Source organism: Trachurus trachurus (assembly GCF_905171665.1).
Source record: "Trachurus trachurus genome assembly, chromosome: 12".
In the NCBI taxonomy this organism is placed as follows: domain Eukaryota; kingdom Metazoa; phylum Chordata; class Actinopteri; order Carangiformes; family Carangidae; genus Trachurus; species Trachurus trachurus.
Window position 1 is genome coordinate 2,775,748 of NC_139908.1, and position 55,199 is coordinate 2,830,946.

Sequence of the window (55,199 nt, forward strand, 5' to 3'; positions counted from 1 at the left end):
AATCCCCCTGGCATATAATATAATATAGATGTGCTTCATAGATTGCATTTTATTCTGAAAAACTGTTTTGTAACGTGAAACAAAGTTTTGAATTTTTTGCTTTTACACAATTGGTTTGTAACAAAGAAATTGACACAATTAAAAAGTATGAAGGGAAAGCTCTAATTTTCATTGTCCTTTAGTTAGCCAGTTGCAGGATGGTTGTAAACTCTGTTACTAGCAAAAGATTCCAGTTGGTTGTCACATGAAGAAATAAATTATGGTAATTTATGGAATAAAATTTAAATGGAAACAGATAGGCCTAATTTATAACTTGATCACTTTATCACGTGATGACAGATATCTGGGCCGGATGCAGAGCTGGAGCGGATACGTCGTGTTTATGTCTGAGTTTTGCATCTTCAACAACAACAAAAAAACACAAATTTCATGTGTCCTGTTTATGCTCTTTTATTTTCATGCAATTTGAATAAAAATTCACCCTTTTCACCACTTTTTCTTTTTTTCCCCCATTGAAATCAGATGTGACAACCACAGTCACAATGTCACAGATTGTCTTGGACTATTAATAGCCTGAATTATTGTTAGAATAAGTTAAAAGAATGAACAGGATAGACTTTAAGATTCCTTGTAATATTGGACTGACTACTCTGGGATGTTTTGATGAGATATCCTAACCCCGTTCTCCCCTATAGATCACACGAGGACCGGAAACGCAACTCCCGCGGTTTATTTAAATGACCTGGGTAAGAAAGAGCCATGCAGTGTGTAGGTTGCTATGGAAACACTGTTAAACTCACTTTATGGCCGTTTCCTGTTGTTTTTCTTTAACCCTGATGTGCTCGTGCCGTTTGGTTTCTTCCTGTAATAAACTTTAAATTTTTACTTTTGTGTTTTATTTTATATCAGAATGAAACAAACACAGTAAAATAAAGGAAAAAAAAAAAAAAAAGAAAAGACCAGAGGCTAAATTTATCTTGGCTGGTGAGTTCACTGCTGCTCGGAAATTCCATCGTGTCTCTCTCGTGTGTGTGGAAAAAAAATATCCAATTAGCTCTGTGGGTTAATTACAACCATGAATAAACCATTAACTGCGCCCCCGCGGACACGGCGCGCTCTGATTGGTCGGTTCCCACGCGGCCAAGTATAAATACCGGCTGTGTAGTCTGAAGCGGATCAGACCGGACCAGACCAGGACCACAGCCTGACTATAACCTCCTCCTCCTTCAGACATCTTCATCTTCATCACTCCTCCTCCTCCTCCTCCTCCTCCTCCTCCTCTCCGTCGCCATGGTGCCCAGCGGCTCCAGCTCCGCTCTGCTCCTGCTGCTCCTCCTCGGCGGCGCCTCCTGCTTCGAGCTGCTGCCGGAGGAGGCCGCTCCCCGCCGGGCCCGGTTCTCCTCCAACACCCCCAGTGAGTCCGGTTCTCTCTGTCTCCACCGCTTTCTTTCTTTCTTTCTTGAACTTCCACAGTGGAAACAGCAGCAACAGGTGATGTGTGGGTTTTTAATCCCTGAGTTTTGTCTCTCGGGAAACACACATGTTTTTAGTCAGTCAGATTTGTGTGTGTGTGTGTGTGTGTGTGTGTGTGTGTGTGTGTGTGTGTGTGTGTGTGTGTGTGTGTGTGCACAGCTGATTTCTTTCTTTCTTTCTTTCTTTCTTTCTTTCTTTCTTTCTTCTGCTGAGGTTGAACTTCCACAGTCACTTTTTTAGTTTGCAAGTCTCAGCTTCAATTTTTTTTTGTACTTAGTAGTTTTAGCTGCATGTTTTTATTTGAATCACTTTTAAAAGGTTATAATAACACAGTGGAAACAGCAGCAACAGGTGATTAGTGGGTTTATAATCCCTGGGTTTTGTCTCTCAGGAAACACACATCTGTCTGCAGGGTGATGTTTTTTGTTGTAACTTTGTTAGATACAAGAATATTATGTTTTTAGTCAGTGTGTATGCAGCTGATTTCTTTCTTTCTTTCTTTCTTTCTTTCTTTCTTTCTTTCTTTCTTTCTTTCTTTCTTTCTTTCTTTCTTCTGCAGAGGTTGAACTTCCACAGTCACTTTTTTAGTTTGCAAGTCTCTCAGCTTCAGTTTGTTTTTGAGTTTCTTTATGTTTTACTATGGAAGCCCATTTCCGCCAAAAAAAGAGAGATAGGCTACTAAGTCATAATTATGAGATAGCTAAATCAAAATTATGAGATACTGAGGAGTGGCGGAAATAGGTTTCCATATTTTACATCATTTTCAAAAGCAGTTTTTTTTTAATATGACCAAAAATTTCTATGTTAATGTCCTTTAGTAGTTTTAGCTGCATGTTTTTATTTAAATCACTTTTAAAAGGTTATAACACAGTGGAAACAGCAGCAACAGGTGATTTGTGGGTTTTTAATCCCTGAGTTTTGTCTCTCAGGAAACACACACCTGTCTGCAGGGTGATGTTGTTTTGTTGTAACTTTGTTAGATTCAAGAATATTATGTTTTTTGTCAGTCAGATTCATGTGTGTGTGCAGCTGATTTCTTTCTTTCTTTCTTTCTTTCTTTCTTTCTTTCTTTCTTTCTTTCTTTCTTTCTTTCTTCTGCAGAGGTTGAACTTCCACAGTCACTTTTTTTTAGTTTGCAAGTCTCAGCTTCAGTTTGTTTTTGAGTTTCTTTATCAGTTTTTAATTGTTATAATAACACAGTGGAAACAGCAGCAACAGGTGATGCATGGGTTTTTAATCCCTGAGTTTTGTCTCTCAGGAAACACACAGGTTTTTAGTCAGTCAGATTTATGTGTGTGTGTGTGTGTGCAGCTGATTTCTTTCTTTCTTTCTTTCTTTCTTTCTTTCTTTCTTTCTTTCTTTCTTTCTTTCTTTCTTTCTTCTGCAGAGGTTGAACTTCCACAGTCACTTTTTTTAGTTTGCAAGTCTCAGCTTCAGTTTGTTTTTGAGTTTATTTATGTTTTACATCATTTATTTTCAAAAGCAGTTTGTTGTGTTTGCATAAATGATTGAATGCATATTTCTATTTTAATTTTCTTAAGTAGTTTTAGCTGCATGTTTTTATTTAAACCCTCCAGTTGTCCTCCTGGGTCAAGGAAGGAAGGAAGGAAGGATGGAAGGAAGGAAGTTAGGAAGGCAGGAAGGACTAAGGGAAAGAAGGAAGGAAGGACAAAGGGCACGATGGGAGGAAAGAAGGAAGGGAAAAAGGAAGGAAAGATAGATGGAGGGAAGGAACAGATTGGGTCAAGAAAGAAGGAAGAAGTAAGGAGGAAGGGAGGCAAAAAGGATTGTGGAAAGAAGGAAGGGAAAAGGGAGGGAAAGAAGGAGGGAGGGAGGAAAGAAGAAGTAAGGGAAAAAGGATTGTGGAAAACTCAGTGGAAACAGCAGCAACAGGTGTTTTGTGGGTTTTTAATCCCTGGGTTTTGTCTCTCAGGAAACACATGTTGTTTTTGTTGTAACTTTGACTAAAAACTAAAATATTCTTGTATCTAACGGTCAGATTTATGTGTGTGTGTGTGTGTGTGTGTGTGTGTGTGTGTGTGTGTGTGTGTGTGTGTGTGTGTGTGTGTGTGTGCAGCTGATGTGGCCAGATGTCTGAATGGAGCTGCTGTGACCGTGGGCTGCGGCTTCTTCTCCTGCCTGGAGAACTCCACCTGCGACACCGACGGGATGCACGAGATCTGTGAACTCTTCCTGCACACGGCCGCCACCTTCAACACCGAGGTCCGAGTCTGAGTCCGAGTCCATACACCTCTACACCTGTCTGTCCATCTGTCTGTCCACCTGCCAATTTTTCCCTGTTAAAAGGTTTTTTTTTATTTTTTTTTTATTTAGCACAAACAATATCATATAAATAAACAACATGAACAATCAACATTACTGGGATGTGCAAAGGGGAGGTATGAAACCCAAGAGGGCTTATATGAAAACCTCACCCAACATATTCAAAGATCAAATTTGGTACGGTTTAAAAACAAATAACATAGGAAAATAATTGAACAATAATGAAAAATAAGTAGAAAAGTAAGAGATTAAACAGTAAAATATAAGGAATTAAGGAAAAAATAAAAAAACATACATAAATGAATAATACAAAACAAAAATAATGAATAAGCTCATAAGGAAAGAGTAAGGAGTAAGAGAGTTTTTCCTCAGTGGATGTGAGGGTCTAAGGACAGAGGATGTTGTTATGATGGGATGTGAAGCCCTTTGAGACAAACTGTTGGTAAAAACGGGCTATACAGATAAGATTGCCTTGTCTTGTCTGACTGTCGGTCCTCCGTCTTTCAGGGGAAGACCTTTGTGAAGAAGAGTCTCCACTGCATCACTCAGGGAATCTCAGCCAAAGTTTTCCAGACGATCCGACGCTGCAACATCTTCCAGAGGATGATCGCTGAGGTGAGACGGAGAGGAGGGACGGAGAGGAAAGAGGAGAGAGGACGACACTGCTCTGTCCTCTCACTTCTTTCCTCTTTTCTCTCTCCTCTTTCATCTCTCGTCTGTCCTCTCTCCTCACTCCCCACTCCTTTATCTTCAGTCCGTTTTCCTCTGTCCTCACTCCTCTCTCCTCACTCCTCTCTCCTCCGTCTTCATGTGTTGTCCTTCTCTCCTCTCTCATCTCCTCCCTCCTTCCTCCTCTCTCCTCTCTTCTCTGTCCTGACTCCTCTCTCCTCTTTCCTCACTCCTATTTCCTCAGTCATCTCTCCTCTGTCCTCCCTCCTCACTCCTCTCTCCTCCGTCTTCATGTGTTGTCCTCCTCTCCTCTCCTCTCCTCTCCTCTCCTCTCCTCTCCTCTCCTCTCCTCTCCTCCCTCCTTCCTCCTCCCTCCTCTCTCCTCCGTCTTCATGTGTTGTCCTTGTCTCCTCTCCTCCAGGTGCAGGAGGAGTGCTACTCCAGTCTGGACATCTGCACCGTGGCTCGGACCAACCCCGACGCCATCGGAGAGGTGGTGCAGGTCCCCGCCCACTTCCCCAACAGGTGAGACCAATGGCGCCGGAAAGGGGGGGGCCAAGGGGCCATTGGCCCCCCCACTTTACGGCCCTGCCCCGCTCTACCGGTCGCTGATCACCATAGGCCGCTATCCCGGTTTCAATAATTCCCCCGGTCCCACCCACATCAAATGAAATAAACCAATAAAACATAGAAGAATCTTTCATTTTAAATCAAATCTAATGCTACTCTGTCTGTAGTGCAGCCCAGTAAATAGTCCCAATTCAAGTCTCTCCGGCCATATGGTGCCCACGTGAATGCACAGCTGAGCGGAGCTTCTCCAGCTTCCGTCGTCCTCCCTCCGCTTATTATTGTCACCTTCACCTTCTTCACCTTCTCATCCTGTAGGCTTCATCCACAAACACTGTGGACCAAGTGCACCATCTCAGAAAGTGCAACTTCTGCTCTGCTGGTGAGCGAAGGGAAGTTTACTTTGAAAAAATGCGAGGAAAAGATGAATTAACCTGATTAGGACGTGTTAATAGCCTAGTTCAGATTTGGTGATAAATGCCTTTAGTTATTATCAATTACAGGTGTTTTACAGTTGTTACAGTTGTTTCACCTGGAGATGACGTAGCCTACACACCCACAGAGACAGGTGATGAACCGGACTACAGCGGCGAGAGATTTATGACGTTACGTAGTTCAATAATCAATATTAACGAGGGCGAGTAGGCCTATGGTGTCTGCTTATTTCCAACATGTCACTGTCTGTTTACAGAATCAACATCTAGCTTATTCCTAAAGTTTGTGATGTGTGGAGCGGTCGAGCGGACCTGCTGACAGATGTGCAGCTGACAGCCATGACATCACTAAACCTGAGCTACCAGCTGATCCTCCCTCACTCACGTCCTGTCCTGAGGACGGGACAAAGTCTCCCGGATATTATTTTTTCTTTTCCTTTATTCATTTCATTACAGTAACCTGTGTGTGTCTGTGTGTCTGTTCTGTGTGTGTGTGTAGGTACTACAGCACGCTGCTGCAGTCGCTCCAGTCGTGTGACGAGGAAACGGTGGCGGCGGTCCGGTCCGGCCTGATCGCGCGGCTCGGCCCCGACATGGAGACGTTCCTGCAGCTGGTGCAGAACAAGCCGTGCTCCTCCGGCGGCGGTCCGGGCTCCGCCTCCTCCTACAGCAACCCCGCCAGCTGGAGGAACATCCCCGTCTTCAACATCCAGCCGGGCTTCAGGGGCCGCGACCCCACACACCTGTTCGCCCGCCGCTCCGTGGACAACGGCAACGGCGAGGGCGGAGTTAACACCGAGAAGTAGAAAACAAAAAAACGTCACAATCATCACGCACATTAACATGCAATTATATAGTACGTCTCACTGTGATTCCCTCTGGCGGGATTCAGAATGATAATTATTATAATTATTATTAAAACGAGGATTATTATTATTATTATTATTATGATGTCAGAAGATCAGAATGCCTTTATTGTCATTATACTACTGTATAACGACATTTTAAGCCCTCCCCCCCTCCCCCCTTCAGTGCAAACAAGCATACTATAAAAACACTTTCAATAATATAAAAATAAATAGATAAAAATGAATTATATGCACAGTATATAGCATTGTTATATTGATATATATTGTATATGTCATTGTTTCTATCTGACTTGAGGCCGATCACAGTGAAAAACATTGGTATTTATTTTCTTAACGAGTTAATTTATGAAGCTGTCGTGCTGTGATATTTAATGTAGTGAAGGGGGGAGAGGGGGAGGAGGGGGGATGTTCACGCTGGTCGTGGGGTCTCCCTGTGACTCTGTCAGGGGCCACGTCGCTGGTCTGAGATCAGTCTGATGGCGGTAGGTGTGTGTGTGTGGCTGTGTGTGTGTGTGGCTGTGAGTGTGGGTGTGTGAGGGGTTAAAGGACGTCGGTTCCTGTCAGATCTGTCGACTCGGCTCTTTGTGTTAGAAATAAAATATATGACATGAATCTGTTCCGACTCTGTGGTTCATTCAAGTTTATTCTGAAGGAGCTTTCACACAAACATCTACCTTTATTCTGACGGAGCTTTAATACAAACATCTACCTTAACTTTCAGTTAATTTTTATTGTTTCTTCACTCTGATCTTTAACTCTAATTTAACTTCAACCTCTGGATTTTATTCCAAGACGATGAATCATAAACACATAAACATCTGTCTGTGATGGATTTTTAACATGTTTTATTTAAAAAAAAAGTGGAGAATGAGTTTAAAGTTTCTTCACAGCAGCTGCAGTTTTCTGAGCTGCCACCAGGTGGCGTCACTGCACCTGAATGAAAACATCCCTCAGTGTTTTCTCAGTTTGTCTTTGAGTTTTTACTCTGAGTGAACTGACCTCAGATCAGCCGCATGGGGGCGGCACTGAGCTGCATCGTGAAGTTTAATGTGAGAAACAGGAATTCATCTTTGAAAAACAGACAGTGATCAGATGGAGCTGTGTCACACTGTCAGTTTATCTGTGTGTTAATGCGCCGCAGAAAGTAGTCCCAAAAAAACTAACTCACCACTTCCTCCAGTTTGTTTGACTCTGATTGTTAACATTTTCAATCTGTGGCCAAATTTTAAATGAACAAATGTATTTATATACCGTATAATTACCAATCTTTACATATATTTGCATTAGATTTTCCTTTTGGGGGGGGGGGGGTTTACTTTTCTCTCCTCTAGATTTTCAGTGGAGGAGTAAGAGTTTTACTGTAGGATTAAGAAACATATGTGTTATATATATATATTGTGTAGCTATGAATATTAATGACTTTAACTGTTGTTCAGTTCAGTTCCGTTGTATTTTTCTTGTTTTTCTGTTAAAAAATCAAAGAGAAAGTTTCAGACTGAGGGTGAAGGAAGCTGAGAGCAGGTGAGAGGTCACAGCTGCCCCCTCCTCTACTGTCTTGGGGGTAAATAACTTCATCAACCCCCCCTCCTCGGTGTTTGTCCAGACCTGTTGGAGGTGTTAAGTGACACTCGGCCATCTGTCCCTCAGGTGACACTGACCCATAATGGCTCCTCACCTCCGTGTTACGGCCCATTAACCTCCATCAGGGGAAGGTGAGAGAAGAGACAACCCCCTCCCCTCCTCCTCTCCTCCTTCTCCCCCCTTCATCACATCCTGCAGACAGAGGTGTGTTTGCCCCAGCAGCTCAGCGGGGGGTCAGGGGGGTCAGGGGGGGTCGGGGTGGGGGGTGTTAACAGCCTCGTTTCCAGGAATTAGAGCCGTTAAAGCTGAACAGGGAAGAAGACGAAGCTCAGAGAGTTCACTGTAGCTGGACCTACCTACCTTTATTTTGAAGGAGCTTTCATACAAACATCTACCTTTATTCTGAAGGAGCTTTAACGCATACAAACATCTACCTTTATTCTGAAGGAGCTTTAATGCATACAAACATCTACCTTTATTCTGAAGGAGCTTTAACACAAACATCTGCCTTTATTTTGAAGGAGCTGTAACACAAACATCTACCTTTATTCTGAAGGAGCTGTAACACAAACATCTACCTTTATTCTGAAGGAGCTGTAACACAAACATCTACCTTTATTCTGAAGGAGCTTTAACACAAACATCTACCTTTATTTTGAAGGAGCTTTAATACAAACATCTACCTTTATTCTGAAGGAGCTTTAACACAAACATCTACCTTTATTCTGAAGGAGCTTTAACACAAACATCTACCTTTATTTTGAAGGAGCTTTAACACAAACATCTAGCCTACCTTTATTTTGAAGGAGCTTTCATACAAACATCTACCTTTATTTTGAAGGAGCTGTAACACAAACATCTAGCTTTATTTTGAAGGAGCTTTAACACATACAAACATCTACCTTTATTCTGAAGGAGCTTTAATAGAAACATCTACCTTTATTCTGAAGGAGCTTTCATACAAACATCTACCTTTATTCTGAAGGAGCTTTAATACAAACATCTACCTTTATTTTGAAGGAGCTTTAATACAAACATCTACCTTTATTCTGAAGGAGCTTTCATACAAACATCTACCTTTATTCTGAAGGAGCTTTAATACAAACATCTACCTTTATTTTGAAGGAGCTTTAATACAAACATCTACCTTTATTCTGAAGGAGCTTTAATACAAACATCTACCTTTATTCTGAAGGAGCTTTAACACCAACATCTACCTTTATTCTGAAGGAGCTGTAACACAAACATCTACCTTTATTCTGAAGGAGCTGTAACACAAACATCTACCTTTATTCTGAAGGAGCTTTAACACCAACATCAAATTTATTCTGAAGGAGCTTTAATACAAACATCTACCTTTATTCTGAAGCAACTTTAACACAAACATCTACCTTTATTCTGAAGGAGCTTTCATACAAACATCTACCTTTATTTTGAAGGAGCTTTAATACAAACATCTACCTTTATTTTGAAGGAGCTTTAACACCAACATCTACCTTTATTCTGAAGGAGCTTTAATACAAACATCTACCTTTATTCTGAAGGAGCTTTCATACAAACATCTACCTTTATTTTGAAGGAGCTTTAATACAAACATCTACCTTTATTCTGAAGGAGCTTTAACACCAACATCTACCTTTATTCTGAAGGAGCTTTAATACAAACATCTACCTTTATTCTGAAGCAACTTTAACACAAACATCTACCTTTATTCTGAAGGAGCTTTAACACAAACATCTACCTTTATTTTGAAGGAGCTTTCATACAGACATCTACTTTTATTTTGAAGGAGCTTTCATACAGACATCTACTTTTATTTTGAAGGAGCTTTCATACAGACATCTACCTTTATTCTGAAGGAGCTGTAACACAAACATCTGTATGGAGCTTTAATACAAACATCTACCTTTATTTTGAAGGAGCTTTAATGGAAACATCTACCTTTATTCTGAAGGAGCTTTAACACAAACATCTACCTTTACACTGTATGGAGCTTTAATACAAACATCTACCTTTATACTGTATGGAGCTTTAATACAAACATCTACCTTTATTCTGAAGGAGCTTTAACACAAACATCTACCTTTATTTTGAAGGAGCTGTTACACAAACATCTACCTTTATTCTGAAGGAGCTTTAACACAAACATCTACCTTTATTTTGAAGGAGCTGTAACACAAACATCCACCTTTATTCTGAAGGAGCTTTAACACAAACATCTACCTTTATTTTGAAGGAGCTGTAAAACAAACATCTACCTTTATTCTGAAGGAGCTGTAAAACAAACATCTACCTTTATTTTGAAAGAACTTCAATACAAACATCTACTTTTATTTTGAAGGAACTTCAATATAAACATCTACCTTTATTTTGAAGGAGCTTTAATATAAACATCTACCTTTATTCTGAAGGAGCTTTAATACAAACATCTACCTTTATTTTGAAGGAGCTTTAATACAAACATCTACCTTTATTCTGAAGGAGCTTTAATACAAACATCTACTTTTATTTTGAAGGAACTTCAATATAAACATCTACCTTTATTTTGAAGGAGCTTTAATATAAACATCTACCTTTATTCTGAAGGAGCTTTAACACCAACAACTACCTTTATTCTGAAGGAGCTTTAACACAAACATCTACCTTTATTCTGAAGGAGCTTTAATACAAACATCTACCTTTATTCTGAAGGAGCTTTAACACCAACATCTACCTTTATTCTGAAGGAGCTTTAATACAAACATCTACCTTTATTCTGAAGCAACTTTAACACAAACATCTACCTTTATTCTGAAGGAGCTTTAATACAAACATCTACCTTTATTTTGAAGGAGCTTTAACACAAACATCTACCTTTATTTTGAAGGAGCTTTAACACCAACATCTACCTTTATTCTGAAGGAGCTTTAATACAAACATCTACCTTTATTTTGAAGGAGCTTTAACACCAACATCTACCTTTATTTTGAAGGAGCTTTAACACCAACATCTACCTTTATTCTGAAGGAGCTTTAATACAAACATCTACCTTTATTCTGAAGCAACTTTAACACAAACATCTACCTTTATTCTGAAGGAGCTTTAATACAAACATCTACCTTTATTTTGAAGGAGCTTTAACACAAACATCTACCTTTATTTTGAAGGAGCTTTCATACAGACATCTACTTTTATTTTGAAGGAGCTTTCATACAGACATCTACTTTTATTTTGAAGGAGCTTTCATACAGACATCTACCTTTATTCTGAAGGAGCTGTAACACAAACATCTGTATGGAGCTTTAATACAAACATCTACCTTTATTTTGAAGGAGCTTTAATATAAACATCTACCTTTATTCTGAAGGAGCTTTAACACAAACCTCTACCTTTATACTCTATGGAGCTTTAGTTGTTCGGTCCAGATGTTGTTGTCGTCCTGTGAGTTTCTTCTGCAGCATCTTTTTTGTTTCTCTGGAAGTGATTCAGGTTCTTCGGGGGAGGTTCAGATCTCTGAGGTGTTTCTGTAGGAAACAGGAAACAGAGGAGGAGGAGGAGGAGGAGGAGGAGGTGGGGACACCTGAGGCCGTTGAACCTGACTCGGTAACAGAGACTCTGTCTGTCTGTCTGTCTGTCTGGATGATGAACAAGCTCCTGCTGTCGTTTGCATCTCAGCGTTTCCTCCCAGTGGGACAGAAACCGGCCGGAGGAGGAAGGTGAATGAATGAAGCATGACTCCCACTGTCTCCAACGGCAACTGTCGACTCGCTGGATAATATGTTCGTGTGTGTTGTTGGACAAAGACAGATGAATTGTAGGAAGAGACACTTGGCCTGAGGGGCCTTGCAACATCTATCACATACACAAACACACACACACTTGTCTTTTCCAGCTGCAGGGCGGTGAAGGCGTCTCTCTCTCTCTCTGCAGTGATTGGTCAGGTGTGTTCAGGTGAGAGGAGCCAGGTGTTGAACATCTGTCAGTCTTCTCTCTGACTGATGATTCACCTCATAAAATAAAAATAAAATAAAACGCCAGATGCTTCTTCTTCCTCTTCTTTGTGCTTTCTTTCTAACATTCATCCACTTTGGGGGAGCTCTTATTTTGAAAATCCCCATTTTCCATTTTTGGTGCACTGCAAAAACTCATCAATCTTTCCAAGAATATTTGTCTTATTTCTTGTCAAAATGTCATTTCTAGTCAGAACAAATCTCTTTTCACTCAAAATAAGACTCATCACCTAAAAATGTACTTGTTTTTATTTCATAAGAGAGAAAAACTTGTTCCACTATCAGATTTTTCTACTTATTTCAAGTGAAAATCTGCTTGGAAGAAGTAAAAAGTGTCTTAAAACAAGCTCCTTTTTATGTGATGAGTCTTATTTTAAGTATGATGAGATTTGTTTTGGCTAGAAATGACATTTTTGACTTAAAAAATAAGACAAATATTCTTGGTAAGATTTTGAGTTTTTGCAGTGCAGGTCTGAGAAACTGTATTCAATAGGTTACACTGTAAAAACTCAACATCTTTCCAAGAATATTTGTCTTATTTCTTGTCACAATGTCTCATATCTAGTCAAAACTAATCTCTTTCCACTTAAAATAAGACTCATCACCTAAAAATTTACTTGTTTTTAGATCATTTTCACTTGTTTCAAACAATTTTTTACTTGAAATAAGTAGACAAATCTGCCAGTGAAAGCACGTTTTTTTGTGTGTGCTTGTAATAAGAAAGAAAAACTTTCCCCACTATCAGATTTTTCTACTTATTTCAAGTGAAAATCTGCTTGAAAGAAATAAAAAAGTGTCTAAAAACAAGCTACTTTTTATGTGATGAGTCTCATTTTAAGTATAATGAAATTTATTTTGACTAGAAATAAGACAAATACCTATTCTTGGTAAGATTTTGAGTTTTTGCAGTGTGTGTGAAACAAACATCTTTAATGTGGACAGGTGGACAGACAGACAGACAGACACACTAAATCACCATGACGACACCTCAGCCTCTGTACAAACTTAAATCACTTTAATACTGTTAATGAGTCATGACACATTCAGCTTGAAGCAGGTTGTGTAAGTGCAACGTAGACGAGCGTCGTCATCGGCGACGAGGCGCTGAGGAATAAATTAATGAATAAAATGCACAATAAATAAATAAATCTATAAGTTTTGATGTTTTTAAACTGCAGTTTCTTATAGATTTATTTTAAAGGGATAGTTCAACATTTTGTCAAATTGGCCCATTGCCATAATCCCTATAGTCATAGCAGTAGGTTCGTTACCTTTAATTGTCGGTGCAAGCTGTTTTTAGAACGGCGGAGCAGAGCCGTGAGCTGCTCAGAGCTACGCTACGGAGGCTCATCAATCTCATCAAATACACAATCCAACAACTCCACAACGCTCTGGTGGACAAGTTGTGACCTGCACATTCACCACGCTATGAGATAATAACACAACGTTACCAGACAGAGTTGTTGTAGAGGGAAATTCAGAGACTGCTTGATGAAAAACTGTCCCTGAAGGCAACGCGCATCAGCGGTTTTGCATGAATTTCCCTCTAGAACAACTCTGTGTGGTAACGTTGTGTTATTATCTCATAGCGTGGTGAATGTGCAGGTCACAACTTGTCCACCAGAGCGTTGTGGAGTTGTTGGATTGTGTATTTGATGAGTTTGATGGAGGGAAACCAACAAATCCCATAATGAGCCTCCGTAGCGTAGCTCTGAGCAGCTCACGGCTCTGCTCCGCCATTCTAAAAATAGCTTGCACCGACAATTAAAGGTAACGAACCTACTGCTATGACTATAGGGATTATGGCAATGGGCCAGTTTAGGTCAAAATGTTGAACTATCCCTTTAACTTCTTGTGTATTTTATTCATCGTCTTTATTTATGTTTTTTTTCCAGTTTGGTCTCTTTTTTTATTTATTTATGTATTTACATTATTCACACTGAGGACGTTCTCGTCTTTTGACTGAGACTCTGAGCTGCACACGAACCAGAACCAGAACCAGCTCAACAGTCCCGAGTCAGAGTCCTTCACCCTGAGGCCGCTCGCTGGCTCGCTCCAGCTGTGTCCAGATGTTCTTCACATCAGGCTGCTGCTGTGATGGATGACGGTGGAGCAGCAGCAGCTCCTCTGCCCAGCTTCCTCCTCTTCCTCCTCTTCTTTTTCTTTCTTTTCCTTCTTCTGGGACATCCGCCGCCGCCGCCGCCATCGCCATCGCCATCGTCACCACCACCGGCAGAGGAAACGGGATGAAGGGTGATGCATGATGGGAAACAGACCCACGATGCTTTATGTGGAGTAGCAGGAAGCAGAAGAGGAGCCGACCGGAGAGTACTGCACCAGAGGGACGGCCAGGTCCAGGTACTCCTAAAGGAAGGAGACACACGGGGGGTTCAGACAGGCGATCAATCACTCTATCGTTCTATCTATTAATCACAATCTGGCTGCAGATGCTTCATTGATCCCCAGAGGGAAGTTATAGGCTGCAGTTACAGCTGCTCCCTCAGCAAACAACACAGAGTATGAAGTGGTTTAACAATATATAGCCTACTGTATGTGTAACAATTAGAGCTGCAACAATCAGTCGATTAATCAAACAATAATCTATTATTGCAACTATTTTGATAATCTAATAATTGGTTAAAAGTCCAGATTCTCTGATTTCAGCTTCCTCAATGTGAATATTTCTGGTTTCTTTGTTCTTTTATGACAATAAACTGAGTCTCTCTTTGGTTTGTGGACAAAACAAGACATTTGAGGACGTCGTCTGGTGGTTTGGGAAACACTGATTGATGTTTTTAACATTTTTTTTTTTTTTTTACATTTTATTGACTAAACAACTGATCAATTAATCGTTTAAATAATTGACAGATTAATCGATAATGAAAATGATCGTTAGTTGGGTTCTGTTTAACATGAACCGAACCAAACCCTACGCTCGGCCTACGCACATCAACGTAGTGATGCTGCCAACGATTACATGAAGGTTTATGAACGATATAGCATCACTCTCATTATCACAAACTAATTATAAAGTCCACTAGCCTGATGCTAACATATAATGGAAAACATCATAGACGGGCTAACAAAAATTAGCATCACTATCATCAGTCATTTTAAACCAACAGACGTATATATTTTCTCTGCTTTGTGGAAATAATTTCACCTTTTTGGGTCTTTTTCTTTCTTGTTTTGAATGAGTAAAAATACTAAAACCTGAATCCTGAATGACTTGAAGCTTAAATGTTTGGTGATGTTCTGTTCAGATGCAAAATAGTGGTGAAAGTTATGTTTTTTTTTAATGTTAGAATAAAACACACTCTGTGATATTTACTGCATTTATAATAGTAATAATAATACATTTTATTTGTAATGGCTTTTACATATGCTCAAAGACACTTTGCACTTTAAAAATCATAAATTAAAGCAAAGTCAGAATAAAATAAAAATTAAAAACAGCAATAAAACTGTATAAAACACACAAAAATACATAAAAGCTAATTTAAAAAGGTGAGTTTTAAGCATGAACGTCTCCTCTCACCTGATTGGCCATGAGCGACAGCGTCCGGTCCAGGTCTTCGACCAGCTGCTGGAAGGTCGGTCTGCGGGACGGGACGGCGTGCCAGCAGTCCCTCATCATCAGGTACCTACACACACACACACACACCATTACAGAGGTTAGTGTGTGTGTGTGTGTGTGTGTGTTTGTTTAGGTATCCAAGTGAGGACTGTAACAATACACAGGACAGTGAGGACGTCTGACACCTGGACAGGATTTGAACCTGTTTTACACTGTGGTGCTTTAAGAGTCTCTCTATCTGAGGTGGATCAGAGTCAGAGTGATTAAAAAAAAAAAAAAAAAAACTGATCGAAGCCAATGAAAACACACAAATAAAAAACAAAAACTACACTGAGTCTGTAGCTAATGATGCAAACAACCACAAAAGCAGCTAAGGATGATGGGAAATAAAACATTAAACCCCAGAATACGATATTATCATGATATTATTATGGCTGCTGTAAATATTCTGTGATATCCTGAGTATTGCAAAACCATAGTGTGATAAACTGTAATTAATCGCCTTTTTTTCTTTTTTTGCAGCTGCTAATTATGTTGTGAAAGGAAAACATCTGCATCAACATCTGTTTTAAGTTCTCACTCATTTAAATCAGTTTTATTGCTGTTAAATGGGACAAACTGAGACGGTGCTCTGGTATTCTAGGACTAAACCCTTCAATTTGTCTTTGCGATTTATAGAAATAAAGATCAAGACTTCATCCGTGTATTGATACAATACAAAAGCCTCTCTTTCAGGTGTACTCACAGCTCCTGTGTGCACGCGGAGGGTTTCTCCATGCGGTGTCCCTCCTTCAGCAGCTTGAACAGCTCCTCCACCGGGACCCCGGGGTACGGCGACCCCCCCAGGGTGAAGATCTCCCACAGCAGGACGCCAAACGACCACCTGCAGCAGGAAGAGCACGGGAATAATCATTTAACTGCAGTGAATAAAAATATCTTCAAGCTCGTATGAAGAAATTGTCGTTTTTACTGATTTGATTTAATTTGCAAGCAACCAAAAGTCATATTTTTAATAACCATACAATGTGTAGTTGGTTGCTAGTTTATTTTTTATCCTGTTATATTTCAGCCATTTCAATATATTAATATCTTTTCATCTGCTCATACCTGAACCAGGGACTACAGGTGGAAATTAGCAAATGCTGCTATAACCTGGCTCAAAACGATGGCAAGTGGTGATATGATAAATTGATTGAAAGCCATTAGTCCTGTCAGAATAAACGTGTTAATCACCAAAATTGATTGACAACAAAATAAAATGCGTTGGCAATAATGGTGGTAAAAAAAAGAACTTTGTATATGATGTGAATATACAGTATATGTATACATATATTGTACATTTTTCAATAAAAAATTGATCACAAAAAAGAATAACAGTGATAAATGCCTGAAATACCCTTTACTACTGTTACTGATATGGGAATGCCAAAATAAAGAGGTAGTTGAGCCTTTTATCAAAGTTAAAGGAGAATTCTGGCCATTTTTAGGGGTCAAAAATGGCCGTAATTCTCCTTTTTTTAATGGTTTTGCACTCTTCCCTTGCATTAGGACACATGCATGACTTGTTTTGCTTTAAAAAGATCTTTATATGGGCAGAGATCTAAACCCCCCCCCCACTTTGAAGTTACTTGCCTCAACTTACTTTGTACGTTTGTTACTTTTGTTCAAATTTCAAAGTAAAAGTCTGTATCACATCAATGGTGAAAACTTTCAAAATAAAACGTATATTTCAGCTGATGTGATTTTTTGGCGTGGAGCGTTCACGGCTACTCACACGTCGCTCTGGTGGGTGTAGATGCGGTCGAACAGCGCCTCGGGGGCCATCCACTTCACCGGGAGTCGACCCTGAAACAACAAAACCTTCAGTCACATCACATCATGATGCAGCTCGTTGAGTCGTCGTTAGGCGCCGTGTGACTTCCTGTCGTCTTACGTTCGTCGTCTTCTTGTAGTAGTCGATGTGGTGGACGTCTCGGGCTAAACCGAAGTCGGCGATCTTCATCACGTTGTCCTCGGTGACCAGCACGTTCCTCGCCGCCAGGTCTCTATGGATACACTGAACACCAGAGAGAGAGAGAGACGCCGGTTAGACGCCAACAAACAGGAAGCGGCGGGAAAGTATAGACCGAATCGCCTTGTTGTTTACATTCTACTTCCGGGTAGAAAACCAGCACGTAATGTGAATGAGATCAATAGTAACGAATGAGAGTTTAGCTATATATCATATTTTTCACGCCCTATCACCGTTTAGACAAATCTGAAATGATTGAAGAAACATTACTATTTCTGTGTGTGTGTTTTGTGTTGCTATGTGTTGTATTTATTCAGTTTGGGGGAATCACTAGAAAGCATCAGTGGCTCAGCTGACAGGGACAGCTAACGGTAGCTAAGCTAACGGTAGCTAAGCTAACGGCAGTAGCTAAACTAACATCAGGACGTCAGCTGTTAAAACCCTCCCATTGTGGGACACGACATGAAACTACTCCAGTTAGCTCAGTCATGTTGGAACTCAGATATCCGCTGGAGAAAATATTTTTTCATGGAGCGTTTATTGAGTCACTGAGTTATTAAAGTCCCACTCCCGCGACCCTTTTCGGTCATTTTAAAACCAGCACATTAGCAATGCACCTCTGGAGGGTGGGCGGAGACTGCGCTGCTCTGCACCCGCCCAGCCACCTCCTCGCACCCCACCCCCCGCTCGCTGACAGCTGGACATTGTACAATTACAGATTCAGCGTGTTTAGCGTAAAACTCCACACTGGGATTCAATCCCAGACTGGAGCATAGTCCTTGCTCACAGCACAAGCTGCTCTACCAGGTGAGCTATACCTGTTATACCTTGACAGCTACACCGAGCTGCCAAGCCTTTCACCTCTGAGCCAGATGCAGAGCGGGGCGGGAGCTTGTAGCACTAGTGCCCTCCCCTGGAGCTGTGACACGTCAGCTCCAGTCTCCCTGAAACTGCCAGTTTGAGTCTGCCGTTGGTTCACAGCAACTTGAAGGCAGAAAAACTCAGAAATGCAATTTTGCACTTCCTTTTCTGCTGATATGTGCTCTAACACAAGAAAAATGCCACAGGAACATGTGAAAAGCACGAAAAACAAGATTTTCATGGGAGGGGGTCTTTCAATCATTGGTTTTATAGACTTAACAAACATCAGATTAGTCTAAACGGTGATATAGTGACATGAAAAATTAGATACTGATAGCGAAACTCTCGTCCGTCACTATTGTTCTCATGCTGGTTTTCTACCCGGAAGTAGTTGTAAACAACAAGGAGATTCGTTCTATCTGATCGGTAACGATGTCGGACGGTGATCGGACCTTCTTGGAGGCGAGGTACGCCATCCCCCGGGCAACCTGGTACGCCGCCGACACCAGCTCCCGGATCTCCAGGTTGCCTAGCGACGCCGTCCTCGAGCCGCTCCAGTACTCGAGACCCGCGGGCCGACGAGACCTCAGATACTCCCTAAGGTTCCCCTGGGAGGCGTACTCCACTACCACGTAGAGAGGGCCTGAGGAGGAGGAGGAGGAGGAGGAGGGAGAGGAGGAGGAGGGAGGAGGAGGAGGAGGAGGAGGAGGAGGAGGAGGAGGAGGAGGGAGAGAGAGGGGGAGGAGGAGGAGGAGGAGGAGGAGGAGGAGGAGGAGGAGGAGGAGGAAGGGGGAGAGGGGGGAGGGGGAGGGAGAGGAGGAGGAGGAGGAGGGGGAGGGAGAGGAGGAGAGGGAGAGGGGAGAGAAGAGGTGGAGGAGGAGGAGGAGGAGGAGAGAGGAGGAGGAGGAGGAGGAGGAGGAGGAGGAGGAGGAGGAGGAGGAGGAGGAGGAGGAGGAGGAGGAGGGAGAGGGGGAGGGGGGAGGAGGAGGAGGAGGAGGGGGAGGAGGAGGAGGAGGAGGAGGAGGAGGAGGAGGAGGAGGAGGAGGGAGAGAGAGGGGGAGGAGGAGGAGGAGGAGGAGGAGGAGGAGGAGGAGGAGGAAGGGGGAGAGGGGGGAGGGGGAGGGAGAGGAGGAGGAGGAGGAGGGGGAGGGAGAGGAGGAGAGGGAGAGGGGAGAGAAGAGGTGGAGGAGGAGGAGGAGGAGGAGAGAGGAGGAGGAGGAGGAGGAGGAGGAGGAGGAGGAGGAGGAGGAGGAGGAGGAGGGAGAGGGGGAGGGGGGAGGAGGAGGAGGAGGAGGGAGAAGGAGGATGGGGAGGAGAAGGAGGATGGGGAGGAGGAGGAGGATGGGGAGGAGGAGGAGGAGGAGGAGGAGGAGGAGGAGGAGGAGGAGGAGGAGGAGGAGAGAGGAGGAGGATGGGGAGGAGAAGGAGGATGGGGAGGAGGAGGAGGAGGAGGAGGAGGGGGAGGGAGAGGAGGAGAGGGAGAGGGGAGAGAAGAGGTGGAGGAGGAGGAGGAGGAGGAGAGAGGAGGAGGAGGAGGAGGAGGAGGAGGAGGAGGAGGAGGAGGAGGAGGAGGAGGGAGAGGGGGAGGGGGGAGGAGGAGGAGGAGGAGGGAGAAGGAGGATGGGGAGGAGAAGGAGGATGGGGAGGAGGAGGAGGATGGGGAGGAGGAGGAGGAGGAGGAGGAGGAGGAGGAGGAGGAGGAGGAGGAGGAGGAGAGAGGAGGAGGATGGGGAGGAGAAGGAGGATGGGGAGGAGGAGGAGGAGGAGGAGGAGGAGGAGGAGGAGGAGGAGGAGGAGGAGGAGGAGGAGGGAGAGGGGGAGGGGGGAGGAGGAGGAGGAGGAGGGAGAAGGAGGATGGGGAGGAGAAGGAGGATGGGGAGGAGGAGGAGGAGGAGGAGAGAGGAGGAGGAGGAGGAGGAGGAGAAGGAGGATGGGGAGGAGAAGGAGGATGGGGAGGAGGAGGAGGAGGAGGAGGAGGAGAGAGGAGGAGGATGGGGAGGAGAAGGAGGATGGGGAGGAGGAGGAGGAGGAGGAGGAGGAGGGAGAAGAGGAAGAGGAGGAGGAGGAGGAGAGAGGAGGAGGAGGAGGAGGAGGAGAAGGAGGATGGGGAGGAGAAGGAGGATGGGGAGGAGGAGGAGGAGGAGGAGGAGGAGGAGGAGGAGGAGGAGGAGGAGGAGGAGGAGGAGGGAGAAGAGGAAGAGGAGGAGGGAGAGGGGGAGGGGGGAGGAGGAGGAGGAGGAGGGAGAAGGAGGATGGGGAGGAGAAGGAGGATGGGGAGGAGAAGGAGGATGGGGAGGAGGAGGAGGAGGAGGAGGAGGAGGAGGAGGAGGAGGAGGGAGAAGAGGAAGAGGAGGAGGGAGAAGGAGGATGGGGAGGAGAAGGAGGATGGGGAGGAGGAGGAGGAGGAGGAGGAGGAGAGAGGAGGAGGAGGAGGAGGAGGAGAAGGAGGATGGGGAGGAGAAGGAGGATGGGGAGGAGGAGGAGGAGGAGGAGAGAGGAGGAGGATGGGGAGGAGAAGGAGGATGGGGAGGAGGAGGAGGAGGAGGAGGAGGAGGAGGAGGAGGAGGAGGAGGAGGAGGAGGAGGGAGAGGGGGAGGGGGGAGGAGGAGGAGGAGGAGGGAGAAGGAGGATGGGGAGGAGAAGGAGGATGGGGAGGAGGAGGAGGAGGAGGAGAGAGGAGGAGGAGGAGGAGGAGGAGAAGGAGGATGGGGAGGAGAAGGAGGATGGGGAGGAGGAGGAGGAGGAGGAGGAGGAGAGAGGAGGAGGATGGGGAGGAGAAGGAGGATGGGGAGGAGGAGGAGGAGGAGGAGGAGGAGGAGGAGGGAGAAGAGGAAGAGGAGGAGGAGGAGGAGAGAGGAGGAGGAGGAGGAGGAGGAGAAGGAGGATGGGGAGGAGAAGGAGGATGGGGAGGAGGAGGAGGAGGAGGAGGAGGAGGAGGAGGAGGAGGGAGAAGAGGAAGAGGAGGAGGAGAGAGGAGGAGGATGGGGAGGAGAAGGAGGATGGGGAGGAGGAGGAGGAGGAGGAGGAGGAGGGAGAAGAGGAAGAGGAGGAGGAGGAGGAGAGAGGAGGAGGAGGAGGAGGAGGAGGAGGAGAAGGAGGATGGGGAGGAGAAGGAGGATGGGGAGGAGGAGGAGGAGGAGGAGGAGGAGGAGGAGGAGGAGGAGGAGGAGGAGGATGGGGAGGATGGGGAGGAGGAGGAGGAGGAGGAGGAGGAGGAGGAGGAGGAGGAGGAGGAGGAGGAGGGAGAAGAGGAGGAGGAGGAGGGAGAAGAGGAAGAGGAGGAGGAGGAGGAGAGAGGAGGAGGATGGGGAGGAGAAGGAGGATGGGGAGGAGGAGGAGGAGGAGGAGGAGGAGGGAGAAGAGGAAGAGGAGGAGGAGGAGGAGGAGGAGGAGGAGGAGGAGGGAGAAGAGGAAGAGGAGGAGGAGGAGGAGAGAGGAGGAGGATGGGGAGGAGAAGGAGGATGGGGAGGAGGAGGAGGAGGAGGAGGAGGAGGGAGAAGAGGAAGAGGAGGAGGAGGAGGAGGAGGAGAAGGAGGATGGGGAGGAGAAGGAGGATGGGGAGGAGGAGGAGGAGGAGGAGGAGGAGGAGGAGGAGGAGGAGGAGGAGGAGGAGGAGGAGGAGGAGGAGGATGGGGAGGAGAAGGAGGATGGGGAGGAGGAGGAGGAGGAGGAGAAGGAGGATGGGGAGGAGGAAGAGGAGGAGGAGAAGGAGGATGGGGAGGAGGAAGAGGAAGGGGAAAAAGAAGAGGAGAAGGGAGGGGGAGGATGAGGAGGGAGAGGGAGAGTGAAGAGGAGAAGGGAGAGGAGGGGGAGGAGGAGGAGGAGGAGGAGGGGAATAGGAGGAGGGAGAGGGAGAGGAGAAGAGGGAGGGGGGGAGAAGAGGAGGGAGGAGGAAGAGGGAGAGTGAAGAGTGAAGAGGAGAAGGGGGAGGAGGAGGGAGAGAGGAGATGACGAAGAGGAGGAGGAGGGGGGAGGATGAGGAAGAGGAGAGAGGAGAGAGGAGGAGGAAGAGGGAGAATGAGGAGAGAGGAGGAGGAGGGAGGAAGAGGGGGAGGAGGAGGAGTCAGTTGAAACACCTGTACCACACATCACCACTGAGGAGACTGTAACACACACACACACACACACACACACACACACACACACACACACACACACACACACACACACACACACACACACACACACACACACACAGCTACGTACCGTCCTGCGTGCACGCTCCCAGCAGGTTGATGATGTTCTTGTGCTTCCCGATCATCTTCATCATCTCCATCTCTGAGATCAGGTCCGACAGGTCCTTCTCCGTGGCGTCGGCTGGAAACACACCGTCACACGTCGTCACGGAAACGTCTCCACGACAACGGCAGCATCAAACCAAAACACACATCTAAATCTGCTCTTCCACATTTTTGTCTCTGGTTTTGTGTCCTATCTTTGTAAAAAATGTGGTGTTTCGTTTTAGTTTGACGACTCTGGTTGTGATTTAATGTGAAAACCCTGGTGTTACGCTTTATTTTGAAAATTATAGGTCTGCGTTTTATTTTGACAACTCTGGGTTGTGTTTTATTATGAAAAGCTGTAGGGTTGTGCGTCTTATTTTGAAAAATCCAAGGAATGTGTCTCATCTAAAAGGGACAAATTTCGATGATGTGTCTTATTTTGAAAACTGTGCGGTTGTGTTTCATTTTGAAAACCATGTGGTGAGACGTTCTAGCTAAGATAACGGTGGTAGCTAAGCTAACATCAGGACGTCAGCTGTTCTCTCCTCCCGTTGTCGAACGCGACATGAAACTACTCCAGTCAGCTCAGTCATGTTGGAACTAAGATATCTGCACTGCAAAAACTCAAAATCTTTCCAAGAATATTTGTACTTTTTCTTGTCAAAATATCTAATTTCTAGTCAAAACTAATCTCTTTCCACTTAAAATAAGACTCATCACCTAAAAATTAACTTGTTTTTAGATCATTTTCACTTGTTTCAAACAAATTCTCACTTGAAATAAGTAGAAAAGTTTTTTGTGTTTGTAATAAGGAAGAAAAACTTGCTCCACTATCAGATTTTTCGACTTATTTCAAGTGAAAATCTGCTTGAAAGAAGTAAAAAGTGTCAAAAACAAGCTACTTTTTAATGTGATGTTTCTTATTTTAAGTATAATGAGATTTGTTTTGACTAGAAATGACATTTTGACTAGAAATAAGACAAATATTCTTGGTAAGATATTTGAGTTTTTGCAGTGTGCTGGAAAAAATATTTTTTCATGGAGCGTTTATTGAGTCACTGAGTTATTAAAGTTAAACAGGCAGCTAACCGTTAGCCCGGCTAATCTATGATAACCATGACTAATTACAACTCTGTAGGGTTGTGTGTCTTATTTTGAAAAATCCAGGGAATGTGTCTCATCTAAAAGGGACAAATTTCGATGAAGTGTCTTATTTTGAAAACTGTGCGGTTGTGTTTTATTTTGAAAACCATGACGTTCTGACCTTTCAGCATCTTGACGGCGACCTTGTTGAGACGAGTCGGTTTGTTCCTGTCGATGCCGACGGCCTCGGCGAGGACGACCTGACCGAAGCAGCCTTCACCCAGAGGCTTCCCCAGCGTCAGCCTGACACACACACAGACACACACGTTTTTACGTCTAAAACACCCATGATGCATTGCAAACTGGAAGTAACCACAGATGGGTCTACATATTACATTTTCCAACATGCAGTGATGGGAATAACCGCATTACTGACAATAAAATGCGCCGTTATTTGACTGGTGAAGTCCCATCACTAAATAATACTCCCATTTAAAGGGATAGTACAACATTTTGGCAATTACCATAATCCCTATAGTCATAGCAGTAGGTTCGTTACCTTTAATTGTCGGTGCAAGCTATTTTTAGAACGGCGGAGCAGAGCCGTGAGCTGCTCAGAGCTACGCTACGGAGGCTCATGGTATTTCTTGGTTTCCCTCATCAAACTCATCAAATACACAATCCAACAACTCCACAACGCTCTGGTGGACAAGTTGTGAGCTGCACATTCACCACGCTATGAGATAATAACACAACGTTACCACACAGAGTTGTTTTAGAGGGAAATTCATGCAAAACCGCTGATGCACGTTGCCTTCAGGGACAGTTTTTCATCAACAGTCTCTGTATTTCCCTCTACAACAACTCTGTGTGGTAACGTTGTGTTATTATCTCATAGCGTGGTGAATGTGCAGCTCACAACTTGTCCACCAGAGCGTTGTGGAGTTGTTGGATTGTGTATTTGATGAGTTTGATGAGGGAAACCAAGAAATCCCATGAGCCTCCGTAGCGTAGCTCTGAGCAGCTCACGGCTCTGCTCCGCCGTTCTAAAAATAGCTTGCACCGACAATTAAAGGTAACGAACCTACTGCTATGACTATAGGGGTTATGGCAATGGGCCAATTTGCCAAAATGGTGAACTATCTTACGTGTAGGACGTTATATACACATGAAGGTTGTGTGAAGGTCATGTGAAGGTAATGTAAAGGTTGTGTGAAGGTCGTGTGAAGGTCGTGTGAAGGTCATGTGAAGATCATCGTACCGGTCTCGGGGCAGCTCCCAGGCCGGGTCGTAGGGCAGCTCGTACTCGGACACCCCGGCCAGGATGGTGGTGGCGGCGCTGGACAGACGAGACTGACGCATCAGACACATGGCCGACTGCAGCGAGGACGACGACTCCACCGACACCTGTAGAGGAGACACAGACACACAAGTGGTCACGCACTGATGCATCATGGGAAGGGGAGAGGGGGCGGCCATCTTTTTTTGTTGCTATATATATATATATTTCTTTATTCCACTTTGGTTTACAAGTCTTCCTTAGATGTCATTTCAGTCGTACACAAGTGTTTATTTTGTGTTTTGTTATTTTTCTCCCTCCCACCCGTTGTTACACTTACAAATAAATCACCAAAAAATTCATATGAAAAGAAAGAAATAGAAGAAGAAAATAATGATAAAACAAAATAGATATAAAATAGAATAATTAAAGAAATGATAATAATGATAATGGCAGAAAAAAAGGGAAAGAAAGTTCAGTTCATAAATCATTTATCCATGTAACTGCCTGAGAGCTGTTCATTATAGGTTTAGCCTCTCATATTTTAGTCTAGGGGAATGCATTTCATGTTTTCAAACTGTGATATGAGAGGTTTTCTAGTTTCAGAAATTACATCTTTAAAGCCTTTAAAGGGATAGTTCAACATTTTGGCAAATACATTACCTTTAATTATCGGTGCATGTTGTTTTGAGATCAGCGGGGCAGAGACGCCCGATAATTAAAAGTAATGAACCTACTCCTATTTGCCGGAATGTTGGACTATCCCTTTAAGACTTGAAAAGAGGGCTATTATTTTGTTACAGGTTGATTTTCTGATAGTGGACTATTTATTTCTTTTCAGAGATTTTAATGTTTTTTTTGTACCACTGAGACCTGTCAAAGAGAAATTAATTCATGCATAATAAAGCATGTTGATTGACCTCTGAGACACCTTTCTGAACTTGTGTCTTTGGTTATAGAGAGTTATTATTTTGTTATATAACTGAATTTTCTATTCATACATACAAGGCATACTTTAAATATATTTAAATTAAAAGTCGATTTCAAGTATCATTTTAGTATCTGGTCGCTCTCGTCTCACCTGTCTCCTCAGCGGGATGCTCTTGGCCAGCTTCTGCACGGCGAGCTGGCTGCTGAAGTCGCTCTTCTTCGGCGCGCAGCAGAGCCGGCACACGACGGCGGTGGCGGTGAGGATGATGATGATGAAGAAGCCGAGGCAGTAGATGAAGATCTCCAGGTAGGCCTGCGAGGGGAGGGGGGAGGGGGGCAGGTCTGAGGGGGAGGAGGGGGAGGAGTCAGTTAGTTGGTCAGGTGATCACCGACACACAGAGGCTGTTTTCGAAACCGCATAGCCTACTAGTATGCAGTATACGAGTTTCCCAGAATGCATTTCACGGCAACAGGTAGCGGTAGCTGTAAAACAGGTGAAAAGCTGTTTTATTTCCCGCTCTAGCGCTGTTATTATGTAACTTTATTTAAGTTTTAATATTTTTTCATGCGAGAAAGTAACTGTTTAGATCCCAAATATACGGCCAGTTTATCCAAATGACGGCTGTTTAAAAGTTTGCTCCGATGTTTTTCGGAGAAGTGAAGCTCCACAATGCTGCTCTGGAGAGCTGCTCGGCCGGCCAACCTCCGTCGTCATCCCGGGGGGAGAAAACAATCGCTAATTACTTACCCGCAGGTTTTTATTGGTTTACTACCGGCTGGTTTACTTATTTTTAGAAGATAAATGTTGGTTTGTCTCATTGATGAAATCTAACAATTGTGGCAGTAGCATTAGTTTGTTTGAATGTAAAGTGAAGCTTCCTGTGTGTATTGGACAGAAGAGCAGCGCTGCCTTGGGGCTCTGTATGTACAGAAATCACCACATTTACCATAACCATTTATCACAAAAATAAATAAATAAATATTTTACAATGAACCGATCAGTCTGCATTAAGTTTTATTTTATTAAACTATATAACATGGTTACAGTACATGGCAAAGATACTTAACTACTTTTTTTTTTAAAGATACTGCAGTACTCTAAACCATTTTTGGTTACGGTTAGACGTCAGGGGAGCATTGCATTGTGGGATACAGTACGCGATGTAGACTGGTCAGATACTGGAGATATTTTCCAAATCAGTACGTCATCCGGGAATTTTTTTTTTGCTTTCGTTTGCATACTGCATTCTGCATTTTGGCCAAATCAGTAGGCCTACGTACTAGCAGTATGCGGTTTCGAATATAGCAAGAGACAGATGATTGATTGATTGATTGGTTGATTGACAGCGCGAGGCTCCACCCACCGTCCACCACGGTGAGCCAGGCCGAGTGGTGCGACACGCCGATGGAGTTTCCCGCCAGACAGGTGTACTCGCCGGTGTCGTCCAGGGAGACGTTCTTCAGGGTCAGAACCTCCATCTCCTTATCGGTGGTGTTCACACCTGCAGTCTGACGGACACACAAACAGGAAGCTCAGCATTTCATGTCATTATTTTATTCCCACATCTCATTGTGTTTCATTTGTGGTTATAAATAATATCAATAACTTTTAGATTTTTATTTTGAAATTTGTCAAAAAAAGACTTTTACTTTGAAGCTACAATTTAAAGGATAATTACCGTTTTTTACAACCTGGACCTTATTTCTAGCATAAAATACGATCATTTTCTCACCCAGGTGTCATTACAAGTCGTTGCGATGAAATGAGCTCCAGCCGAGAGGCGCGTATATCCATATAATGGAGTCTACAGGGCAGCAGAATGCAGCCTCTAAATAAATAATAGCGCCGCCCGGCTCATTCTGATAATAATCATTCTGCTTCGGCATTCGGGTCCATTTTTATCTCAACTAGCCGGAGCTTTAGTGAGTCCAGGTTGAGGAGAGGAAGCCTGTGGAAGCTGAACTTCATCCAGCTGCTCATTTTGTTCTGACAAGTCGGAAACACGCAGAAACGAACCGTAGCATTAGCGCTAGCAACAAGCCGCGCCGCGCTCAGACACCGGATGTTGATAACAGCTAACCCCGGACTCAGAGGGGAATAGCACTAGCCTATCACAACTAAATATTGGTGAAATGAAGGAGTTTCTCTGCAGATAATGTGTTATTTAGAGGCTGCATTCTGCTGCCCTGTAGACTCCATTATACGGATATACGCGCCTCTCGGCTGGAGCTCATTTCATCACAACCACTTGTAATGACACCAAAGTTATCTGGGGGAGGAAATGATCGTATTTTATGCTAGAAATATGGTCCAGATTGTTAAAAACTGTAATTATCCTTTAACACTGAGTTCTTCTGTTCACAGACAAATTCCAAATAAGTAAAAGTCTGTATCACAGCAGTGATATTGGGGGATAAAAAACAGTTATTTTGTGCTGAGTCAGCAGCTCATCGCTCAGCGTCAACTGTCCCGCTGCTTCTCTCTCTCTAAAGAAACATAACTCAGATCACATCAAATAAACTGAACTCTGAGTTTAAAGTAAAAATCTGAAGTTTCATAAATCATTTCATGTCTGTGGAGAGTCGGTTGTTTCCAGCAGCAGGAAGTTAAACGGCCTGTGGAGACGTTTCCCATCTCAGATTCAAATTCCTGCTGCAGGTTTTTACTGTGGTGACAACAAGCAACAACACAGCAAACAGAAGAAGGAGAAGAAGGAGGAGAAGAAGGAGGGAAGATGAAGGAGGGAATAAGGGGGGGGGAGAGAGGAAGACAGAATAAGAAGGAAGGAAAAGAACAGAAGGAGAAGGAAAAGAACAGAAGAAGGAGGAGAAGGAAAAGAACAGAAAAAGGAGAAGGAAAAGAACAGAAGAAGGAGGAGAAGGAAAAGAATGGAAGAAGGAAAAGGAAAAGAACAGAAGAAGGAGGAGGAAAAGAATGGAAGAAGTAGTAGAAGGAAAAGAATGGGAGAAGGAGAAGGAGAGGAATGGAAGAAGGAAAAGAATGGAAGAAGAAGTAGTAGAAGGAAAAGAATGGAAGAAGGAGAGGGAAAAGAATGGAAGAAGAAGTAGAAGGAAAAGAATGGGAGAAGGAGAAGAATGGAAGGCAGAGAATGAGAGGAATGGAAGAAGGAGAAGGAGGAGGAAAAGAATGGAAGAAGGAGAATGAGAGGAATGGAAGAAGAAGTAGTAGAAGGAAAAGAATGGAAGGAGGAGAAGGAGAGGAATGGAAGAAGGAGAAGGAAAATAATGGAAGAAGAAGTAGTAGAAGGAAAAGAAAGGAAGAAGGAGAAGGAAAAGAATGGAAGAAAAGTAGAAGGAAAAGAATGGAAGAAGGAGAAGGAGAGGAATGGAAGAAGGAGAAGGAAAAGAATGGAAGAAAAGTAGAAGGAAAAGAATGGAAGAAGGAGAAGGAAAATGAAAAGAATGGAAGAAGAAGGAGAAGGAAAAGAATGGAAGAAAGAGAAGGAGAAGGAAAAGAATGGAAGAAGGAGAAGGAGAAGGAAAAGAATGGGATATGAAGTAGTAGAAGGAAAAGAAAGGAAGAAGGAGAAGAATGGAAGAAAAGTAGAAGGAAAAGAAAGGAAGAAGGAGAAGAATGGAAGAAAAGTAGAAGGAAAAGAATGGAAGAAGGAGAAGGAGAAGGAGAAGAATGGAAGGCAGAGAATGAGAGGAATGGAAGAAGGAGAAGGAGGAGGAAAAGAATGGAAGAGGGAGAATGAGAGGAATGGAAGAAGAAGTAGCAGAAGGAAAAGAATGGAAGGAGGAGAAGGAGAGGAATGGAAGAAGGAGAAGAAAAATAATGGAAGAAGAAGTAGTAGAAGGAAAAGAAAGGAAGAAGGAGAAGGAAAAGAATGGAAGAAAAGTAGAAGGAAAAGAATGGAAGAAGGAGAAGGAGAGGAATGGAAGAAGGAGAAGGAAAAGAATGGAAGAAAAGTAGAAGGAAAAGAATGGAAGAAGGAGAAGGAAAATGAAAAGAATGGAAGAAGAAGGAGAAGGAAAAGAATGGAAGAAAGAGAAGGAGAAGGAAAAGAATGGAAGAAGGAGAAGGAGAAGGAAAAGAATGGGATATGAAGTAGTAGAAGGAAAAGAAAGGAAGAAGGAGAAGAATGGAAGAAAAGTAGAAGGAAAAGAATGGAAGAAGGAGAAGGAAAAGAACAGAAGAAGGAAAAGAACAGAAGGAAAAGAACAGACGAAGAAGGAGAAGGAGAAAAAGAAGAGAAAGAAAAGAACAGAAGAAGAAGAAGGAGAACAAGTTTTCAGGATGGAAACAATGAGGAGACTAAACCCTCGGTTGTTTGTAGAAGAGGGAAATGTCTTCAACATGTTGTTTGTCTCTGGATCAGTGGACGTAAACAGAAGCTCCGCGTGTTTACAGGAAAAACGACCTTTCATTTGTAGGAAGAAGTGGGAGATAATTGCGGGAAGTTTCCTGCTCGGTGAAACTCGACTCCACGGAGAAAAAAAACAAAAAAACAAACTGAATTGAATTGAATTGAATTGAAGAAACTTCTTCTGTTTCTAATCTGATCCTCATCCTCATCCCTCTCCTCTGATTGGACGCTGGCCGGACGCCGGACGCTGGATTCTGACCGCGGAACAGAGAAACCACTCGGAGCGTCTTTCATCACCAGGCCACAACAACTTCACTGATGTGGCTTCACTCGGAGGAATCGAACCGGCGGCACGCAAAATAATGACGAGAGGCTCAACCACCAAGAATCAGAGCTACACACACACTGAGCTGACATTTATTTTGAAAGGTTGTGTTTCATATGTAATGTAATGGAAGTTATACTGATTTTATTTATATAATATATTATAAATATAAATATATAAGTTGTAAATGTAAAAATAAGCAATAAAAAACTATAACTGTTTTGGTTGGTAAATGAAATAAATTAATAAATATAATCAATAATAAATCTGTATTCAAAAATGTTTTGGCTATTTCTTGACATTTTCACATAATTAATGGCCTGCAAATTAAAGGGTTACCAAACCTTTTCATCAGTGAACTAAAGTCCGTTTAAAACTAATTTATTTACACTGAAGATCTTCTCACGGATCAGCCCTTCAAAATAAAAGCATACGACATGGAGCTTTTTCATCAGTGAACTAAAGTCAGTTTAAAGGGACAATGAGGAGTTTTGGAAAAGCGAAGCGTTTTCACACTACATTTATGAGCCTCCGCACTGTGAAATTCTTTGACCGGTGCAAGACAGACTCATGTTTTCATTCATCAAGAATTAAAGTCAGAGGTTGGAAGACGATCACATACCGTCGTAGTTCCCACCATAAACGGAGATTCGGTGGCGTTATTCTCATGACTCGCCACGAAACCGAAAGTAAAGAAACGCTGGTCGGCTCGACCAGCATTTCCACCACCACTAATAATAACAAAATAACCATAGAGACAAAACCATATATTTATCGAAAATGGACCATTAACAAGTGGTAACGGAGATTCATCCACATAAATATGACACTTTTTTACAACCTAATAGAAACTCCTCATTGTCCCTTTAACACTAATTTATTTAGACTGAAGATCTTCTCATGGATCAGCCCTTCAAAATAAAAGCCCGTAGAAGAAGAGGAAACATGGTCAATACGTAGTAATAATAATGATGTAGGTGAGCTGACCTTGAGGACGAGGACGTAGCGGTGTCCGTCCGGCCCCTCTCTGCTGCCGTTGATGGTGATGTGTTTGAGCCACTGGATGTGCGGCTGCGGGTCGCTGAACACGCGACACACAAACTCCACGTTGCTCCCGACGACGGCCGTCTGATTGGCCGGCAGCCCGGCCTGCAGGATGGGCCGGTGAGGAGAGCGCTCTGCAGACAGGAAGTGACAGAACAAAAACATCAACATCTGGTTCCACATCTGTACGGTTTTCTCATCATCATCATCATCATCATCGTCGCTGCCACCACAGTTTGAGTCCAGAGGGTTCGAACCTTAAAACAACAACTGTGTGTTTCTGTGTTTACAGGGAAACAGGAGACGACGACGTCACGGGGAGAGGAGGAGGACAGGGGAGGAAGGAGAAGAAAGAAAAGACAAAGAAGGAGGAGAAGAACAGAAGAGGAAGAACAGAAGAAAGAGGAGAAGAAAGAGAAATGAAGACGGAGGAGAAGAACAGAAGACAAAGAAGAACAGAAAAGGAAGAAAGGAAGAAGAAGAGGAGAAAAAACAAATGCAGAAGAAGAACAGAAGAGGAGGAAGAACGGAAAGAACGAAAGAAGAAGAAGAAGGGGTAGAAGAAGAAAAAAGGAGAAGAGGAAGAATAAGAACAGAAGAGGAAAAGAACGAGTAGAAGAAGAAGGAGAAGAGGAACAGAAGAGGTAGGAGAAGAAGAAGAGGAGGAGGAAGAAGAGCAAGAAGTAAAAGAATTAGAGGAAGAAGAGAAGAGAAGAATGAGAAGAGAAGAGGAGCAAGAAAAAGAAGGAGAAAAGAAGAGAAAGAAGAATAGAAGAAGGATAATAGAAGTAGAAGTAGAAGAAGAAGAGGAAGAGGAAGAGAAGAGGAAGAAGGACAACAGAGGAAAAGAAGAAGGAGAACAGAAGAGGAGCAAGAAGAAAAGAGAGAAGAGAAGAAAGAGAACAGAAGTAGAAGAAGAACAGAACGAAGAAGGAGAAGAGAAGGAGAACAGAAGAGGAGCCAGATATATACTGACTAGATGCCGCGTTCCTAGGCAACTCTATTGAGTGGAATACGTCAACGCGGCGGCCATCTTGGTCAGGGGGAAGCCGTGTCTACTTCCTGCACTAGTCAACAGAGGCAGACGTCTATCAACCATTAAAATCACCATAACTCACTGAATATTCAACCGATTTTCAAGCCGTTTGGTTTATTATAAATGTCAGACAGATATGTATGATACAACAGCAAAAATTCTTTCTTTTTTTAAAATATTTTTTATGTATTAAACATACACTTACATACTCAGACACACACCCACATGCATAAATACACTGAAATGTGTTCTACAAGGGTCTGATGGGTCTGACTGCTTGTCAGACGTTTATACGTATGTCTATGGTCAGAAACCCCGACCCAAGATGGCGGCGCTATTGACGTACGCTGAGAAGCAGAAGGCGGCATCTAGTCAGTATCTATATGGAACAGAAGAGGAGCAAGAAGAAGAAAAAGAAGAACAACAACAGAGGAAGAGTTAGTGTTTCTTCTCCTCACCGACGACGTCCAGCAGGTATGTGTGCTTGATGCTGCCGTACTCGTTCTCCACCACACAGGTGTAGTTCCCTTTGTCCGACGGAACCACCGACTCCATGATGAGCGTCCACATGTGGTCTCTGATCTGGACCATCAATAACCAATAACCAATAACCAATAATCAATAAACAATAACCAATAACAAATAATCAATAACAAATAACCAATACCGTATATGTAGTACAGGCATTGAGTATTCTGTCATGTATTTACCTAATGTGTAGTGACCAGATAGTTACTGCATATGTGGTATAGGCATTGAGTATTCTGTAACCAGATAGTTATAGTGATTCGTTTAATGAATCCTGTTGATGCCCTATGACGGCAGCACTAAGAACTGATTATATTATGAGAACTAACTACCTTATGTCATCGCAAACGTGTGTTATGGCCTTACAAATGTATATTTATTAATGCAAACTGAATGTGTCTTTGGTATTTTGGTGCTATCGCAAATGTGTGTTTTGTCTTAAAAATGTATATTTATTAATATGTCTTTGGCATTTTACCTCATTGTTGCTTTTTTTTTTTAAAGGTTGCCTTTTATCATCAGGCAGAGGGACTGGCGATGAAAACTAGCTTTTTTTTAGCTAACTCGGGTGCATTTACATTTGTCTTTTTACAATGTTTTATTAATGTACATTGTCCCTTGTCAAATAAATTAAACTGAAACTGAATAACCAATAACCAATAATCAATACTCGATCAGGAGACCTCACCTTGAAGCCTCCGATCCTCTGATCTTTCCTGAACTCTCTCCCGTTCTTGTACCAGCGCAGCGACGGCGTGGGGTTCCCCGTCGCCTGGCAACGGAACTTGACGGTCTTGCTGGCGGGAACGGCGTGCAGCTGCTTCTCCATCTTGTCCGGCATCACCCACTGAGGCGCCATCGCTGCTGGGGGTCGCCATGGGAACCAGAAAGAGGGGGGATGGGGGGTTAGAGAGGGTTAGACATGATGACATCACAGGTGGTAACCGTGACATCACAGGGGGCGGAGTCAGGGCGACTTACGCTGCAGCTTCTCGTTGCTCGTCGACAGCTCGTTGGAGAGTTTGTTTTCCTCCGACGACGACTCATCGTCTTCTTCGTCTTCAGAGGATTTGACGGCGTCGGCTGAAAAACAGGTCGCAGGATTCATAAAACAGTGAATTTTCAAAATAAGACACAAACCTAGGGTTTTCAAAATAAAACTTAACCCCTGAGTTTTCAAAATAAAACTCAACTCCTGAGTTTTCAAAAATAAAACTAAGTCCTGAGTTTTCAAAAGAAAAATCAATCAAGGAGTTTTTAAAATAAAACTAAATTCTAGAGTTTTCAAAGTAAAACACACATCCCAGAGTTTTCAAAATAAAACTCAACCCCAGAGTTTTTAAAATAAAACTAAATTCTAGAGTTTTCAAAATAAAACTCAACCCCAGAGTTTTCAAAATAAAAATCAATGAGTTTTTAAAATAAAACTAAATTCTAGAGTTTTCAAAGTAAAACTCAATCTATGAATTTTCAAAATAAATCTCAACTCCTGAGTTTTCAAAAGAAAAAAATCAATCAATGAGTTTTCAAAATAAAACTAAATTCTAGAGTTTTCAAAGTAAAACACATCTCAGAGTTTTCAAAGTAAAACGTTTCTAGAAAAGTTTATAAATGTTTTTTTTTTTAATGAAAATTTCCATACTCCATAATCCATACTACAACACTACACTTTCAAAGTAAAAGCGCAACCTCCATAAATCACAACCCATGACTTTCCAAAGTAAAACACCATCCCAACATTTCCAAAAGTAACACGACGACTGTAATAAAGGATTTATAAACACTTGTTAAACCTTTATGACTCCAGACTACAACACAATCTCTTGAGTTTTCAAAATAAATCATAATGCACCAGTTTTCAAAATAAAAGAGGGTCTGACTGACTAGACTCAGTTTAAGGTGCAAGAAATGAGACGACTCTAAAAAAAGAACTTGTAATTTTGTTTTATGAATCCAGACTACAATACGACCACAGGATTTTCAGAATAAAACATAAAACCACTCAAGTTTTCACAATAAAACAAGTCCAGCGGAGGAAACGTCTGATCTCAGTGTTTCTGAAGCTGAGAAAAAACATAAACAGATATAAGAAGAGTGTGTGTGAAGAATGTGTGTTAAACGTTAAATCTGTTAAACACATCAAATGTTTTATAAAAAGGAACAGAGACGAGTCCACAAGAATATACTGTGTGTGTGTGTGTGTGTGTGTGTGTTTGTGTGTGTGTGTGTTGTGTGAGAGGTTTGATGTGCAGCTGATGTGAGTCGTTCTGAAGGAAAACAAGAGTTTACAGGCTGAAAAACAAGAGTCAAACACAGACGAGTTCTCAGCTGGAGCCCAGATGGTCGAGGCGTGCACGCACACACACACACACACACACACACACACACACACACACACACACACACACACACACACACACACACACACACACACACACACACACACACACACACACACACACACTCTGAGGAAAGAGTATGAGTGTTTTCTGGAAGCAGTGATTACCCACAGAGTCTGAATGGCTACGACACACACACACACACACACACACACACACACACACACACACACACACACACACACACACACACACACACACACACACACACACACACACACACACGCTCTGTCTGGACAGGATACACAGACCATAACCAGCTCCCTGAGCGCCGAGGCTCCGGCTCCACCATGTTAACTCCCTCTAACCAGTTTCAGATGCTTCGCAGCCAAAAAACCTCAGAGGAACTTTTTATGAAACACGATGACGGCAGAACAACGAGCTTCAAAGACTAACACACACACACACACACACACACACACACTGATCAATACAGGTATAAATACAGATCTAAAGCAGAGGCATGGGGTCCCTGATCAATAATTATCATTATCAACTCAATCAAAAGTTCTTATAAAATTGAAGATTTTCATGTGTCGGAGAGTTTTCATTCATGAAATCAGTTGATTGATCGAGAGTTTTCAAAGTAAAACGTTTCTAGAAAAGTTTAAAAATGTTTGGTTTTTTAGCACTTAATCACTGCAAAAACTCAAAATCTTGTGTGAAAATGATCTAAAAACAAGATAATTTTTAGGTGATGAGTCTTATTTTAAGTGGAAAGAGATTAGTTTTGACTAGAAATGAGACGTTTTGACAAGAAATAAGACAAATATTCTTGGAAAGATTTTGAGTTTTTGCAGTGTAACTCAGACCGATTGAATACGGTTTCTCAGACCTGCACTGCAAAAACTCAAAATCTCACCAAGAATATTTGTCTTATTTCTAGTCAAAATAAATCTAATTCTACTTAAAATAAGACACATCACATTTAAAAAGCAGCTTGTTTTTAGACACTTTTTACTTTTTTCAAGCAAATTTTCCACTTGAAATAAGTAGAAAAATCTGACAGTGGAGCAAGTTTTTCTTTCTTATTACAAGCACAAAAAACTTGCTTTCACTGGCAGATTTTTATACTTATTTCAATTGAAAATTAGTTTGAAACAAGTGAAAATTATCTAAAAACAAGTTAATTTTTAGGTGATGAGTCTTATTTTATGTGGAAATAGATTAGCTTTGATTGAAATTGAGACATTTTGACAAGAAATAAGACAAATATTCTCGGAAAGATTTTGAGTTTTTGCAGTGATTAATCCATACTACAACACTACACTTTCAAAGTAAAAGCGCAACCTCCATGTTTTCAAAATAAATCACAACCCATGAGTTTCCAAAGTAAAACACCACCCCGACGTTTCCAAAGGTAACACGACGACTGTAATAAAGGATTTATAAACACTTAATGACTGAAACCTTTATGACTCCAGACTACAACACTATCTCTTGAGTTGTCAAAATAAATCATAATGCACAAGTTTTCAAAATAAAAGAGGGGATTAATTGAGGAAGAGAGATTAATGATGTGATTGGGTAGTGGAGGTGAACTGATACAGATCGTTGTTCAACAGAAAACTGATCAATTAGCTGAATGAATTGACAATATCCACTCTGATCAATCACTGATGACATCATAATTAATCAATGACAAACTGCAGGTTAAAGGAATAGTTCACCAAAAAATGAAATTCAATTCTGGAGACCCGGGAGGCCGGTTCGTAGTCCAACAAAAACTTTAAAAATAGGGTCTGACACAGAAAACGTCCATAAAACTACATAAAAACCATTTAATATTCCTCCACACTGCTCGTCCACTGCAATCCAAGTGTCCTGAAGGGAGATAGTCCAGACTTTACCACCAGGAAAATTCAATGCAGAATGCAAAAATGTCCTAAATGAGGTAGTTTCCAGTGAACTCTGGACTATCTCCCTTCAGGTCACTTGGATTGCAGTGGACGAGCAGTGTGGAGGAATATTAAATGGTTTTTGTGTAGTTTTATGGATGTTTTTGTGTCGGGCCCTATTGACTCTCATATAAAGTTTTGGTTGGAGTAGGAACCGGCCTCCTGGGTCTCCAGATGCACTTTGAGGAATAAAAAACTACTCCAGAGTATTCATCAGCTATTCATCAGCATGAGGGGGAGTCACTAATGACTTGAATGAATGAATTTCATTTTTTGGTGAACTACTCCTTTAATAAATAACTGAATCGATTAAAAATAGATCAAAGTAGAATGAGACAATGAATCTCTTTAAAGTTTGTTATTGATTAATAAATGTTTCAGCAGCTCCAGAGCTCAGTTAATCGATCAATTATTGATAGTTAATAGTTGGTGATTAACTAAACAAAGAATGAGCCTGTTGCCTGGCGACGTCCTGCTGTCCTCACCTGTGTCGGTGTGCGTGTCGTCGGTGGCCGGTCTGGTCCGGACCGGAGGAACCTGCAGCAGAACCAGAACCAGCAGGAGGCCGGAGGACACGAGCAGGAGGGAACTCATCATGGACGTCCAGGTGGAGAAGACACTGCAGGACGGACACAGACAGAGACACGGTGAGACTCACAGGAGATGAGACGTTCACTGACCCAGAGCCGGCCCAAGGCGCGAGCGAACTCAGCACCTGCTTGGGGCCCCGTGACTATTGGGGGGCCCCCAAAAGGCAAGTAACTTTTTTAAATTGTAGTGCGTAACTTTTGTCGATCCTTATAGAAACACTGCGTAATTACAAAAAACTTTAATTATTGTTGCATTTCAAATTGTTGTTGCACTTTTCTGTAAAAATTTTAAAAAGCAGATGATGTGTTTGCAGTAAATGCATTGTCTGTTGGTTTATTTTGTTACTTTTAGTCGACCTAAGGTGACATTCAGTATCTAAGTACTATATCAATTTGAAGATTAAATGTGAATCAACCTCAGGCTGCACTTTTAGTTAAATTTGGTGCCATTTCAGAATAAAAACCATAGACGGGTAAAAACCTGCCAGGATATGATGATTCGTAATGACAGAGTGAAAAATGAAATAGTATTATTGGCAGTAATAGAGGGCACCAAAATAAAGATCTTGCTTAGGGCCCCATGGAGGCTCAGGCCGGCCCTGCACTGACCAAAGTAATAAGAACAATTTTAACCTCAAATAGTTTCTGATCTTTTCAAAACAAAAGTTTTCAGACAGATTTATAAAACATCTGCAGCTGCCGTGGAGGCTGCCAATCAATTAATCATCCATCAATCATCCATTAATCAATTAATGATCAACTAATCAAAAGAGAAATTACATTTTTTTTCTTATTTATACTATTATAAATTAAACATGTTTGTTTTTCTGACTTTCATTTGGATTCATTAGTTAAATCACAACATTTATGAGCGTGTGATTCAATAATCATTAGATTCACTGAGTGTTCTTGAACGCACCACAAGAGACAAACTATTAAATAAAGAAACAAACTCAATTATTTTGCATTTTCTTTAAGATGCTCCCTCAATTTTTACCACATGCATGACCCCTGGACAAAAATGTCCACCTACAGAGAGAGACATTTAACATCAGTTACTCCCAAAATGTTTGTGACACATATAAGGCTGGGTCTTGACTAAACATGAAAATCACTTTTGACATGGGTTTCAACATTTTTAACTCCTTCCTGACCAGTTGTTTTAGCTGCAAAAACACATGATTTCTCATACTATGTTTTTATTTTATTATTTTTTATTCCTGTCTATATTCTGAAGGTTTTTACAGAGGGGATTGTTGATATATCATTCACAGCCTGATTTATACAACATTTTATTCCTAAAAACATGGCGAAATTAGATTTTTTTTTAGGGCTGGTGACAGTATTTTCTCATTTACAGAGTGATAAAAAGAGATATCCACAATCCTCCTCTGTAAAAACTTCTGACTCTAATATGTCAACAAAATACAACAAAGTAGCTTTATCCATTGTCCAGATTTCAGTTCTGGAAATGTATGCAAATTAGTGCATATTTCATGAGTTATTGCCTCATTTACATATTTAAACATAAAATTTGACAAAACTTGTAATACAAAAAATATTTGTCTTAATGTGAGTGATAAACTTGGGAAGTTTCATGGTGATAGCTGTTAGTTAAAATTAAAATTTTTACCTTAAAATACATTAAAAAACCCATAGGCGGAGGTTGAAGGGTCATGGATGTTGTTAAAATGCATTACGAGTCCAAAAATTGGACTTTCATTCTGAAATTCGGGACATCCAGAGTTTACCCAAAGATACACCTCCTCGCCAAAAATCAGACCCCAGTGACCTTTCATTTGACCGTGGGGAGTTGGGAAAGTGTGAGAGGTGAACAAAAATGTCCAGGGGTCATCTGATTAAACAAACTGCTGTTAAACTCTGGATCATGGGTAAAAAAAGTCAAACACTAAAACCAAAGACACACACACACACACTGAGCTGCTCACACTCGTGCAGCTGTTTCACACAGCAGGTGAAGACGTGGACACATAAACCTCTGACCCCCCCCCCCTCCCCCCCCTCCACCTGCACATCTGTCAGCTGTCGGTCCCTGAACGCATCACCGTGACGGCGTCGAACCCACAACCTCAAACCAACACGTCTGAACCGTCTGCTGTCGTCACCGAGGTGTGAAGAGTTGGAAACATCACGGCGCTGTGAGGAAACACAGCTACAGCTACACAGCACCTGTGTGATGACGCCATCAATCAATCAATCAATCAATCAATCAATGTGATGATTATTGCTCTGATTAATTGTAGCCTATTTGCGTTAAAAGTTTCCAGACTCAAAACAGACGTCACCGATTCACTAAACTGCTGGAAAGTCTGCCACTGATCAGCTGTTCAAATATAAACAATCGTTATCAATAATCAATAATAAATCGCTGTTGTAGTTTGACCAAACTTATAATCAAACTAATAATCAAACTTATAACCTGTTGATTAGAAGATGTAGTAGCCTAAATAAACTTGATGTAAGCAGGTTAAACACTTTGAGCCTAAATGCTAACATGCTAATAAATACTTTGGTGAACAAGCTCTCTGATTGGCCGATGCTGTGGCCAATCAAACACCAACGTTTTGACCTGATGACGGAGCTGAGTGAGAACTCAGAGGACGGTTTGTCACAGAGGGAGCATGAACGCCTCGTCCTGACAGGATGTGATGTCAGCAGGTGAACGAATGTTTGTATCACAGCCGGCGTTTGACGTTTGACTCCGCCCCCTTTAACGCCCAGCTGATCCAAATATGGTCAAAGAGGAGGAGCTAAGACTTTGAGTTGTCTCACACACACACACACACACACACACACCAACATCTGAACTAAGATGAGCGAGTGAGCGACCTGAGCTGTGAAGGACGCTCATCTCATCATCTAATGAGCCTCGTTAACAAGATGAACAGTCGACCGCTGCCACGGCAACGACACTGATCCATCTCATTAGCCCAGCTGAGTGTGTGTGTGTGTTTGAGGATATGAAGACATAATTAATACACACACACACTCAACTCAACTCTAAAGTTTTCATCTTATTTTATTAGCCTATATTTTCTATCAGTTACAGCTTCACTGACTGATTTACATGTTGCTATAGCGACAGTGATGGATCGTCACGCCAACAGAGAGAATTCAACAGAAAGTATCTAAACGACCGTAAAGTTCATTCATCAGCTGGAAACTGAAGAAAATCAACAAACGACCAATTAGTTGTGAAACAACAAAACAGATCACAGTCACATTAAAGGTCCAGTTCGTAATAATTCTCAAGATTTATCGGCAAAATCTGAATATAGCCTACTACCCATGAATATATTTGTAGAAGTCGATAATCGCTATAAAATAAAATCCGTTTGGTTTTCGTAGCCTTATAATTATTCTTTTATGTAAACATATAACAAGGGTTTTGCTTTAGAGAGCGTCGCCATCTTGCGCCATCATGCTTGTCGCAGTCGTGCAAGTTTTTTTTGTCCTCGGAGGACACCGTCACTTTGCCGACAGGAGGGACGAGTGCAAGTGAGCGCTGTGATCTAGAATCTGAACGCTGGATGTGACGGTTTTACCCCCATTTTACACACACTGCACCTTTAATTTAAGAGGATTAGACAGGAAACACTTTGGTGTTTCAAAATAAAAGAGGAGAAGAGGTAGAAGAATCATGAGAGTTTAAATGACTTCTATCAGTAACTAACTCCTTCTGGACTCTTGACACTGTTGCTTGCTACTGTGGTCAGGTTTCCATAGCAACAGGCCTCGCTTCCTGCAGAAAAAAACTCTTAAATGTGTTAATCTCTAAAATTATTTCTCTCCCTGTCCAAACACTTAATAACCAGCGCCTCCGCCTCCTCCTCCTCCTCCTCCTCCTCCTCCTCCTCCTCCTCTTCCTGTGATGAAGGCCTCACCTACTCTCCACATTCTGCAGCTTGAATACTTGTCATACTAACGCACCGACCGACCGCTGTGCCACCGCACCGCGTCCACAACCAACAACCTGCAGCCACAGCCAAACAGGAAGGAGCAGCAGCTGCAGGAGGAGGAGGAGGAGGAGGAGGAGGAGGAGCACACTGCAAAAACTCAAAATCTTTCCAAGAATATTTGTCTTATTTCTTGTCAAAACTAATCTCTTTCCACTTAAAATAAGACTCATCACCTAAAAATGAACTTGTTTTTAGATCATTTTCACTTGTTTCAAACTAATTTTCAATTGAAATAAGTAGAAAAATCTGCCAGTGAAAGCAAGTTTTTTTTGTGCTTGTAATAAGAAAGAAAAACTTGCTCCACTATCAGATTTTTCAACTTATTTCAAGTGAAAATCTGCTTGAAAGAAGTAAAAAGTGTCTAAAAACAAGCTACTTTTTAATGTGACGAGTCTTATTTTAAGTGGAAACAGATTAGTTTTGACTAGAAATGACATTTTGACAAGAAATAAGACAAATATTCTTGGTAAGATGTTGAGTTTTTGCAGGACAGGACTCCCTTGCACACTGAGTGGAAAAGTGAGTCAGTGTGACAGCAGGTGGAGACGATTTAGCAGCTCAGCTGAGACAGTGAGCATGAGCGTGCACGGTGAGAGTGTGAGCATGAGCGTGCACGGTGAGAGTGTGAGCATGAGCGTGCACGGTGAGAGTGTGAGTAATAATAAACAGTAAACTACCACAGTGAGCTCCGACCTGCAGCTGCTCACACTCAGTCAGAGGAGGAAGAGGAGGAAGGTTTAACTTTGCTGCTGCTGCTTCTGGTTTTTAACTTCACTGCTTCACTGCTGAGCAGAAAATAAATCACAATCAATAAAACTGAGATGATTTAAACAGACGTGAATCGCAGTTTCAGTTGGAAAAAGTTGTTTTCCATTTATTTTTCTCTGAATTGAATAAGAAAATCATCCTGAAAATCTGATCTGAAGTCGTCTCTGCTTCACCGCTGGTCTGTTGATTTAGAGTTTGTGTTTTTTACTGTGATTTTAACCACATTTCATTTTAAGTTACTTTGCTAGTAAAGTTTTACACGGTGACCTGAAAACGCCTGAAGAGACACAAACCTGCTAAAAACACTTAAAAGAATAGTTCACTCAAAATTGAAATTTCACTCATTACTCCCCCTCATGTGGACTAAGGGCTGGGAGAAGTTTCAGAGTCCTCCGTGGCTTCTCTGAGTTACAGGGGGTCTCGGGGTAACAGTGCATGTCCATATAACGGTTGCAAATGGATACCAACTGTCTTCGTAACAAAAAGACACACCAAAAAACATCCAAATACCTCCATGCTGCTCGTATGTAATGTCCATCTTGTATTGCAAATCGTGCGAGATTTGGACGGATCAGAAAGAGGAGCTTCCATTACAAACAAGCTTGAAATATAGACTTATTTAATTTTTTCCGGAACAATTTCGCATTTCGGGGCTTTGATACAAGACGGACATTACATACGAGCAGCATGGAGGTATTTGGGTGTTTTTTGGTGTGTCTTTTTGTTATGAAGACAGTTGGTATCCATTTGCAACCGTCATATGGACGTGCACTGCTACGCCGAGACCCCCTGTAACTCAGAGAAGCCACGGAGGACTCTGAAACTTCTCCCAGCCCTTAGTCCACATGAGGGTGAGTAATGAGTGAAATTTCAATTTTGAGTGAACTATTCCTTTAATCCGTTTGTCACAACAGGTCAGGAATTGTTTCTGGGGACACAATAAAGCGAAGGACCGGTCAATAAAGCTTCCTGTTAGTGGGTTTGACAATAATCTGAGTTTGTTTGGTTTATTAGAACGTCAATATCACATGATTCACATGGTATTGATCACATGGACTGTTAGCTTAGCATTAGCCTGTAGCCTGGTGGTCCATCACTTTATCGTGTCCTCCAGAAACACTTCCTGTTGTTGTTCACTCTGCAGCTCTTTCTTCAGATTTATTTACAGTTTTAATGTAAAGAATCTGTTTTTCCAGATCAAACTGGTTCAAAATAACTCTATAATAATAATAACCGGCGCTACAGCTGCAGCTTTAACATCAGCATGAGACATTTCACTGCAGCTCCAGACCATAATAGTAGGCTAATATTAATAATAATGACTCATGTTTATGATGCTGTTGTTACTGTCACACACTCCGAGTGAAATTTCTTCACTGTCGTGTTGCGTTCACTGTCCACTGAGCTCATAAAACATGATGCACCAGAGGAGTCAACATCAGCCCCACCCTCAACACAACTCACTCTACAAAACTACACGTATTCACCTTTAAATTGTTTCTTGTTGATGATGTTTAACTTTTATTTACTATTTATTCATTTCTGCTAACTTTACAAAGTGTTTTTCTTTTCTTTTTTTACACAAACATGTGATAAAATGTTGAGATGAATTTAAACTACCAGAGTTATAAGCTGTTGAAACTGAGCAGTAGGCTACATGTTTTTATTATGGATCATAGTGTAATGAGATATCTGCATTGCCTATTTTATGTTTATATATGATCATTATCTTTATCTCCTATTGGCTGATCTCCAGTCTTCTTGACGTGCAGCTGTGATTTAACCTGATGACTCCCTGAGGATCAATAAAGTGGTTCTAGATTATAGATTATAGATCATAGATCATATCGGTGTTAGAGTTGGAGTTTCTCCCTCTGAGCTCAGCGGCTGCAGGACTTTTAACAACAGACCGAGTTCTCGACTCAACAGGCTCAGTGTGAGACAGACAGAGTCACAGACTGTCATTTTATGGTATGTCATTGCATTATGTTGGCTTATTGTCTTTATTCTTTCTTCTTTTGTGTCACTGTTGTTGTATGTGCTTTTATTGTCTATATTTTAATGTTATACTCCCCCTCTCCCTTTGCCCTTATAGTTGGTCTTTCACCTCCTATGTATTCTTAGCAATTCTTGCCTGGTAAAATAAAGGTTTACTACTACTACTTTACTACTACTACTACAGAGTCACAGACCTGCAGCTGGATCACAACAAGTAGAAAACATCTGGACACATCGATCCACATCCACACTCCGCTCCGCTGTACCTGGATCAGTGCAGTGCAGCGGCGTCGCGCTCCAGTTAAAATCCGAGGACGTGGAGTGAGTTTGGATCGCTGAGTGTCGCCGTTAATCCTGCTCTGTCCCGGGACCGAGGAAGCAGAGGAGCCTCTGAGCGGGTTCGAGTCCGAGTCCTCTAAGCTACATGAGCCGGTTCATTGCTGCGAGCTGCTCCAGACGGACTGATCCGTGGGTCCGTGCTGTGGGTCCGTGTGTCCGTGGCTCCTGGAGGGAAAAACGTGGGAAAAGCGCAGTTCATTGACGGTGTTTAGTGTGAATATAGAGCGGGGGAGGAGGAGAGGAGGAGGACACGCCCCCAGTGGGAGTTCCCTCCCCCGCACCTCCTCCCCCCTCCCCCCCCTCCTCCTCACCCGATTAATGCCCCACAGCCACCGATTTATTGACTCCATTTTCCGAGTGGCGCAATCCACCCCCAGGAACCGTGCGCTGTGCGAATGTGCGTATGTGTGCAGTGCGTGTGCATTTGCATGTGTGTGTGTGTTCGCTGCCCCCTCTCCTCGTCTTGCAGGAGCAGGAAGGAACTGATTTGTTTTACAGGACTTTGAAGAAACTATGGAAGCTCGTTAGAGACATAAAAGTGGAGGTCATGTGACCAGACTCACCTGGACAGGTACAGTACAGTCAGGTGTCACTCAGCAGCATTACTCATCATGACTATACAGTAGTGTTCATGTTGTTTCCCTCCTCCAGTGGTTATCTCATGTCACAACCTGTTAGATACAGTAGATAGATAGATAGATAGATAGATAGATAGATAGATAGATAGATAGATAGATAGATAGATAGATAGATAGATAGATAGATAGATAGAAAAAAGTTACATAAAATACAAATGAAGGAGTAGAAGAAAGAAAGAAAGAAAGAAAGAAAGAAAGAAAGAAAGAAAGAAAGAAAGAAAGAAAAAGAAACAGGGTTTGAAAAAAGAAAGAAATAGATAGATAGATAGATAGATAGATAGATATAGATAGATAGATAGATAGATAGATAGATAGATAGATAGATAGATAGATAGATAGATAGATAGATAGATAGATAGATAGATAGAGGGGTATAAAGAAAGAAGTAAAAAGATGCAGAGAGGGTAGAAAGAAAGAAAAAGGAAGTAAAAAGACAGACGACAGGGGTAGAAATAAAGAAAGTAAGAAAAAAGGAATAAAGAAAGGGATAGATAGATAGAGAGCGGTAGAAAGAAAGAAAAAGACGCAAAGAGGGTAGAAAGAAAGAAAGAAAGAAAGAAAGAAAGAAAGAAAGAAAGAAAGAAGTAAAAAAAGACAGAGATGGGGTAGATAGAAAGAAATAAAGAAAGAGAGAGAAAGAAGGAAAGAGACAGAGATAGATAGATAGATAGATAGATAGATAGATAGATAGATAGATAGATAGATAGATAGATAGATAGATAGATAGATAGATAGATAGATAGATAGATAGACTTTATTGATCCCAAGCTGGGAAATTACAGTCATTCATCTGCAGCCAAACAAAACTTTATGTTTTAACTTTCAAACTTTAAACATCAGAGACAAACTTAAAGAAATAAAACTAAACTAAACTCAAACAAACAGTTCATCCTCAGAGGAGCATGAATGTCTGTATTAAATATTAATAACCAATAGTTTTTCAGGACATTTTCTTCTAACCTTCATATTTTCCTCCAATCAAACATTTATTTTTTTTATTGTGCGATACCAGTGACAAACATAAAGACATAACATAGCACAAGACAGGAAAGACATGACACAGCAACACAGTAAGCAAGTAAATAGATTGAGATAAATTGTGATAAGGAGCAAAACAAGGAAATAAAAAAAATAAAAAAGGGAAAGGAGAAATAAAGACATAAACATCAGCAGCCAATCGGTCATTCAGCCTCCAATCAAACATGAAGCTATTGTTTTTACTCAGTTTGATGTGTGTTTATTGATGAATTTACTCAATATTTGCATCTCATCCTTTCAGTCGAATCGACTTCACTCATCACCTCAACTTTAACAACTTTCTTTGAGACTTTAATGGTCAATTGAGTTCCTTAACACTTCAAAAATACTTATTAAGTTCTTAAAAAAAGATGAAATATTGATATTTTTGTCAATGAGACCATCACATTGATAAAAGTTTGAGACCTGAAGACCAACGATGTTATTAAAGTCACAAAATTCAGTTAATTACTTTGTAAAAAGTGAAGTGAGGAAACTTCTGTGTTATTTTCAGGCTGTTACATTCAATAAAAATCTCATTTTTGACATAAAACATCTGGAAATAAGATCAGAAGAGCTTTAATTTCTAACAGGGTTCATCTTCAGGGAACCACGAACCTCTGTTCAAAACATCGTTAAGTTAAATTCATGTTAAGTAAATGATGTTGTTGTTGTTTTAGAGGGTTCATGAATGAACATCTGCAAAACATCAACATTAACAAACTGCCATCGACTCCAATAGTAGCTGAGATGTTTCAGTCTGGACCAAAAAGCGCAGACGCAGACACACAAACGATCGGAGAACCAATCAAAATTGTTGTCGGCTGAAAAAACAAAATTAAAAAACGAGACAAACGAGCGAAAAAAAAAAAAAAGCAGAAAAACAAAGCCATCAGACTGTGACCTAAAAACTGAGCAGAGAGAGAGTTTCTCACTTTCCTCTGATTATAATCAGCTGTTTAGACCAACGCTGGTTACATCACCACCCAGCACACACACACACACACACACACACACACACACACACACACACACACACACACACACACACACACACACACACACACACACACACACACACAGATGGATTCCTTTGTGGATTCATTGGCATAATGTGTGTTTGAGAGTGTCAGGCTGTGAGCAAAGCTGCTGAGTGTTTCTGTGTGTGTGTGTGTGTGTGTGTGTGTGTGTGTGTGTGTGTGTGTGTGTGTGTGTGTGTGTGTGTGTGTGTGTGTGTGTGTGTGTGTGTGTGTGTGTGTCTGTTTGTGTCTGTTTGTGAGTCCACGGCCGAGCACAGAGAAACTATTGTGTTGATTCTTCTCTGTTAAACTGACATTTCTGCTTCACTGCATCTCTCACATTTTTCATCCTACGTTCTGCATCTGTTAGAAACAACTGAGAACACAAAACTTTATATTCACACACACACACACACATGGAGCCGGTTTGAAGAACTGGTAAAGATTTGTGTTAAAGCTCCTTCAAAATAAAGGTAGACGTTTGTATTAAAGCTCCATACAGTATAAAGGTAGATGTTTGTGTTAAAGCTCCATACGGTATAAAGGTAGATGTTTGTATTAAAGCTCCATACAGTATAAAGGTAGATGTTTGTGTTAAAGCTCCATACAGTATAAAGGTAGATGTTTGTGTTAAAGCTCCATACAGTATAAAGGTAGATGTTTGTATTAAAGCTCCATACAGTATAAAGGTAGATGTTTGTGTTAAAGCTCCATACAGTATAAAGGTAGATGTTTGTATTAAAGCTCCATACAGTATAAAGGTAGATGTTTGTGTTAAAGCTCCATACAGTATAAAGGTAGATGTTTGTGTTAAAGCTCCATACAGTATAAAGGTAGATGTTTGTATTAAAGCTCCATACAGTATAAAGGTAGATGTTTGTGTTAAAGCTCCATACAGTATAAAGGTAGATGTTTGTGTTAAAGCTCCATACAGTATAAAGGTAGATGTTTGTGTTAAAGCTCCATACAGTATAAAGGTAGATGTTTGTATTAAAGCTGCATACAGTATAAAGGTAGATGTCCATGTGTAGTGTGATTATAAAGCAGCTCTAGGTTCTATATTAATACTGTGAAAGTATCAAAGCCTCAGTCCACAGAGAAATGCACACAGCCTGTATTCAGAAACTGAGTCTTAAAACCAGCCGTCAGGACTTCCTGTCACTTTGTGATGTCACAACTAAGCCCCGTCCCCTCACCACCTGGACCCACTATCCAACAACAACTTTGCAGGATTTGGTTTCTCTGAGTGTTTTATTCTGAAATCTGCTCTGTTTTAATTGGCTCAGAGCTTTGTGTCTTTATGTTTATGCTGAGTAATGTTAAAAAAGGGAAGGAAGTCACTTCTTCTTCTTCATCTGTTAGTTGATTGATGAAAAAACTTTATGAATGAGGACAAAGTCGTCGTTCTGACGCCATAGATACAACCAGTGGAGACAGTCGGGACCTTGTGAACATGTGGATCACATCAGGGTCAAACAGAGCGAGCAGGATCTTAAAGCAGAAGAAATGTTTTGGTTGGGTTACGTAAAAAAAAAAAAAACTGTTAAAGCCCGGGGACGTTATTAAAGGGATAGTTCACCCAAAATTGAAATTTCATTATCATTATCTACTCCCCCTCATGTGGACTAAGGGCTGGGAGAAGTTTCAGAGTCCTCCGTGGCTTCTCTGAGTTACAGGGGGTCTCGGCGTAGCAGTGCATGTCCATATAACAGTTGCAAATGGACACCAACTGTCTTCATAACAAAAAGACACACCAAAAAACATCCAAATACCTCCACGCTGCTCATATGTAATGTCCGTCTTGTATTGAAGCCCCGAAATGAGAAATTGTTCCGAAAAAAATTAAATAAGTCTATATTTCAAGTTTGTTTTGTAGCGGAAGCTCCTCTTCCTGATTCGTCAAATTTCGACGAACTGGGAAGAGGACAGACCCTGGTTCGTCCAAATTTGACGAACATTTCAGGGCTTCAATACAAGACAGACATTACATACGAGCAGCATGGAGCTATTTGGATGTTTTTTGGTGTGTCTTTTTGTTACGAAGACAGTTGGTATCCATTTGCAACCGTTATATGGACATGCACTGCTACGCCGAGACCCCCTGTAACTCAGAGAAGCCACGGAGGACTCTGAAACTTCTCCCAGCCCTTAGTCCACATGAGCACTGCAAAAACTCAAAATCTTTCCAAGAATATTTGTCTTATTTCTTGTCAAAATGTCTAATTTCTAGTCAAAACGAATCTCTTTCCACTTTAAATAAGACTCATCACCTAAAAATCAACTTGTTTTTAGATAATTTTCACTTGTTTCAAACAAATTTTCACTTGAAATAAGTAGAAAAATCTGCCAGTGAAAGGAAGTTTTTTGTGCTTGTAATAAGAAAGAAAAACTTGCTCCACTGTCAGATTTTTCTACTGATTTCAAATGAAAATAGACTTGAAATAATTCAAAAGTGTCTAAAAGCAAGCTACTTTTTTTTATGTATAACTATATATGTATAAATATACATATTTTTAGGTATAATGAGATTTGTATTGACTAGAAATGACATTTTGACTAGAAATAAGACAAATATTCTTGGTAAGATTTTGAGTTTTTGCAGTGAGGGTGAGTAGTGATAATGAGTGAAATTTCAATTTTGTGTGAACTATCCCTTTAAACCGCAGTGTGGTGGTGAAACCTTGCAGGGTGAAAAAAAAAGAAAAAAAAAAAGCGGTGGTGAGGATGTGGGTTTGATTCCTGTGTTTTCTCTCTGTGGTTACGACACCGGAGCTTCACAGGTTTCTGCTGCGGTCGAGTGTTTTTCTGCACCTGCGAGAGGACGAGGGACTTTGTCCTCTGGTGGACGGAGACACAGACTGTGACTGTGACTGTTTAACTCGGTGCCGCTGGTTAATGAGGAGCTGCTCGCTGCAGACAGAGTGCAACAGCGAACGAACAGGCCCGCTGTTACAAAACCACAGGAAGTGAAGTGAAGTGAAGGGAGGGAACAAAAGGCTCTTGACTCGGACGTTTCTAGAAGCCGCCACCGTTTTTTTTTCCTAAACAGAGAAAACAGACGTGAAGGATCAGAGCTGAGACCAGTTTGCTCCCCGAGGACTTCATTAGTCTGGTACAGATACAGAGTTTAGGCCTCATTCACTGGTGCAATACAATTATACACTACTGAGTCAGAGGGATACAGCACCGTGCAAATATCTGAGGCCCTTCAGAGGTTTAGATTCTTTTTTTAAAGGGATAGTTCACCCAAAATTGAAATTTCACTCATTATCTACTCACCCTCATGTGGACTAAGGGCTGGGAGAAGTTTCAGAGTCCTCCGTGACTTCTCTGAGTTACAGCGGGGCTCCGTGCAGCACTGCATGTCCATATAATATGACGGTTGCGGACAGAGCTCACTTTTCTTCGTCCAAAAAGACACACCAAAAAACATCCAAATACCTCCATAGTGCTCGTCTGTAATGTCCCTCTTGTATTGAAGCCCCAACATGAGAAATTGTTCCGAAAAAAAATGAAATAAGTCTATATTTCAAGCTTGTTTTGTAGCGGAAGCTCCCAGCACTGCTCTTCCTGGTCCATCCAAATCTCGCACAATTTGCATTGACACCCAGTTCACGGCTCCGCAAATCGCACGAGATTCCGGCAGAGCAACACTGGGAGCTTCCGCTACAAATAAGCTTAAAACATAGACTTATTTAATTTTTTTCGGAACAATTTCTCAACATGAAATTTGAATTTTGGGTGAACTATCCCTTTAAATATGTTGAATTAAAGAATTATCCATAAATCAATCAATTCTTATCTATTATATGCAACGTCATCCAACGTCATTCTGCGATAACACTACCGGTCAAATGTTTGGACACACCTTCTCATTCAATGGTTTTTCTTTATTTGCATTATGTTTTATATAAGTGTGAAGGAGTTCCCAGAGGAGCCGAGACCTTGTTGCTGTTTGACCTTCACTCTGTGCTCCAATACTCATCCCAGACCATCTCAGCTGGGTTTAGGTCAGCTGACAGAGAACGTATTTGTGTTTACTACATAATTCCATGTGTGTTCCTTCATAGTTTTGATGTCTTTTCAATTTACAATGTATGTAAAAAGTGTAATGAAAGAAAAACCATTGAATGAGAAGGTGTGTCCAAACCTTTGACTGGTCGTGTAGATCAGTGATTCTCAACATGGAGTCCTTGAGAGGGTTGAAGTTGAAATTTTACCCGTTTTTTTCTAAATTTTTATTTTTTATTTGACCACTTTTTCTAGATTCAAAAAAAAAAAAAAATTGAGAATTTTTTACCACTTTTTTTTCTAGAATTCTTTTTTTTTTTTTTTTACTTTTTTTATGAGAAATTTTACCACTTTCTTTCAAGAACATTTTTACTCTTTTTTTGAGAATTTTTACCACTCTTTCCAAGAAATGTTAAAACGTTTTTGGAGAAATTGTACCACTTTTGCCAGAAATGTCTCTATAATATTTCCAAAAATCCTAATTTAGATGTACAAAAAAGTAACTTTCTTCAGTCTCAGAACAAATATTTGTGTATTTACTTCAAAATTTTGTCCAATGGGGGTCCGTGGTCTAATTTGTGTCAATTTAGGGGTCCTTGATGTAAAAAAGTTTGAGAACCACTGGTGTAGATTATGTGTAGGAATATGACAAGATGCTTCAAACAACCTGCCAGACAAGTACCTGTAAAAAAACAAAAAACAAAACTGGAGCTGTTTTAAAGACAACGCCTTGTAAACCAGATTATGATCTAATCAGATTCTTCTGTTGACTGAATTTTGGATGAAGTTAATCCAAGAATAAAGACTTATCCACTCAATTTAGAGTGTCTAAAGCCTTTGCAAAGCAAACACATAGGACTATGATGTTAAAATCATTTTGAAACCTTCTCCGTGATGAGATGTGAGGACCGTCCTGTATGTGCAGCACCACATCAGCTCTGGGTCGCTCCTGTCGTTGTCATGGATTCACCAGATGTTGGAAACTCGACTGCATCACATCATCAGAGCGTCAGATCCATCAGCTGCACCTTCATCCTGCCCGACCAGACCACATCCCAGAGGTGTTCAGGTCTGGAGACCAGGAGGAGGAGGAGGAGACGGAGGAGGAGGAGGAGGAGGAGGAGGCTCACTGTTTCACTGTTAGATTAGATTAGAAGGACTTTATTGTCCACCGTAGTGGAAATTTGTCTTCGGCCTCTCCAAGACAGCGTATTGGTATTACAGCCGACATGCATTCCTAACAATCATGCCATATTCAGAGCTTGTATGGCCTGTGGAATAAAAATGTCTCTACTCATCTTGGGAACTCTGAATCTTCGCCCGGATGGAAGCATTTCAAACTCTGAGTTCAAGGGATGTGAAGCATCCTGGGATATCTGTCTGGCCTTCCTGATCTGTTGATCACGTGACTGGGACAGGAAACAGAACTACAACATCTCCAGGACTGAGGATCAATGGAGGAGGGGCTCAGTGATCGATCGTGTTGTGTCTTCTCTCTACATTAATCTCTGGGACAGGAGTGAGAATCCTCCCGGGTCTGAACTTGATGAAACAACTTCATCTCTGTGACTCTGCAGCTTCATCGTCCTGCTGCTCCATGAGGAAGATGAAAATCTGTGATCTAAAGAGACCAACATTCAGACTCCACAATGTTTTTATCTTTAACGCGATGGTCAGATGAAATGATCACAGTAGCATAAATTCTTGATGTGTCTTTGTCAAGAAACTTTGAAAACAGTCAATGACAGACCTGTTATTGTTAGATCACAGATAGAAACTTCCAAGATCTCCTCCTCCAACAGAGTGATGAACGGCTGCTCAGTCTGTTTCTCTGCTGGACATCGGAGCCCCGGTTGAGGAGGGAGATGAGCTGCACCGGTGTGACACGTTTTTTTTTTTCCGGCAGCAGGGAACGGGCCGGTGTTTCACATGATAGCTACCCCTAGCCTCGTAAACCCGCCTCTCCCGGAACTGCATTTCATTTCATTCTGAGGGAGAGTCTGGCCTCATCCCCGCTCTAAGCGTCTGGGGTGGGCGTGAGCTGGGCGGGAGTAGTAGCGTTGACAGACAACCCCATTCAGCCAATCGCCCGCTGAGCCGAGCTCTGCTGTCCGGTGAGTGAGTCTGTCCAGCTGACTCAAATGATAATAAAGCTATGAAAACATATCACTCTGCTCTTTATTTTCTATTCACTTAATAGCCTAGCCCCCTGGCTGCTGTTCAGTTGTTTGTTTATTAGTATATTAATGATAACTGCCCGTGTATTTATTCTACTTATTAAAAAAAGAAAGAAAAAAAAGTGAGGGGGGGAGGAGCGGTAGAGCCGTTGCAGGCGCCACTTTCAAATGTTAGTTTAACGTTACGCTGTTGTTTACGTTCGGCCGTTGTTTACATTCGGATGCAATCAGGAAATGCCCCGTCTCATTTACCGACGGTTGATGCGGCCGACGGAGGAGCCTCCGAAGCCGTTGCCTCCGGAGACCGCGTAGGCTGGGTCCTCCGAAGGCTGCAGCCCCTGAATTGAGACACAGCTAGCAAGTTGGTGTAGTGACGGGACTTTGCACCAGTCGGTCCCTGATTGGCCAACGTGCTGTGTCAATCACAGCGGCGACGCTGATTGGCTCGGCCTTCTGAGGGTTTCAGTCCAAAGGCTTAGAATGGGGACTCTCCCTCAGAATGAAATGAAATGTACTTCCGGGAGAGGCGGGTTTACGAGGCTAAGCTACCCCCATCAGTCGAACCATGCCATGCGTTCACAGCAATTATTAGGCTCTGATTTCTCAACACATATGATTAGTAGGCTAAACTGCAAGAGCATTTTGTGAGATTGCTGTGTTTCCTAACATGATTGGTGATTCGTGCATCTGCAGCCTCCATCCACCAGTGATGACGCTTTTATCAATCACAAAAACTCTATCACTCTATTAATGTCCAGATATTTAATGGTGCTGCCCTCTCCCTGTTCAGTAAAGTCCCTCTTCTTGTCCGTCTTCTGTGTCTCCATGTCGTAAAGTGGGCAGAACGAGGCCTCTAAAGCAGGAACATATCGGGTGACATTTAAATTACTTATTATTATCGTTTTCAACTGCCAGATTTATCAACCCCATGCCGGTTCTACACCGAAATCGGCAGCGTACACACGATATTTACACCAGAATCTACACCAGATCCTCCGCAAGTTTGATAAATGAGGGCCATTGTGTGTAAACAATGTGTCAGAGCTCTGATATCCTATTGGCAAGAAATTCAAAAACTTTTAACATGCTAGTCTTTCTGTCAAGGCGTCACAGAGAGTCCTAGATGCAAAAGTAGCTGTTCGTTAGTTTTGTTACTCTACACGTTTGTTCGTCATTACAGATGTTCAATCAGGCCCAACACTGGAAATGTATCGACCACAACAAAATCCTGTGAAAATCGTCCTGAATTCTTGTCGTCTGATCCTGGATTAG

At 41.9% G+C, this 55,199-nt stretch overlaps 2 protein-coding genes across 3 annotated transcripts; one reads left to right on the forward strand and one right to left on the reverse strand.

Moving 5' to 3' along the window:
- Nucleotides 1-1,290: 1,290 nt before the first annotated feature.
- stc1l (stanniocalcin 1, like) lies at nucleotides 1,291-6,232 on the forward strand (the record flags this gene model as incomplete). The annotated part of the gene is made up of 5 exons (XM_083983913.1): nucleotides 1,291-1,414; nucleotides 3,551-3,696; nucleotides 4,264-4,371; nucleotides 4,847-4,950; nucleotides 5,926-6,232. The coding sequence occupies 5 exons, from the start codon at nucleotides 1,291-1,293 to the stop codon at nucleotides 6,230-6,232; spliced, it is 789 nt and encodes a 262-aa protein (XP_083840039.1).
- A 7,481-nt stretch (nucleotides 6,233-13,713) lies between these two features.
- Nucleotides 13,714-45,212, reverse strand: fgfr1b (fibroblast growth factor receptor 1b). 2 transcript variants are annotated; one of them, XM_083983624.1, is made up of 17 exons: nucleotides 44,993-45,212; nucleotides 37,876-38,009; nucleotides 34,075-34,176; nucleotides 33,782-33,954; nucleotides 33,024-33,147; nucleotides 31,473-31,663; nucleotides 27,194-27,338; nucleotides 25,981-26,171; nucleotides 24,882-25,027; nucleotides 23,802-23,923; nucleotides 22,521-22,631; nucleotides 18,767-18,957; nucleotides 17,376-17,498; nucleotides 17,217-17,287; nucleotides 16,188-16,325; nucleotides 15,404-15,509; nucleotides 13,714-14,229 (listed from the first exon to the last, which is right to left on the reverse strand). In XM_083983624.1, exons 2-17 carry the CDS (start codon nucleotides 37,985-37,987, stop codon nucleotides 14,152-14,154), a joined length of 2,124 nt encoding a protein of 707 aa, XP_083839750.1. In that variant the 5' UTR covers nucleotides 37,988-38,009; nucleotides 44,993-45,212; the 3' UTR covers nucleotides 13,714-14,151. The 2 variants fall into 2 exon arrangements, with proteins under 2 accessions (XP_083839750.1, XP_083839749.1); XM_083983623.1 differs by having other exon boundaries at nucleotides 33,782-33,957.
- Between the last annotated feature and the right edge of the window lie 9,987 nt (nucleotides 45,213-55,199).

Excerpts from the sequence above, each read along its gene's own strand:
- fgfr1b (XM_083983623.1), bottom strand. The coding sequence starts at position 37,987 with ATGATGAGTTCCCTCCTGCTCGTGTCCTCCGGCCTCCTGCTGGTTCTG. Across the intron at positions 26,172-27,193 it reads CTGGCTCACCGTGGTGGACG|ACCTGCCCCCCTCCCCCCTC; the intron begins GTGGGTGGAGCC and ends CCTCCCCCTCAG. Across the intron at positions 15,510-16,187 it reads TCCGCGTGCACACAGGAGCT|GTACCTGATGATGAGGGACT; the intron begins GTGAGTACACCT and ends GTGTGTGTGTAG.